The sequence below is a fragment of the Schistosoma mansoni genome, chromosome 1 (assembly GCF_000237925.1).
Source record: "Schistosoma mansoni strain Puerto Rico chromosome 1, complete genome".
NCBI lineage: Eukaryota > Metazoa > Platyhelminthes > Trematoda > Strigeidida > Schistosomatidae > Schistosoma > Schistosoma mansoni.
The window spans coordinates 26,510,594-26,582,682 of NC_031495.1; the positions used below are offsets into that span (position 1 = coordinate 26,510,594).

The 72,089-nt window shown below is 36.3% G+C and overlaps 4 protein-coding genes across 4 annotated transcripts in view; 1 reads left to right on the top strand and 3 right to left on the bottom strand.

Annotated features, from left to right (window-relative positions):
* Positions 1–1,518: 1,518 nt before the first annotated feature.
* Positions 1,519–3,614, bottom strand: Smp_200520 (uncharacterized protein; the record flags this gene model as incomplete). Its single annotated transcript, XM_018793856.1, has 2 exons — positions 1,519–1,957; positions 3,157–3,614. 2 exons carry the CDS (start codon positions 3,612–3,614, stop codon positions 1,519–1,521), a joined length of 897 nt encoding a protein of 298 aa, XP_018648326.1.
* A 19,741-nt stretch (positions 3,615–23,355) lies between these two features.
* Smp_089220 (hypothetical protein) lies at positions 23,356–24,487 on the bottom strand. The gene is made up of 8 exons (XM_018793857.1): positions 24,320–24,487; positions 24,172–24,284; positions 24,029–24,118; positions 23,942–23,997; positions 23,818–23,905; positions 23,753–23,783; positions 23,580–23,713; positions 23,356–23,539 (listed from the first exon to the last, which is right to left on the bottom strand). Exons 1-8 carry the CDS (start codon positions 24,459–24,461, stop codon positions 23,501–23,503), a joined length of 693 nt encoding a protein of 230 aa, XP_018648327.1. The 5' UTR covers positions 24,462–24,487; the 3' UTR covers positions 23,356–23,500.
* Positions 24,488–41,484: 16,997 nt separating this feature from the next.
* On the top strand, positions 41,485–45,477 carry Smp_089230 (putative polycomb complex protein bmi-1; the record flags this gene model as incomplete). The annotated part of the gene is made up of 2 exons (XM_018793858.1): positions 41,485–41,782; positions 44,238–45,477. The coding sequence occupies 2 exons, from the start codon at positions 41,485–41,487 to the stop codon at positions 44,999–45,001; spliced, it is 1,062 nt and encodes a 353-aa protein (XP_018648328.1). The 3' UTR covers positions 45,002–45,477.
* Positions 45,478–49,153: 3,676 nt separating this feature from the next.
* Positions 49,154–72,089, bottom strand: part of Smp_089240 (putative beta-1,2-n-acetylglucosaminyltransferase II) — a 32,938-nt gene continuing 10,002 nt past the window's right edge. Inside the window, exons 7-11 of the mRNA XM_018793859.1 lie at positions 68,303–68,433; positions 59,997–60,066; positions 57,075–57,164; positions 55,156–55,283; positions 49,154–49,944 (exon numbers count right to left, since the gene is read on the bottom strand). Of these exons, the coding sequence (XP_018648329.1) occupies positions 49,671–49,944; positions 55,156–55,283; positions 57,075–57,164; positions 59,997–60,066; positions 68,303–68,433 (693 nt within the window). The 3' untranslated portion in view covers positions 49,154–49,670. The remainder of the gene's footprint in view (positions 49,945–55,155; positions 55,284–57,074; positions 57,165–59,996; positions 60,067–68,302; positions 68,434–72,089) is intronic.

Sequence of the window (72,089 nt, forward strand, 5' to 3'; positions counted from 1 at the left end):
ATTCACTGAACGAACAATTTATATAGGTATTGGCAGTTGCATGTCACAAACACAGTTAATTTCTTAAATTTTGTTACGTCATGATTTGAGCGAGCTCTGTAATAAATATTCATGAAAATTCAGAAAACAGTTCATTTGTACACCGGAGTTTGAACTCTTCTTACCCACTGATTATGTGTCACTGAATAAAATGAAGATGATTCAGTAAATAAAATTTTCTTTCAGTGATGTCACAGAGTAAAGCTGTACGGTCATATGTTCAGTTAGTTTTGTAAGTAAGGATCTACAATAAAATAGGAAGCTATTGTATCATTAACAAAGACATCAACAGATAATCAAATGTTTCCGAGTGCTAAGCATATTTTGTGTAGTAAGTAAAGTAAATAACACATGGAGGAAAGATTTGGACAATAACTGACCACTTGACGAATATGAAGAACACAGAGATAAATAAAATCTAAAAACAAGTTACAAAATAAAGACAATAGTACTAGGAAGATGGTTATATAAAAAATTGAACATATCGCGTCTAAACACAGAGAAAAAGCTTGAAATAATAAATTTTCAAAGTATACTCTATGTAAAAGTTTTTCAGCTTTTCTAAGAACCAGATTGTTTGATTTTATAGATACTTTTAACTGAATATTTTGGTGGAGACGGATAACCGAAGTCGAACATGTGTTTAGTATTACAGCTATCAGTCAATTTTCATTTACTTACTGAAAATCCCACCTATTAGTATCCTTGTTTGTATTTGGGAAGAGCATAGTTTGTGTTGCTGTAATAAACTGCTCCATGGATAAAAAAAAACCTTGCAGATACCAATTGAGATAGCCCAAACAGCCAGTTTATCAACAATTCATTTCGTTTTCACTTATCCCCAACTACATAACTAAGTACAAATACATATTTAAAAAATACAAGTTTTACTCTTTGTGCCAAAACGTATTTAAACCCATAGTTTCATTTGCTTTAATTTCTTCATTTCTTTAGAAGTATTGTACAACTTGCATGGTACGGGAAAAAGTTTTTAATTACCACCTTTATTAATATATCGATAAAGTGCTCTGTCACGAGACTGGTAGGTCCTAGGTTCGAATCTCGCGAGGCGAGATCTTGGATGCGCACTGCTGAGGAGTACCACAATAGGACGAAACGGCCGTCCAGTGCTTCCAGATTTTCGATGGTGTTCTAGCTTCAATGGACTCATGCTTTCAACTATGAAAATATCAATTAAATAATGAATTCTAAAACTTATTTAACAAGATATTTTATACATTTTTAAACACATACACGACAATCATTTGAAAAAAAAACTAAAAACAAAGTGTTTATAAGAATATATTTACATTATTTGTGGACAGAAAATCGTCGAAGCTTGGTTTAATACATCAGTTGATAAGAAGTGTCTTCAATATTAAATCAGTTAATATAATTACATTACTTGAGATTACATAACTTGAGATTTTCCATATCAACTGTAACCATCCGATGAATCTTAAATATAATGCCTAATTATTACTTAACCAAATGTTTTGACTTGGTTGTCTTGAATTGATTATTCTTAAAAAACTTCACATCCTCCTGTTTATAGTCACTTAGTATAGACTTTTTAACACTGCAACTTTTGAAAGCTTTAGAACAAACAATTGTTTGAGATGTTAAAATTCTTTGAATTAGTTTTGTAAATCTTCTCAGTTTTATAAATAACAAGTTTAGACAACCGTTATTTGTCTGTGAATACGTCATATCGTGAACAATCATTGGTTGGAATTCACCGTTTATAGACTTACTTTGACGCATATAACAGTTATGACAAACATGTGTACTTTTTTGAAAGTTTACCCGTGAAGATAAATAAACAGGGAGTTGATCAATGGGATAGGGTACTGTTGGTCTATTGATATAACTGGTAGTTCCATTTGACCAATACATTACAGTATGGGGGGCTAATTTTCTATGTAGAGAAACAGAAAGAAAGAAGCGATTTAAAAACTACTGTTGGCTTGGATGCATTGTACATGAGGTCTGTCATTCTACTGTTACTCTTGACAAAAGCGTTTTAGGATCAATTAAAACTCTTGCTCATATTTCCCTATTTTTTACTATTAAATATTTATTAAAAGTCACTTAACAAAAACAGTAATCTTTCCGAGTTGTAAATGTTATCATAAATCGAATAATCCAGCCACTTCTGATCTGTATTTAAAAAAGTGAAATCGCAGTCAAGAATGTAATTAACAAGCATACAGACATCATGAATCTCCGTTTCTATCCTGAAAAATGTCATAAACATGCCTTAATATTACGAAATAAAGGAAATGTCATTTTTTGATAGGCTTTGACTTAAACTTGACATGGTGATAGCGAAAGACGATCCACTCTTTTATCTGCACAACTTGCACAGTTCTATGTTTGTCATAAAAGCCTGGAAAATTTGCTTCAACTTGGAGACTTGAAAATTCAGCAATAAAATAACCTAATGACCAGGATACAATAATTTTTTGCATGAGATTTTAACAGGTGAGTATTCGATTTCAAAGAGTATTGGCTGTCTATCCAGTTCAAATAGAAACTTCAAACAACAATTCTCTTTAATTTTGAAAGCAAATGGATTTCATTTGTTACAAGTTTCAGTCATCTACAAAATATTTCTACCGAAACTGCTGCACGAACTATCTAGGTTACTTGTTAATATGGCTGCATTAAGGATAACTGATAGAATAGTATTGAACATTTCGTGAACCGATAACAGAATGTAAAAGGAACCATCTTTATTCAGAACCCAAATTATGTTAGTTATTCTAAAAGAGCGAACGCTGAAGGTAACAGTAGGCTGATTTACATTGAGTAAATAAGAAAGATAAACTTAATCACACCAATTGTACACCAGGCTCACAACGACCAACAAAATGTTGATGGTTTAGTGTTGTTTCGTGTGCAGACTTTTTTAGCATGTTTTCATTCCCATTACTACATATCTAGAAACTCAAATTTCGAATGGTGATGACGTTCTTCTGGAAAATGAATGATGGTAAGTGTTCTAAATAACTGAAATCCGATATTTCAGTTGAGTTTGGGTTTTAAAACGTTTTTGAACTGACAAACGTCATGACAACATTTGAGTCAAAATTCATCTTAAAGGGTACTACTTACCTAATATTCATAGAATGATGATATATAGTACTTCTGTCAGATGTTTCCATAGGATTTTCTCCTAATCTTGGACGAAGTGAGTTTTTGTTAATTATTCTAAATAGATGTTCCTCGTTAGAGTTATCAGCAGAGTCCGAGTCATAATAAACGTAATGTAGTGGAATATATAAGGAACCTCCTGACAAGCCTTTATTTTTAAATATTGGATAATGTAAAAACTTCGGAGAACAAGATGTGTGACTTAATTTCCCGAATTCAGGAATAGTGTGAATTTCATCTGATTTTAAGTTATTTATAATTGTTACGTTTAGTAACTGATTGTATTGAGCAATTTTTCCAATTAACATTTCATTTTGATTGATTGGTAAGTTACTAGATGTTATATGCGCAATAGGTATTTTGCCCAATTTTGAGTAGTTTTGAGTTTCACGGCTATAGTTTCCTCTTATTTCCTTCATATGAAAGTTCAAGATCCCATGAAATAGTTTCTCAAATTTGATTGATTGATTTGTATCTGGATTTACGCTTGTAGCAAAAGACATTGAAAATCCATCGTCTAACAGAATATTGAGGAAAAAAATTATTGTATTACGTAAGTATCGTTCAATCAAGTTGACTTCTATGCTATTCAAAGGTGCAAGTACAACCACCGATGCATCACAGAATACAATAATAATCTTAAGTGAACTTAATACATGTGATCGTGAAACACCATAAAGCTTCGAAGTTTTCAGTGTGTAGAACGTTTTATGGAAAGCCAAAATGTTCGCAAAACAAGTTATGTAGTCAGGTAAACACCAAGATTAAGACATTTGTCTATATACACCTTGGAACATTTGGTAACTAAGCATAACGCGCCATTATTTCAGTAACCTTATCTAAATAACCAAAAGACGCTTACTTATTGAGACAAAATAATTAAAGCAGTAAACGAAGTTATACATTTTTCGGTAAGAACTACACAACAAACAATGTTGTAAATCTTTTATAATAGCTTTTCGTAAATTTACGCAGTCATATGAGCTTTGATGGTGATGTTGCATAACTTTTATTTGAAGCAGCCTAATAATGATATCTGACATGGACAACAATTCAGTTAATTACCAATTCATCATATTCCTAACTGATCGTCGCTATTAATATCTAATCTCAATGCTATATATAACCTTGTACAGTGGAATTTTATAACGTTAACTACTCTCATGTCCTTGCTACTTAACTTATACACACGTCAAATAGTGATTAAGTGTTACCAATTTCGTTTTTCAAGGCACTCGACCATTTAGACCGATTTTAAAAATAAACCGTCAACACCTAACAGTATTTTGAAAGAGGACTCTTTTATTAGATACTTCTATCTAGATGAATTGATCGCTGAAGTAAAGGACTCAACACAAACTAAGTCAATTGCACTAAACACACCTTTGACACCCATGGGGTAATTAACTAGTAGAATTATGATAAGTTACGAACCAACTACAGTCTTTACTCAGTAACACTAAGAAATTTAAGTTACTAGAGAAGATGTTTATATAAGAGCTAGAATAGAAGTTTCATACCGACTGAAAAATAACAGCTTCTCATTTTCACGAATTTAGCTACAACAAGACAAACAAGTTTATACGATTGACGTTTTGATGTTGGACCATTTAGTTTTCATAGCGAAGTGTGGAAAGCACTAATATATCTGGCCGTAAGTGCCTAAGTATACGGATCACGCTAGTTCAGTGAAAATCGTAGACGTTGAAGTAATAGTCACTAGATTACTAGTGAACTTTGTTTGAAATTATGAAGCTGTTGTAGCTGTATATAAATCTCCAAAATCAATGGCTCTTTAAGTGTTCGATATTGGATGCTGACCACATTAGTTTTAATGGATTCACCAAGCTGAAGACACTCGGTCATGCATCCGCATCAGATCACGTTTTGGAACGGCGTGCGCAAAGTCTCCCGCGATCACTAGTCAGATTAGACCAGTCACCCCACGACATATTGATAATCTATGAATACGTCTTCCTACCTCCAAGCTTCTGACTTTTGATTTCACTGGGTGGGCGAGATGCAATTATAGAAGCTGTTACTGGTAAATTGTTGTAAAACTACAATACCTGTGGTATATCCACTGTAAATACTGAAGGATTAAGCAATTAGTGAACTCGTGTTGGTCGCATCAGACGGTCGTGCTTAAACCTCTACTCTAGCGCTTTACACACACTAAACAAACTATGCTTGCAGTCTACAGGAAATTTTCAGTCAAATCAATCAGTTAAATCAAAAACTTCGATTTCTTCATTTTAAGCAATGAAAGAACCTGATTCACAAGCAGTTATTAAATATCTATACCCATGTGAGGTAGTCTCAAAAATTTTGGAATGTCCGAGACCTATATTTTATTCTGATTGACAGCTATTTCGAGAAATAGTGAAACATGTCGTTAAATGATAATATCAAGCTATAAGCAGTCCAATTCATTTGAATTTGAACCTGAAATTTCATGAAATAACTCTGCAACAACTAAGATTATTATTTTATGTGCGCCTTTAACTGTACAGTTCAACTGACCAGCTAGCGTTGATCGATTCGCTAAACACAAAACAGTAAGATTTGACGGCTGATTTTTTGAAAAGAACAAAATAACATACAACCCACAGAATCATATCCATATTTCAAACAAAGAAGTCATGTCAAGGTTTTATTACACTTGTTCATTCAATATCCAATACTTTTTCACGGGATTGTACAAATTCATTTATTTGTTTGCGCTCGCTTCTTGTTATTTTATTACGGCGCCAGAAATTTTCGATGTCTTTTGGACAGTAGCATAGCCACTCTACTGCACCAGTTCAAGTCAGTTTGTTAGTTATTCATGAATTTGTATATCATATCTGGGTGCATGCGTTTATCTCAGAGCGATAGGGTTACTGGATGCCAACAGCTGTCCCATTCTCAGGCAGGATAATGGTTCATTGCAATGTTGAACTAGTAAAGTGGTAGTTTGATAGCTAAGAGAAGACGATTATTTTGAGTATAAATAAACGAGTACATTAATTGTTAATGTGTATGAAGACGGAATTGAATGAATAAAACGTAAAACGCAGATGACGGTTAGTGAGGTAGAAGGAAGATATTGATATAGGCAATCACAACCGTAAGTAAGTTAGGAGACATGCTTCTGATACAGTAAGTTCAATTGAGGGATGACGAATCATGGATGTGTATGTGATTGCCTAGTCCCTTCCTGAGGCTATCGATTAGATGGTCAGTGTATACTTTACCTAGGAGAGTATTCTGAATGGGAGAAACTCTTATTCAGAAAAAGTGAGAGGGCACCTAGACTTCTTACCATTGATATGCACATTTAAAGGAGGCAGCCTTGAGGAGAGTGATGATGAAGTTTTGGTATTATGTACGCATTTGGTTGTCTTGGGGTACTTAATATGTCATATGTCACTATCAAATCACCTTGCATCCTCCTAAAGCTCAACGAAAATAATCACGTGTCGTAGTCTGCCTTCGTAACACTTTCTTTATGACCACCAGGTTTCCTATTTCTGGGCTTGTTTGGGAGGATGACGTCTGTTTTGAAGTAAGGAGGCCTAACGACATTGTGAACTTCAAGGAGGGGCCCTGCATACGCTTTAATCAGTCTTCTGAGCAACTCTGGAATAAATGTACCAGGTTGTCTACACATAAATTTCAGAGATGAGTTTGCCTCGCCTGCATATTCCATGTTGTTTGAGCTGATGTCTAAACTCCTTGAAAACCATCCGAAGTGCATTTTGATTGATGAGACAAGAGTTTTGTGCTGAATGGGGCAGAATTATCATAATACTTTATTTCGATAAGCTGAGTTTTACACTTTGTCTGCTGTCAACTCTATTGTTGTCAGAGCTTCTCGAAGCTCAAATGAATCATTTTCGCTTTTTATGGACCTCCAGAACTCTGTCGCATCCGAATAGATCAGTGCAGTCGAGTTACTTTCATCTAACATGTTGTTGTAGAGATCAGTAACAGGACTGGACCTAAGATTTCTTCTTGTGAAACTACTGATGTTAGAACTTCTGACTCTCTTGGATTCTACTCACCTTTATATGAAATATCCTGTTCTCCAGGTAGTTTCACAATCAGGATGAAAGTGGGCCGATGAAATCCATCTTTGCAAACTTCATTATGAGAAATATGAATTACTGTGCCAATGACTTCAGTGAAGTAGAAGAATACGACGTTAAACGGTATCATCTAGCTTTCTCATGCAATGAGTACATTGGACTGACAGAACCTGTCTTTCGTTAACCAGTTTTAGGCTTCATAGCGGTAATTCTTTTTTATCAGTAATTTCGTTGGTATATGAGCATAAAAGTTAGGTCACATAGTTGACTGTTCGGCTGAGCCTGTGCTTGACGATTTGAACAAAAACTGGTGTAGATTGCTACGGTTAGTCTCAACGGGGTGTCGTAATTCTGTCTTCTTATATCCGTTGGTTTTTGTTTCTGTATTGCGGGCGACTGTACCAGAACTTCGGAAAGAGGTGACTTGACATAATCCCATGGCAGTGCCCAGATAAAGAGGTTTCGCAGCAGCGACGAACCAAGACACTACAGAAATCGTATAAAAATGCTGATTCACTGGCTTTAAAGAGGAACAATTATGCGACTCAGTCGATGTTCAATAATCAGTAAAATAGATCTACACGTGGCAGGATATTTTAAGACAAACGACTTTCATTTATTCGTACCTTCGTGTTGGATAACAGTTCTAAATTATAAAAGTCAACGATGAGGTCATAATAGTTAATAACACCAAATAAATCCCTAAAGTAAATAGCTTCGTACGTGTCTCATAAAAAGAAGTTACAGACAAAAGCGTTGTTAAGCACTGTATATCCATGTTATATTTAGGTTCAAATGCTAGTTGACGGTAAGGTAAAAACCTAATCTACTCGAGCATCTGTTTCAAACAAGCAGACAAGTACCAGTAAATAAATTAAAAATACTTTCCTCAGTTTGAATGAATGCATTATGTTTTCACTCGAAAGAATCTTCACAAGTTAATGAAACCGCTTCAGCTGGTAATTAATTCTCACACATGAATACTTGTACGGAAAGTGTAAATAAATTCAGATTTCCCACATTCTTTCCATAGTTTCCAAGTATTGTCCATGCGTCTAGTGCTATAATTGAGCTTATTTAGTATTTCAAAGGATTCTCAGACGAGTGTTAGATTTTATAGATCACAAATATCTCCTCTAACGTCTTTATACTCTAATGAGTAAAGATTCAACAACTAAGTGTTCTCATTAAGTCCCAATTTCAGTCCTCCAACCGACTCAACTTTGAATAGACTGTAGAGTATTCTTTTCCTTCAGAAGGGATGCAACACTGTGTCTCTCTACTCTAAAAAGTCAAACAAAATCGTTCCGAATTAAATGTCATGCTTTCCAATAGCGTTCCTCGAAGTTACTTGTACACGGCTTTCCCTAACTATACATTGTTGCATGTAACATATAATTTTGGACTGTAGCTGACAAGACACCGGGGTCTTTTCCAATCTGATACACTTCTAGATAAGAATTAATCAACTTGTATATGTAGTTTGCAACGTGTCTGAGATAGACTAGTTCTCACTTTAAAATACTCAATGGATGTCCACAGTTGCCTACTCAACTTTGAAACCAAGTCAGATCCCTCTTTAAGTTCCTGTTTTATTACACTGGCTTTGGATTTTTCTCTGCAGCATAATTTAGCCACTCAATTGAGTTGGCTCCATGTTTTTTTCAAATTTTTAACAGGTAATGATGGAAAATTAAATTCCGTTGTATGATGACTTCAACGTTTATAAAACGTTCGACTGAATGGCTTCCTACCAAAGGAAATAAATTTATTAATTGTAACATCAACTATCGGATTCACTTCAGAAATCCTAGACCACACATATATATTTGTTCATTCACACTTCTCGCACCTATTAAGTCACGGCCAAGTTAACTGTAATTTTCTAGATATTTTACGTCCATACTTTAAATTTGTTATCATAAACCAACCGATTGATTTTTATTGCATGCTCCACTCAATTATGGCAGAATACGATATAAAACTAACGGCACTCGGACATACAGGACCCCAAAGTCGTATTTCAGAAGACAGAAGAAGCATGAGAAGTAATTATTGAGCAATAATAAAAAGTGTACAGAAAAACAAGAGTATTTATTGTTATTAGCATTGGCTATAACATCATTATAGTTCAGCGGATCCGCAAGAAGACAAGTTATGCTGTCATCCAGTCGTAACATACCACGTATATATTCTAGAAACCTGTATAAGGATCTGACTGGCTGGAATCTCTTCGCTTCTTTTAGAGCCACTGGAGGTTTCGTCATGATTTTCGAAACCGTCCCAGAAATTTTAAATAGATGGTCACTGCCACACCATAAACAATTAAAACATTAACCATTTATAATGTATCAGAAATGTGGGAGGTAATGAGTTCTTTTCCCACCCTCATGTATTAGATTCTGCTTGCAAGAACTTTATTTTATTTTCACGTCATATATTTTTAATGTATTACTTTAGTAAGACGACCAGGACATCAAATTTAAATCAACTACAGAATTGAAATTCATATTTTCTAGGGTTATTTAACTCAGAAATGAATTAAGATTTCTATAGTTTGATATGGGATATAAGTTACATTTTTTAATTACTATGATATTTTTCAAGTGATTTTAAGCTTGAATGCAGCAGTCTAATCCGTTACCTAAAGAACATAGAGATAAGTTACAGGAAAAACCAGTTTAATTGTGAGTGAAAACACGTCACATGATATTTTTCCAGGTTCATCAGTAAATTCAGAATAATCGATTTTATGTTTGTTGTTTACAGTGTTAATGATCACGTTCAAAATGTACCTATCAAACTAAATGTGGAGTACTAAATTCAGTACTTGGTCGAAAGCACAGGTTTCTCAGTTGATGGTCCAAAAACTAGTTTCCACATCAGAATAATATAAACCCAGGAAACCTCGAAACTCAAAAAGCACAGAGTAGCCATTTTTTTGAGATTTCTATAGCTTTATAACCTACAACATGATATTCGCTTGAACCCGGGTACAACAGACGGAACGCTGGCTACGATACTTTTATATCATTAAATCACGAGCAAAGTGTTAATATTTAAAACCGCAGTCAATTTGTGATATTATGAAACAGGTAAATGATGACATTTGTGGTATCTGTGTCATCTTCGATATAATTGAGATCTATAAGTCTCAGCAGGACTTGGGAAGTTACTGCTTCAGCTAATCAGCAATAGACACATGATTAATAATATCATTCGTTGCTCATTTGGAGGTGTAAAAAATCAAATTTTAATGGTCGACGGGAACTCTCTCTCATTTTGCTAGTCTAAAATCAGAATTGAAGAAATAACTACAACAAAAAATTAAAATACGCGCAGTTAAGAAGTTCCTTGATTCTATGCTATAAAATTTTAAATAATAATCTTCAATTTGAAACTTTAGATTTCATTTCCTCTTCAAATTTACTTTATAACAGTAACATTTGCAAATTCTGTAAATTATATGGTACACATTATTATAGAGGTAAACGCACAAACTTCTTAGCTTGACATTTAGTTTCTAGATTACATCTCACCTTCGTGTGTTGCCTTTACGGTATTTATGGCAAAGTTATTCAAAATAAGTCATGTAGTAGAGCAAGAAACTTCTATAGTAAATAAAACCACTTTAGATAAAAATTGATCAAAGTAAGTACGTTTGTGAATATATTTAATTGCAATGAAAGTAAATTAAACATCTTTAGATGGCATTCTATCCGTACACATACACCTACTAACCCCTATTCGAATTCGGTACATAATATTATTTAATTGTTTCCTATATCATCGAATCCTATCTAATCCGGACGTTTAGTTAATTGTTTTTTTTATTTTGTGGGGACAAATTTGAGGCAATTATCTTTGTTACTTTGACCACTAGCATATTTACACTTTGCTTACTAACGTTTACTAAGTATGAATAAGCGTTCTATTAATAAAATAATGCATTTCATACAAATTCGTGTAGCTTCAATCAAGCTCAATAATGTTGAGCGACCCTGAGGCATTTCACTGCATCGTTATCTCAGTTTAGTAATGTTTTCTTTTTAATCACAATTCATTAGTGTAAATATTAGTCTATCGACTGATAAAACTTCAATTAGAATGATAAATACACCATTTGTGTTATGGATTGGGTATTAAGAATTTATTGTTTACATTGTTACTTGCAATCCAAAGTGTGAATTACGTAATAATATGTAAGATTTGTACTCTCTATAATTATCCAAATGAAAAATGATACTTCATTAAAATGGGATCAATAATTTTTTTATTATTTACGCATTTTTCAATTCAAGACTTTTATAAGATGGTCTGCTTTATGATCAAAACATTTATTACAGTTAGTTATGTTCTTGTGAAAGTCGTGGTGATAGTCTATGGTACAATGAAGTCAAGAACTTGAAGATACATTGAATATGATGGAATCGGATAATACTAATCTCCAGGTATCTTATAACAATTGTTTAACGAGATTAGAAATAAGAAACCCGATGATAGTTAAAAAGACACGTATATTTGATTATGGGCAGATGCAGAGTAACTTAGGACTTTTAAACAGATGATCTACAGGAGGAAAAGCCTTTCATGCTATGTCATACGATGATCTAGTGAAGGATGCTTCCCATTCTCCTTCGCTAGTTGTACAGAGTAAAACTAACAAGATCAATATCATTATCAAATGTAAACGATATGATTTATCTTAGGCAGTTATTTATTATTACAATCTAAACAAACGAACTCATCAAATACCACTAAGTATAAGTAAGTCATGGGGATCCGGAACCAACTGAATCAGGTAAAACTTACATAATTCATAAATATATCTCGAAAACTTAAACACATGTCATAAGCTATACCATTTCGATATTAGAAGTGAAGCTTCATAAATAGTTGACTGATTGTATAACCAAAAGAGTCATCAGACTGCTCGTTTTAAATCATGAATTTTAAAGCTGCCATTCAAAAAAACAAACAGACATTCAATAGTTCATTACCAAATTCATATACCAGATTATTTGTCATCTATTTTGTTTTAAATATAATTCAAGTTGAGATGATTTAGTTATTAAATAGTCAATATGAGTTAGGAATAACACAATAATAAGTCAATCTAACAAAACAACAGAAATCAAAGTACAAATTCGAAATCAATAATATAGTATTATACTAAACAATAATGAAAAATTGAAACAAATAGTAATAATATGCTCACTAGTGACTGACTTCGAGAAGTAAATCCTGGAGTTCTAGTGAGAAGCAGTGGAGTTCAAACCACGTCTGTTGTGAGATAGGAACTCACTGAAGACAATTGGTGAACGGTCGCTCAACTTCGTGGATTGGTTGGAGTTAGACATAAACATCATCGGATGCCGGCTCAGTGGTCTATCGTTTAAGTGTTCTGGCTCGAGACTGGTAGGTCCTAGGTTCGAATCTTGTGAGGCGAGGTCGTGGATGCGCATTGCTAAGGAGTCCCATAATAGGACGAAACGGCCGTCCAGTGCTTCCAGATTTTCCATGGTGGTCTAGCTTCAATTGACTCACGCTTGCAACTATGAAAATAGTAATAAAATATTTAAATTGTATAATAATTGGAATAGTCATTCATCATAAATATGTAGTATAGTCTACACTTCCTTTAACAAACTTTTAAAAGGATAGGATATACGTTGAGGAAAGCACCCAACTACATCGCAAAGCAAGCCCTCACATGGAATCTTCAAGGCCAAAGGAGGAGAGAAAGATCAAAGAACACATAACGCCGAGAAACGGAAATAGATATGAGAAGAATGAACAACAATTGGATAGAACTAGAAAGGAAGGTCCAGAACAGAGTGGGCTAGAGAATGCTGCGGCCTATACTCCATTGGGGGTAACAGGCGTAAGTAAGTAAATAAGTAGGCAAGTGAGTGAGTAAGTAGGTAAGTAAGCAAGTAAGTAAGTCGGTAATAAAGTAAGCAAGCAAGTAAGTAAGTAAATAAGTAAGCAAGTGAGTAAGTTAGTAAGGTAAATGGGACCTATTTATTGCCATAGTGCATTACATACTATCACCTTCTTAAAAAATGATTTAACTATTTAGAATGTAAAATTATTCTAGCGTTATAATGGATGCGAACAACCTAATTAACTGGTGAAAATGATTAGGCGATAAAGGTCAAAAGGTTTTTATCAACAAGTATTTAATACAATATGAATATTGACAAAATAACTTTAAAATAGTTTAATAGCTTCATAAATATCTGTAGTTTACATCACAAAGTGACTTTATCTATATAAATATTGAAAGCAAAGAGGACTGGAGAACTGTTTACTCCTGGTACAGAGAAATGAAGAAGCACCCATGAGTCTGGTACACAATCTTCATGCCTCACAGTGAATTCGTTAACTTCAGACCGTGTTAGAATCGAATGATCTACATTTCCAACTTCAATCAATCTTTTGATTCATGCAATGATTATTTAACTTATCACTGATAGCTGTTTTTTACACCGGTGCTTTTGAACTCCATTAGTCACAGGTTCTTATTAGAACTCCGAGGAGTATTCAATTAGTTAATCACTGATAAACCTATCATTAAGATAGGCTTATGGAGATTATTGAAAAACTAGTACAAAATCAAGGAATGACCCTGACTAAATAGGTATGTTGATGTTGAAGATATGAATATTAGTATGTCAACTCGTCAGTGTACAAGTGACACTCAGCAAGATCTTTAAGTAAGTGGTTCAAACACTAACGAGGGTGTGAGTGCATGTTTCTAAGGTTTCCTGCAGTAGAATAAAACAGCTGTTCTGTTTTCCCTGATTTTCAATAGCTGCCTAGTTAAGGTTAGTTCGAAATGTGAATCATAAATTAAACAATCTTCTCAAAACCTCATATAATATCAAAAAGATAAACCAGACGACTTTTTCTATGTACCGTAAGTTGTAAAACTAAGTTATCATAGTTTCATGATTCATATTTGTTACATTCTGCTGGGTATAAACATAAACTTATATATTAAGCTACATTTATGGGTAATCAAAATATACTTGAAGTGAGTAAAAACTTTCATTGGATATTATTTATCTGCCTTCTGTTCTAGCTGTTTGTAATTACTCCTTAGCGTAGTATAGACTGTTATTGAGTTTACTCTTATTCTGATTGTCAAATGAATATTTCACATGTGCTAGAAATGATCAATTCGACAAAAAGTTAAATACGCTTTCCATAACTATGAAACTAGACGAATCAAGATGTTGTAGTATAAGCAAGAAGTATGAAGACTAACAAGTTTGTATTCGATTGTATCTTCTGAAGAAATTATATTCAATAATCTTTACAATAATGTACTCTTGTCAATCATCATGACTGCTTTATAGATCCTAGGGTTGACTCAATGATATTCTATGAAGTAATCTCCTTCGTAAAAGTGGAAAAAGATTAGCCAAATATGAGTGTTCTATCGGTTGATTGCTCTGGTGCGAGACTGGTAGGTCCTGGGTTCGAATCTCGCGAGTGCGGGATCGTGGATGCGCACTGCTGAGGAGTCCCACAATAGGACAGAACGGCCGTCCAGTGCTTCCAGGTTTTCGATGGTGTTCTAGCTTCAATCGACTCATGATCTCAACTCTATAAAATATGAGTATTGTTTCGAAAATATATATTTCAAACATTCATTTATTCAGACAATCGATAAGAGATATAGTATGGAGAGGTATTTATAGGTCTATCCACGATATTTATTTGTCAATGATTATATATGTGAAAATAGACTACTCATAAAATGTGTATGGAAAAGTAGACAAACGTATAATTTTAAGTATCTAATGTAATAACATAATTGATTAAATTATAATGGCACGTTTAATAGCCAGAGCAAAATAGGCTACATGGCGGTGGGGGGGTGTTACAAGAACTGGTACAATGTTTTTAAACTATCTTAATAATAAACATGAAAAATCAATGACAGTGATTAATTCATTCCACCATCTCAATATGAGATGTTACTTCTTTGAAACTGATAGTGACTAATTTATTGTCAATAAAGTTTTCTATCAATATGCATAATGAAGATAGTGACAGTGTTAGTGTTTTTATGTTAACCAAAAAGTGTATTATTTTGAAAAAAGAGAAGTTGAGTTGTTTACTTAAATCTTCAAATATTTTTTAGGTTAAATTCATTTAGTATTGTTTGTTTGAATCTTCTCATCAATGTGTTAGGACTGAAACTGGTCAGTCTCTAATTGGCATATGTGCATACTGTGCGTATTACCTCGATATAGCCTTAATTCACAAGCATTGTAAGCAAAGATGGATAGTGGCTAGCAGTGAAATCCAGGACACGCGTTTCGTCCTATTTGGGACTCGTCAGCTGGATGTACCTGCATCTCAGAGTTGATGTTCACTCTGGGACTCGAACCCAGTACCTTTCGCTTCAAACGCCATCGTGTTATTCACTCGGCCACGAAACGTGTGTCCTGGATTCCACTTGTAGCCACTATCCATCTTTGCTTACAATTTTTAGGTTACTTATTTTATTATGCAAATTAAAAGAAGGCTGATGCTACATGTTTATTTAAACTAGAAATTATAAACTTAAGAAAATTAATATTGTGGTGTATGCTACTTATGTTCGCCAATATAAGTAGTATATGACACCAATAAAAAGAGGAATGCATGGAAGCAAGAAGCTATGAAGACCAACTTCAAGAAAAAAGAAACGTAAATAGAAAGGAATCGTGACTTGAAAGAATCATGTATAATGTGAAGGACAAATGATGAAATTTTGCAAATGAAGTATCCAGTGTATAGTTCTCATATTTCACAACAATATGACTAAACAACCTGAATTCAAAGTGAAATGTTATTAAAATCGGATACTAATATATAAAAAGATTTTCGTAAACGAAGTATTCACGATTCGAATGATAAATAATAGTATTAAATCATGTAAAGTTTTTTTTATTCTAATGAAGACAGTTCAACTATCTAAGGTTGTCTTCTTCCCGATGTTATTACCGATATAAACATATTCAAATTATTGAATAGCTTATAAAAGATATTGAAAATAAACAACTCACAGTCATTTAAAATGTATCGACTTGGAGTGATTTTTCATGGTGAGGTATTGAAGTATTTAAACCGTAGACTGATTACTAAAATATATTTTGTATTACAATGGGACTTAAAAATTTTTGTAATTAAATACTCTGATGTTATTAAGTTTTTCTACTTGAAAGCACTGGTATATAAAATCTACTTGAAAATATATTCTATGATGTGTGACGTACTTTAGAACCTAATCATAATAATATCTTCATAATTATACTGATGGAATAAACACAGATTTTTTTTCACTGGCCCTCAAATGCCCTGGTACGGCCGAGTGGGAAGAGTCCGCTCTCCCTCTCGAAATGCTCCCACACGGCCACGCGTATATAGTCTCTGCCACGGAATTCCTACTCACTACCTTCTCGTGGCACTACTGTTGTTCACGAAATTGAGAGGACGAAAAGCGAATGTCCGGAGCTTTAACCGGGTTGGTGAACACGGAAAGTCCTCCTAGAGGAGTTGGAAATCCCTGATTCTAAACCAATGGTGCACATGGACTCCAGTATCCGGAGGGAACAAATGGCGTATGAACTAATCGCTGGTCACCGGCTACCATGAGACTGCATCTCCTTACGATGCTCCACTGCCTTGTGCACCAGACCTTTAGGTCAAAGGCTCCAGGTGTGGCGCCTTAAGAAAACCACCTGCTTTGGTCTGGACACCCGGGCAGTATCCCAGCATACAAACAAATCAAGTGACTTGTGTGGCGCATATGTGTTCGGTGCCCCTTTGTACCAATATTTATGTGTTTGAATGAATAAATAAAATAATTTTTCACTGACTATAGGAGATAATTGAGTGCAACAAAAAATTAATTTAAACATGAAAATCTTATGATGCTTGGTAATTTTGGTAGATGACAGAATCTCTGCATTTATTTAAAAGCCCATTTGATGTTTACTAAGTTATGTCAACAATCATGTAGGCGGTATATCTATGTATTTACTAAAAGTAGTCTTTATTACACATCAAATTGTTTTATTTTACATCACTGTAACAAAACAAGGCCTTTGAGATCAGTGAACAATCCATGGATTACCAAACAAAATGTACATAGTTCGTCATCTTAAACAAAATACCTTTTAAGTATTATTTTGTATGCGTCTAAAGGTACATGTAGTGAAGAAAATGAAAATAATCGTATTTCTGTATTAGCAATAATTTAACTAGTCATAAAGTCTACTCATAATACGTAAGAATATTAAATTTTAAACTTTGAAATGTTGGCTGATGTTCATTGAACTTCAAAACATTGACTACCATAAATATGCAGGTTGATTTTCGTATATTAGTGAACAAATAATTCACATATTCCATTACGTTTCTATACCTACCTATATATATATATATATGTCTACAAATTCATAACCTCGAAAGTTAACAGTCTAATTCAAAAACGAGAAGAACTGACATTATTGTAAATGACAAGTTCTTTTTTATTTTGAAGTTTTCTGTTTCCGAAAATTATTATTTAAGGTGTTCAGTTGATTCTAGGTATAAGTCAGTTAATCAGTCATTTACAACTTAGGACCAGGCACATATATGCATCGGAACAAGTTGCTACACTTCATTAGCACAACGAGATGAACACCGAATTCATAGAAGCAGTTACTTTAATGGTAGTAAAAGAAAGATTATATATAAGGACATGATACGGGGAGAAAGAATTGGTTCGTAGAAAGAAAGGTATGAAGTAACTTTAATCCCACGGTTCAAGGAAAGACAGAGAATGTATACGCCTACGCCATTGTGATAGATTCTGAACCACGTCCCTCAGTCTCCAACCAAGTAGTCTGCATCTACCAACATTATTATTATTATTATTATTATTAGCTTTATTTAATATTATATTTTTGGTACAATATAGAATTCTCAGCACAAAGTACTTCAACAAGTTTCCGTTTCTTACTCCTTCATCCTTCCTGACGATAAATATTGAGTAATCGCCAGTTAGAACTTAGCAACCCAGTCAATCGACATCTGGATAATGTACATTCTTCTCGCTGCATATTGCCAGCAACCACGATATCTCTGATTAAGCCTTCTGTAACCTTTACAGCGAAAGGTCTTACACTTTTCAGAAACGCACCTGAAATAGGTTGTGCGACTAATAGGCATAATGATGCATTAAAACAAACGAAATTAGATAACTTGTTGAAATATCTAGATGACAGGAACAGGTAGCCCAGATGTTTAAACAGGCCGCCATGTATGGCTCAGACAAGAAGTTATTGACTTTAAGGACTGATGCCACGTTTTGGTTTGGCCGCCCCTAACTTTCTTCCAACCGTCTCCAACATTAGTCAACAGTGCGCGTCGTGGTAATCGGTGTTCAGGCATAAGTAACACGTGGCTCAATCATCTCAGTCGATGAAGATTCACAACTTCATCAACTGATTTACCATCATTCCCTAATACCCTACGTCTAACTCTACTATTACTTACCCGGTGATCCCAGCAGATGTTGGCAATATTTCTAAGACATCTGCGATCAAATACTAGTAACCTACGAGTATTTTCTATTCTTAATGGCCATGTTTCACAGCCGTAAAGTAGAACAGAGAAAACTGCTGCACAGTACACTCGTCCCTTAATTGATAGACGGATATCTCGCCTTCGCCATAGGTGACGTAAGTTGGCAAAAGCCCAAGGGGCTTTTTGAATCCATGCAGAGATTTCGTCAGACACCAACCCATTAAGGCTGATCAGACTTTCAAGATAAGTGAAGTTGTCGATACGTTCGACTATTCCACTATTTGAGGCATAAAACTTGTAACCAACCACTACTGTTCGTGTTTTTATATCAAGTAAGCATATAATAAAACATGATATTTATCGCACAGAGGTAGCTTTAATTTAAAGGTTGAATATTATAGACCGTGAAGTAAACCAAGATATTATTTGGAATTGCTCAGAGACCGGAGAAAAGTATTTCATTAGGAAGCAAGGTGACCAGTTAAAAAAGCTGATCAAGACAATCATTATTTACAAAGAGTACTCTTATTTCCTCATGGAAAGGTTGGACAAGTTCACAAAAAGAAAAAAATCAAAGACTGTTTTGAACGACTGTAACGAATAGGAAATTAATACAACTTCGTTTATCAGTTGATACACTGGCCATATTTTTATTATCTGTTAATAACTGAAATCAGTGAAAAATATGAAACGGAAATTTTTTTAGTGACATTATCAAACTAAAACGTTGAGCTTCATCAACAAAAAATTTAAGTAATGAATGTCACATTTAAGTTAAATTAACAAAATATTCACATCGGTAATCTCAACATCTCTGTAATATTACAATAGTAGATCAATGGCTGAAATGCCTTTTGAAAGACATATCTGCAAAGTACTAGAGTCAGTTGAGAAATGGTACGAAAGGACACATTCACTTTCCGAAATATATAGATCTTATGTGTACAATGGAACAAGAGAGCGTTTGATTGTAATGACTCATTCGAGCAAAAACGTAGTAAGTGGAGTGTTCACAGGTTGATGAGATCATCACGGTTTGTGAAATAAACATTCTATGGTTTTTGTGTAGATCAGTAAAAATGAAAAAAGTTTAACGGCTGTGTTCAAACTGAAGTCCATTGACTATTTATAGCCATTAACTATTAAAATCAAACAACTTTCTCCAAATATCTATCTCTTTAGATCCCTCTTTTAATGCAAATAAATGACTACTAGAGAGTTGTAGATAGATTACAGATAACTTGAATAATTTAAGCAATGTCCCTTAGATATTATCACAATATTTAGCAAAGCGGTTGCGACATATGATTTACTTGGCAAAAACCGTACAGATTGATCTAGTACATTACTCTATGGTTTTAAATTTACTCAGCTAAATGCTTTTAGACATAAAGTGTTTTTACTCTGGAATAATAAAACAATTACTATCTGATCATTTAAATAATTATCATAGATTAAGCGTCAATTAAATAGAGAGTATGTCAAACAACACTTCATTCGATTATATTACTCAATCTTATTTATAATTAAAACATGCCTCGTACTAAGGACTCTTACTTAAAAGACTATTAAATGAGTATCACTCTATAGTACTCAATCTAGAGCTGCCCTAGAAATCCTACCAATTCCAAGCACGGATAAAAGGAGAGGTTTGGCATGGGGTTAGCAACCCCATTCCTTAAAATAACCTTACTAAAAAAACACTAAACAGAAAAGTCAACACCATGTAGTGAAACCGTTAAGTGTTTTCCTAGTCCATATAGCTTTGTCAGTATGTACGTTAAGTAAAATGGGTGATTTACATAACTTCATGTTTTGATATATTTATTATTACTATTGACTAAGAAACTCAACACTGAACAAATTACGTCATATGGATTTATATTCACTTATTAGAATAAAGTACAAGGAAAAAAACAAGCAATTCGTCAATAAAATTAGCTTGATCCATAAGACACGTAACGCGTATTTCCAAATATTTTAAAAATTTGATCGCGAAAAATGATTGTTTAGTTGAACTGATAAGGAAGTTTATTATCATAGATTTTTTGTGACTTCATTCGAGTAGGAAGAGAATATAACACTGTTGAATTTAGCAATAACTAATATTGAATGGAACAGTTACACTCTACTAAATCCTAATTTTGAAAAACAGCGAATATTCTAAAAATACTCAATTTCTATGGTATGGCTAAGAGTGGAGAGAGTCCGCTATCCCATAAGAAATGCTCTTATACGGCTACGAGTATACAGCCACTGCCAAGAAAGACCTACTCACAGCCTTGTTTACGAAATTGAGAGTATGAAAAGTGGATGCCAAGCGCTTTAATCGAGTTGATGGATACAGAGGATTTACCATGGGGGATTAGAGAACCCTGGCTCTAAACCAATGGTGCACATGGGCTCCGATATCTTGATAAAACAAATTGTGTATGAGCCTGTTGTTGGACACAGGCTAACATGGGACGGCATCTAGCGTTGCTCCACTGCCTTGCGGGTTACACTTCCAGGTCAAAGGCTAGAGAAGTGGCCCCCTAAGAAAACCACCTTTTTCATTTTGGTCACCCGGACAGTGTTCCAGCCCACACACAAACTAAATGATTACTACAATTGGAAAAACTATTCACGTTTCAACCCTCATTCTCACAAACCATCCTCAAAACTATTTATTGATACTCGTCTTTATTTTACTTTGCATCAATTGTCTGCTCATTTATTTCACTTTGCACATCCTCTTATTCTTCGACTGCTATAGCAGCTCACCTATAATGAAAAGCCTGTTCTATTCGATCTCGAGTCACTGACTGGTCAGAAGTTGAACGCTACCGCCGAATAAGAATTTTGAACTAGCCTTTCTTGAGATTACATATGCCATTCAAACTGACCTTCGTCAACGTTCACACGATAATGCAGATCGGACAACAGATAGGGTCGGCCATGTCTTTGGAGAGTCTTAATATCGATGTCTGTTGTCTGTCTGAGATCCATTTGAATGGCCATTCGAGATTTGCTGGTCCCATATCAGATAACGGTGACCGTCTACTGAAACTTTGCACAGACTGGAACCTGTTTCTGACAAGCACTAACTATCGACAGTCTTCGCCGGTGTGCTATCTAGCCTCCTACATCTGCATCTAAAACCTGAACTCAGATTGTTCATATCGCGATCAGCTACCTAGCCTCCTACATCTGCATCTAAAACCTGAACTCAGATTGTTCATATCGCGATCAGCTACCGCTGGTATGGTTATGTGCAAAACTGCCGCTCCTTTCGGAGTGCTTATCTAGACTCTGACTATGACCTTGTTTGCGCTAATCTTACCGTGTCTTTCAGTGGCTAAAACATTTATCGTTCTCACAGAATGATATCAGCAAATTGGTTATAGCTTCTGTCGAGACTAAATATGGAATTCAGCTAGGTCGAAGGCTAGCTACCAACCCGTCGAAAAGTATAGATGAGCATTGGGTGCACCTACATGACGCCAAAGGGATGAAGAATAAAGTCGCTAGAGTCTTTGCAAAACGTCCCGCTTATAAGCACTTGGTTTCTACAGGCTCCTTACAACTTTTTGGAACTGGATTCAGCTTGGAGAACAAAACTTCATTAAAATCTTCTACCTGAAATACAAGTCTTCTTCACCTGCGGACATTTCATCCATTACGCTTTGCTTAAATGAGGCACATGGATTTCACACTCTTTAATAAACTGAATGTTAACTATACAGAATTGGAGAACTTCGTATAAAGGACAATGAATATAACTTAATTTGTAAAAATATTAATATTATTAGTGCCTAGTCTTACAAAAACTCGTGTGTATCGAACAGAATGAAATAACGTAAAATAAAAATACAACAATAAGTAGCAATAGTTTACTCGATGTTCAGTTCACTTAAACTTATCACTTAATTTCTACTACTAAAACCCAAACGACGAAATTTCGGTACAAAACATTACAAAATCTATTTAGTTTCTGAAAAACGTTCATGAAAAGTATGTATTTATTACGGTGTTATTTATAGGTAAAAAGGCCTGGAGCCTTGTCATTCACATTGACTCAATAGCACTTGTATATGTTTCTAGCGGTTACTTCTGCTAAGTAGTGAATAAGTTTCTACTACACGAATCGGTCCAACACCCAAATTATACGCCAGAGGAGTCTTTACTTAGTTTTAGGTTCCATAAAACTGATTTTACATTTATATCTCCATAGAATGCGTCAAACATGGTTTAGTGGTATTAATTAATGAATTACATCAATTTTGCCTGGTTCTTACCCCAAAACCTAATTTAAACCTTAAGAAGTGCTTAGGAGCATGTGATGCATAAACTTACTTGAACACTTTGAATATCGAAGTTGCATTATGTACGTATGAATGCCACTATGCTACTATTTTGGACTCATCAGCCGGAGTTACCTACATTAGTTTGAGTCCTAAACATCACCGGGAAGGTTTATACAAACAATACAAACCAATTAGACTACCAAAACAGCTGACAAATTCCAGAAGAGGGTGAATAAAACAGTGTCACCATAATATTACCAGAAAGGCCAGTAGAAATTACAGATAATAACACTAAAAGTTGATTTAAAAACTCAATCACACGAAAAATATAAGTTATTACGAGATCTTGTCAATTAATTGGACAGATGAAAAAACACTTTACAGCTTCTTCAACAGCTCGGACGCCTCCTTCTTTGCCTAAGTGTCTCAGTTAGGTAAAAAAAAGGCAAGTGGTTACTTCTTCAGTATCCAAGTCATCTTCCGTAAATTCTAACACTTTATGACAATAATGCTTAGCCAGATCATAATTCTTTAACCTGTGGTACGTCTTTGCTATATAAAGAGAATTTTTTACAATAGTTCCAGGAGCCTCTATAACGAACGTATTGTATATAAAAAAACACAAATTACTTTTTTCTGAATCAAGGAGATAGTTAAGAGCCTACAGTGTCATTCGCATTAGCCACTAAACTTACCTCTTCGTAAGTAGATGTCGGTGGTTCACCGAAAAACGTAGCGGCGAACTTTCGCTTTATCCATGGGAGATCTGTCACTTCGAAACACCTATGAGAATGTTATGAAAAACTAAATATGACTCACCATCTCCCAAGAGCGTGCAACGTCACAAAGTCGTCAGGATCTGTTTTTATGGCTTTCTAAGAGATAAACTTGGCAAAACAGTATTACCACCCAATGATTCTTCATCTTAAAAGAATTTTCTATTCGCTTATTTATTCCTTCAATTTCTGATGATAAGTTCAAAAATATTCCGTACCACTACAGCAGTACCAATATATATTGGTATAAAATTAATCGAATATGGAACGTACAGAGTTGCATTTAGAACTTTCTGGATCTATTCGAAGCCCTTCATCACAAGCTGACAGACCTTCTTCGATGTATTTTTTATACACTTGTTTATCGTTTTTACCCAATGAGTTAGCTGATATTTGGCTTAAGTGATTTGGCAAAGATTACCTAAATTTCTGCAGCTATTTGCCTTCCTCCAGTACAATTCAGGATGCTTATTATTGCTTATTGCATGAGACACTACATCGTATGCTTCTTTGTATTTTTTAGAACTATCAAGCTTTTGCCATTCTGTAATTACACCGTCCATAGCGCTAATTTGCTTATCGAGGCCAAGAACGTCTTACCTTGAAATTGATGCGTTTAAAGTCTTTATTATGCAGAGACAAAGAATAGTATGGCGAATCCCTTACCCTATGTCTAAGTCTTAGGACGTTCTGCTGAAAGTTTGAACTAGAAAGAAGATCGATTGTCTGATAGTTTATGAAACAGCATAAATTAGAGTTGCCTAAGATACCCTCACCCACTTAAACATAGCGTCCCATTTGTGTAATATATGTCTTTTCAACACTTGATCGATCTGTAATAAAAAGATAGATAAAGTCCTGCCTTCATGCCTTTATCAACGACCACTTATAATGATATCTGAAGCATGGACTACCAGCAATATTTCGAATTTATGTATGCTTCTTGACAACTATTTCCTGTCTCGAAGTGGTAGGTTGAAAGGACGAGGAAGAAGCCATCTTACATATGCTCACTCTAGCTTAAACTTACTCTTTCGTGATGTGCTAGAATTAAGCAAACTGCAGGATTCGGTGTAGAATGTTCTGAAGTCCTCAAATTCAATTTCCTAGCTGTTAGGTTGTGTTTACCATCAACATAACACATCAGCAAGTGAAATAGTAATATTGTCAGAGATATTCACAGTAGTCTCAGCCCTACCATTCACAGGCAAGCTTGTTTGTAGGGACTTCCACATGCCTGAAATTTCTTGGTCTCCAGTCAAAACGCCGAAATATTTTGAATCATTTATTGAGTGTTTAGAGCTTGGACAGTGAACCCAATATGTCGATAGCTCTACCAGACATAAAAATATCTTGAAGTTGGCTCCTATCAATAACCTTACCCCCAGTGCTGTGTATTTTAAAGAAAGTTTCCAGATAGAAACCATGATAGTGTCATCCGCACCCTTGATATAAAAACCACAACCAGTAAACTGTCAACTATCATGCTGGAAAAACTTCAGAAATTGTATAAGAAACACTGAATGGGTGACTTTCTTTACTGTGGACAGTACCGATAAATTGACCAATACATTACATCATAACAATAGTAATATCTTCGACAACATCGCATCATGAGAATATTGGAGACATAGATTTTCTAAAGATCTGCATACGCCGGTTCATACAAAAATATGTCTTCGAAAGCATTGGACATAATTCCTTAATCCTAATGACTTCTTTACTGAAGTTACGGTGACAGAAATATTTGTGAAGGCAAAGGTGATACGTACATGAAAACAGTTACACAGGAAAAATGTCTCATCGAACTTAATAATAACTCCTCCGCATCTATCAAACCCCTCCAAAATAAAGGTGAATGTTCGAAATCAAAAGAACGAAAAATACCCATCAAGGATAGTAAAGTATACGAAGACACTAAACTTATTACAGAACTATTTAGTGAACACCTATGTTCCTCATTAACGAACAAAAACCTGCTAAGTGAGTCGGAGATCACCCCAGTGGCCCACAGTAAAATTACTAATATAGATTTCAATGTACAGAATATTTCTAAGACAGCTAGTACACTGAAACACTCCTACACTGATGGATGGTATTCCAGCCAGTATTCTGAAAAGCAGAAATGACGATATGTGCGTTTTACTTCTTAAACTATTTGTGATATGACTCTCTACAGCGTGTCACCCTACTGCATGGAAAACCACACATATCATCCCCAAAATTAAGACATAACTTGTAGAAAATATTGAAAATCACCCACCCATAAACAGAACTTCAGTAGCACTTTAAGTGATGGAAAAGCAGTAAATACAACGGTAGTTTAAAATTCACTTACTGACAATCTCATCCCAACCTCTCAGAACAGTTTTCCGAGGTCCAGATCAAACGATACATGCCCACCAGACTACCGAAATATGACTGGCTGTGAATAACCAAAGAACCAGCAATTATTGACTTTTTTACAGCACTGTATAGCTTATTGTGGAACACACTTTCAATGCCTACCCATAGGTGTGACACTATCACCAAGTTCAAAAACCTGATAACCCTGTTTTATTGTGGATCGCCTAATATCTGGACCGACCACGAATATAATAGTCCCTCATCGTCATTCTTACATGTACAAACAAATGATGAAATACGTGGTTTCTCTTTTCCCATTATTCATTATTAGTCATGCTCTTATGCTCCTTCACTTGACCCTCAGGTTTCGAGCCTATCTAAGGTTTGAAGTCGCATTAGTTTCTTCCATAAAGTCACATGTCACATCTCAAATATGGTTGATCATATGAAGCTCAGAATATCTTAGATTACCATGAGTTCCTTCTAGTTCATGTTCTGCAAGTTAAATTTCTTTGTCAGTGCTCGAATGTTTTGCTCTCATGCCTTACTCACAAATTTTGCAACCCTTAACTCTTCTTTCAAATTCTTTGATCAGCTATCTGTCCTTATTATCCCTAAACAATATATCATCTGGCCAGTCTCTTATAACTTATACCACTAATTAACTTTGTGGCAGTGTGATATACTAAATGGATGTCTAATCCATAATACAAGAGCTTTGCCCATTTCATTTTCTTGTAACATGGAACTAGTAGAGATAGTGTGTCCCAATATCGTGTGCAACACCGAGCTTAAATTAAGGCAATATTCATACATACCACAAACGTTAAATTACGGCTCTTTATGACAAAGTGGGTTGTCACAGAACAATGGCACTGACACTACTAATTACAACAGCTCTTGAGCGACTAACTACAAGGCATTAGGTGTTTGAAACCTTGGTAATATTAATCGACAATCCACCAAAGGATAAGTACTCATAGCAACCTAGGGACATCATTTTATTCCAAAGCGGTAACAAAATGACAAAAGTGGTTAGTTGGCTGTAAAACAATATTCACGTAAGAAATACGAAAGATATGTAACTCCTAGCGTCAGCAACAATGATTTTCCCAGAATGATGGGACGTGTATTTTTATTATTCAAGGCTAGGTTCAACTAGTAAAAGCGGAATCAACCGATATATTCAGCAACTCAAAATAGCAGTCACTAGAAATAAATGCTGAAGAGAACGGAAATATAGACGTTTTAGAAGACCCAAACGACACTAAATGGCTGAAAATATAAGCGAAACGAATCATCTCAATCTCAAGGGCACCAAATGAGAAACGAAACGTGAAAATAAAGGCATCAAAACTTGACATTTCAGGGTAAGACAACGTGTTATCGTTACACGGGATTATACAATAGTACAGACAACAATACAAGCAAAGTTATATGTAAAGAGGAGCAAATAAATAGTCAACATCAATAACAGTCTGGTGTACTCCCTAATATATATACATAGTCAAAAGTGTCATTAGAAAGGTGGCGTTTTTCAAAACTTCATGAATAATCTTGATTTTTTCATTTGGGCTGGCGTCAAGACACAAAGTACAGCTTGTGATTATAAAAGAGGTGTGTCCATCAATCTATTAAGTGAACACTTTTCAACCACTCATCCGTATATACAGATATGTATTCACTCGCCAATAATGTATTTCGAATGTAAGTTGAGGTGATGTTTTAATCAGCCCCATAAACGTTCTGCACGGTGCATTGCAACACGAGTGTGTTTTTGAGTATGTTTAGCAGATTAATGTTTTGGCTCCAACGTCCAGCTAGGTAATCAATGGCTGGGTTTTAGACTGGAGAAGAACTGACTGTTAACGATGTAATTGCGGCCAGAAGCCCACCCCTTAGGATCCTGCTAAGTACGATGATCAGTATTTACCTGCAATGATAGGTCTATGAGGTCCCTGAAGACAGTCGAATGTTTAGAAATGCATTTTTAGGGGGAGAGGTTACTGTTGTCTGAATCTCTCAAAGGTCAGGCTAATTTCATCCCGGATATCATATGGCTTGTAGGGGTAAACACTTCTTGATTGCTCTAGGCATGAATTATCCGAACAAAACTCCTGCCAATCAGAATCTTGTAATAATTTATAACGCTTCATATTATGTTGATAAGGCTGATTGTATTTGACAAGATTTCATGAACTCAGGTGAATGGGGGTAGTTAAAACATAACCACAGTGCATGCAGAAAACCATTGAGGTAAGTTGCCTCAACAGATAAACCATCAGAAAGCCGGACTTCTAGATCAGCAGCTAGATTTATTATTTTAATAAACCTCTATGGCAAAAAATTTTACATGTAAACTTCTCACAACAGTTCATGGACGGTGAAAAGGAAAGGGATATGACATGTTTGTTTGAATCCGTGGGCGCCCCGTTGTAGTGGATGTGTTTCTTAGTGACAACTAAGCCTTGAGCAGGTCGGCTTTCATGAAGCATTTACATTACAGTAGTTTGGTTCTGATGATTCCATTCTTACTTCTGTCAAATGGTCACACACACGATCGATTTTCATGTGTAAGCGTAAAAAACAGTCTCCTAAATGTAATACTGTTTTATAACCAGCTGTTGTTGGCTGAAAAATTTACTTTTCACTGTCCTTAGATTTTCAGGTTAATCTTCATTGTCCATAATACGCTTGCGGGTATTGATTACTGTGATCACTTTGAAAAGTTACAGTCTTTTCTGAGTTAACTGGATTCCTCACGACGGAGCTACCTGCTGTAGTCTTCATAGTCGTTTGGTGGAGTCAACGACTCATTTTGAAATATCTTCTATCAAAACTTTCAGTTTTTGTAACTGAAAGGTACAAACAAGACATTTTATTTCCACACATACTGTAAAATAGTTACAGACCTTTGGAAATATAAAGTGCGTGAAATCCAGTCACTTGATCACAATGATTTTCGAGGGTTCGATAGGTGATTGGGGATTGTTATATTAGCATTCTGGCAAGTCTAACTCACAAAAATGAGTCTTTTGGAAACAGTCCCCTTTATCCGGTTAACGGCTTTCGATTGCACATACATCATTATAGCTGTAGTGATTCATACGAGCTTATTCCGATTTTTGGGCAGAGTTTTAGAATGCAGAGGGCATGTGTCTGTTAGGCTATTTTTTGCATTTTTGGTAACCCTGAATTTTTTATGAGTTACTATGACCTTCGAAACGTGTACTTTCTCATCTATACCCTTGTCGATTCTATACTTTTATACTTTATTTGTGCTTGTATGTGTCTGTACACTTATCATCACATACAATTCTTATTACCTATTACACACTTTCCACTGTTTGTTTTGGGTTCTAATGGTGCTTGTAATGATTAATGTTTTCATTAGTCAGATTTTATTACACTCGAACAGCATCTCTAATTTTTCCTCTGCTTCGTAAAACAGGCCAGAAATGTTTCTATTCACAGCAGTCACATTCAACTTTTGTTATTTCTTTATTCACTAATACGATCAAGTTGATGTATATACACAAGCGGACCGAAAAATTGTGTTTACTCACTTCCTATCAGTACTAGTAGTGTTCAACAACAGATACTAAATAGTGTTTGAAAAGACATTGTAGATACTATGCAAATTATCTTGGGGCCCAGGAAGAGGGAGCAGTCGACTGGATGAGAAGAAAGCTTGATATCTAGGCTTTATAAAACTAAGGCGAATCAAAATTACTGGTTTATTGATGGAACCGCAGCCTAACGTTTCTTGAATTAATGAAGAACTTGCCTAGGGACGTAGTTCTGAGCATCTAAACGTTGGCCAAGAGTAAAATTTGCTAATTTTTCAGGTGCCTTTTGATGCTTTTGAGTTATTGAGAAAGACTTAAGGTGGGTTTTGTAGTGCATTTAGTTGGAAATACAAGAATATGAATTTCATGATGACCGTAGTTAACAGAACTGATGTGGGAAATTCTGAACCTTATGGTCAGCCTGTGACCGTTTCATCAGATATGCGTTCCAGACAAGCTCTCCTTGAGTGACAGGTACAACCTTTAGTCTCTAGAGATCGTTACGCATAGAGCTCATTAGCTTGACTCCACATATTTCTTTGGTATGTCCAGATAATTTTACAGCGTATGAAGCAACCATTTCAGAATAACGACAGAACGTGTAAGTAGTTTTACATCATCTCAAAACTGTTATCTTAGACGTTTTTTTGAAAAAACAAAATCAGTTTTTTTGTCAAATTCTTGATGAACGACGCATACAGCCAAATATAGAACGAACTGGGTATGCCAATAGCTGTGTTCTTCTACAACTTGTTAATGAACATCACTCCGCTTCTCAGGTCAAGCAACTTATAGAAATTTTCTAGATAATTTTGGGCATTTGTATCACCCTTGTATAACTGAATAGTCAAGGATCTTGTTCCTAATTGAAACAGAAAGTGTTAGCAATCTTTAAATGATTTGAAAGAGCATTTAGGTTCAACCAGTATATAAGAATGTACATGTTGCCCTCTTATTGTGGGCTGGCCTTCTCTCTACATCAATATGTGTGAGCAGGTCGTCGGTATTATATTACTTCAGGTCTATACCAATGGATTATAAAAGTCGAATGAGTACGGAAGTCACATGTCACATAAGTAAATGAAGAACTATTTTACTACGCGAATGTGGACGCTGGAAGTCGTTTACTATGAGAGTCATATGAAACATAGAATCTTGGGACGCAACTTTTTCGGTCAAACCGGTTGTGAAGCGTTGAAGTAACTATAACACTTTGGTGATCATGAAGGACCAATCGTTCGGCTGAAAAAGTTTTTGTGAGGTTATGACTGAGAACGGTAATAATATATTTCTTAGTAAGGATAGGTCAGCTTGCAGACAAGATTTACCGTGACAACATGCTCAATCAGTCCGGTAAGATACCCTGCACATTATGTATAGGGAAAATGAAACAGGTGTTGATGCACAAGAATATGATTAACGGCAGTAAACCTTTTACATACACCCTACGGTTGGCAAGAATAATGGTAGCTGCGTTAGAATGATTGATAAGTGATCAGTTCAGACCAGGTCCGTACTTTGGTAAATGCACAATTGTTCAGTTAAGAACAACAATTTCAACACGTTACTTGGTGCTTATCGTTAGTATTCTCCACATAACAGAAATAGTAGGCGTTTAGAAGAATAACCTTTAGATCTTTCCAATATATCAAGGGTCTCAAGTAGGGAACAGTATGAAATCACATGTTTCTGTTTCTGGCATAGTTTTACGGTGAAGTTGTGAAGGAGAGGGAAGAGAAGCTGAAGAACGGACATTGGTTATGTATGCTCCATTTTGTGTGCAAAATCCTTCCATGTATACACTTGCAACTTGTTCTTATTGGTTTCTTCAGTTGTACATTTTGTTAGTCTTTTTGGTGCGATTCGAGATGGTAATATTTTATTTTATTATGGTTTTCTCATTTTTCTTTCGCCTTCACTGAGTTTTTATGTTTCTTCTAGAGGTGCATTTATGTTGTTTTAGTTTATACTTGGTCTTCATAGCAGCCATATTGATTGTTCCCTTTTTGATTGTGTTGCTTGAGTTGACTGGAATTTTGCATTTTGATTGTGAATTGAAGCACTTTTCCAGAAATGGAAACACTTTGTGCTATAAAGCAACAAAATATTATCTTTTGAAAGGAATTTTACGTGATCTATTCAGAAAGGGTAAAATAACACTTCATTTTTTGTGCGCTCGGTAATTTGCTTACATTCCTTATCAATTTGTCTATTTATTGTAATTTAGATCGATAATTCAGGGAACACCTATTGGTTTACTAACTGAGCGGTGATATTTGTTTAAGTGAAAATTTACATTTGTATTTATAATGAAATATAGAACCGTTATTTTCCCGACCACCTTGTTTTGATTTCAACTGGGCAATAGCGCGTGTCTAAACTGCCGAGACAGTTATTCTTCAGTTCAAACCTTGGTTTAGATCTTACAGGTTATGACTAATGAAATTGATTGGTTTTTTGTGGAAAAACTAAAAAAAGACAGCCTAACTTTCTTTCTCCTACCAGGTCGATTGCAATGAATGTGCGTTCAGAATAATTCGAGAAAAAAAGCGGATATCATGGGAACTAATAGGTAAAGGAATATAAAAATGGAGAAAATTAAAAGCAAAGGAAGTGAATCGGGACCGTAGTAAGGGAAATACAGTGTTTGTACATAAAAGCTAAGCTCTCGTTTTCCAGTAATGTTTGTCGTCAGTTGTTTGTTTAGAGCCACCATTGTACCCTTGCAATTTTTCATAAGCCTAGTTTAACGTGTTAAAACGCCATTTGGCCAAACGTGAAGAGGGTTTGAAGTTACAGAATGAATTGATGGGGTTGTTTTTATGGGAACGCAACATCAGTAATATGTACCAGTTATTTCACATTGGACCACAGTGAGTCGTAGGAAGCAAGCACACGGTCCTACAGAAACGGGGGGAATTATCCGCTTGCCATCAGTGTTGATAATCATAAACAACGTTTTTATCTGATGATGCTAAGCTCCCTTGTGGTTTTAGTATGTTTTGGTTCAGCTTTGACAGAAGCTCTATGTTGCACATCCTTCATTTTGATAAAAAAACATTCAAATGCAGATAACCTGAAATGAGAACAATTCAGCCTCATGGAAACTGTCCTCTGAGTGCTATGTTATCAAGGAATACGATGAACTTGAATCTTCCGGGGGATAATGAATAAGATCAGTTCTTTTTATCTGATATGGAGATATCAATGCTCCATAATGCTCTAAAAAATCGGTTTTTGTGACCGTCTGTACAATAGGCAAAAGGTATAAGCCGCAAAATTAGTGACTAGTACTAATAGATGGGAGGTCACATTTTATTTTGAGTCATATTACTATTGTGATTAGTATCTGGATGGTCCATGGTGTGTTTTGAAATTGACATTGTTCATGAGAACTTGGGATATAAAAAACAAAATGAATAGATTGAAGTTGTCAAACACATGCAATGCTGAATTTGGCAGGAGAAAGTGTATGAAATTGTGTTCGATCTCATACTGGATGGCCAAAAGCTAAGAAAGTTAAAAACATACACTGTTAGTACGTAAGGAGGCTGGATACCCCGATAAAATAACAGTTACTGAGAGTATTGGGTCGCAAAGTGAAATTAGTCGTGGAGACAAGGGTGTTGTTTTAATAGTTGCTCAACGGCACTGGTTCCCAACCACACGAACCTTACATTCATCGGAAAGAATGCTTACAGCTTACTTACAACACTAGCATCTCCAGATAAACCTATTTCACTTCCCCAATACAACTCGCAAATAACCACTACTAAATCATATAAAGTGTACAAAATTGAAGTGCCGTGAGAGAGCGAATTTTCATAAAATGATTCGCCGGAACAACTTATCCTCAAGTTGTAGAAAGAGGTCATCAAATGTAATTTGGCGGTTAACTTCATGTCCAACTGCGTGATCGTTTAACTGAGGGAATTAACATTCCAAATGTGGGAAGGGAGCGTATAAAAATGCAAAAGTGTTTCCTCTAAGACACTAAAACTGTTGGCAATTATTATGAGGCTGTGCACGAAATTGACTTCCACGATATCAAGAACTCTACTACACTATTTCAGTGTGTTAATCCGATGAGTGTTGAAAATCATACAGGTAGACGTTAATTAACGATAATCCTCGTTCTCGTGAAAACACATATAACAACTAGTTGAGGCGCTACAAAGCAGGTTATAGGGATGAGCACAAGTTTGGTGAATGTTTACCCAGGTGGTGAAATAGACTTACGTAATCAATGTGTCTTTCTTCATGCTAAATGCCTTACGTGTGGTAAAATAGGACACATCCAGCCAGTTTCTAAAACTACTGTTCATTTCGCCACAAGTAACACCAAACTTTGTCATTCGAGCCCTATTAATATGGTTGATTCCAATAATCATGTACTATTCTTATTTACAACTTCTAGTGTTCAGTGGTGCTTTTCATGGGTTCAATTTTGACACTGATAGTATCGAATCCATGAATTCAATTGGAAAGTTCAAGTTATGTAATTTCAATGCCAAAATTAAACCCACTAAAGTTTGTAATTAAAGTATCAATGGTCATAAGTTTCCAACTCTTGGGTGTTGTGATTTGTTGATTCGAGACGATAAATCGTCAGTCCGAAATTGTGAATTCCTCATCACTGAATGTGAACCATCGATCCTGGGTCTAGAAAATTTAGGAGTGCTTCAGGAACAGCTTTCCTTATCGGTCACTGGTGGTAGTTCTAATGAAGTGCTTGGTAACTTGATAACTACGGAACTAAAGTGAGAGGAATTGCGAACGGCCCCAAAGTTCTCATTCTAATGCGCAAGCAAGAAACGTCAAAACCCTTAAAACAAAAATCAATTCTATAGCTCCTGAAAAATCGACAGACCTGGAGGGGAGAAGAGAGTAGATGGGGCCTTTCAGGGTAAAATTGCTAGACCGTCTGCAAAAGAAACAATGATAAAATCGCCTCGACAAAAATTCGTCCGGTGGTTGGTTTTCCAGTCTCCGAGGGTTCCTCCTAAAATGGTTGATAAATCTGTGGTTCGTATGTAGGCCAGCTACAACAGGCGAACACGTTGTAAGGACTTAGGTGAGTCTGTTCCGATTTCCATTGTCAATTCCTGTACTAATGAATATATTGTAGATCGCACAGAGACTATGTCTAAATACATAGCCGGACATATATATGATGGACCTAAGGAGTAGACATACAACAGATTATAGGGTTCCAAATATAATATGTTCGTTTGTGCTCAGCTGGTTCTACCTGCCTTAAGTTGTACTGTGTTGGGAACACTTAATTAGAAAGTCGATTCAAATACTCTTAACTATAATGCTAACACTATCAACTTTGTGTTTCGATCATCAGGTTGTCTTGATCTTACGTTCGTGTTATTTCTGATTGTCGCTAATTGCTTTCGTTTCTACACATAAATGCATTCTATTTTTAACGGGTAAACGACCCACTTTTTCTCCTGTTTTTTCCCTTCCGGATGATCTCACTAACTGCCCCTTGCGCCAAGCCGGCACACAATGTACCTTCTGGTTAAACGTTAAATTTCCAAAGGTTGAATGTTACATAGCATAGCTTGACCGTACAGGTGTTGTTACTTCAGATGACTTTTTACTATTCCCATTACATATATTGTATCCCCAGCCAAATGTCCTTCTGAAGAACTAAACGCCGAATAGATTTGTTAATGAGGAAGTAGCCTGATCATGGAACCAGGCTATAGACAATTATTTGCCTGTCTTTTGCCATATAACCCATCCAAGGATTCGACGCGCACCTCAAATGATTCAGACACAAATGATATGAGACTTCCTGCGTAACTGCTAGCATTAAAATCCACCGAGGTCTCTTATTGCTAAGTCTCCATGAACTTCGATGGAATATGATGGACTCCAAGAACTATTAATTAACCTCCTGCGATTCAATATGCTGAAGCTTCACATTACGAAACTCGTAACTCCTTGCCTTTAGCGAAACAAACATATTCCAGATCTTCCCTCTATATGAATTATTTTACCTGTAAGTTTTCTAGACTCTGGAATAATCTCCCACAAACCATCCGTACGTTAAACTCTCTCCCATTATTTGTTCGCTCCATTAGTGAATATCGCTCCTCTGAAAATGCATTAAATGCTCTAGCGCCTGTAAGTGTATCTTACTCCAAAAGTGAGATTATAGGAACTTTAAATGTTTAACCTCGTACTTGCTGTCACTTTACATTAACACTGTCACTAGCAACTCTAACACGTTTGAATAATATCTAACATGAACAGTGGTAACCTGAACGGCATATTTTGGCAATCATTCTTTTGTTGTTCCGTGCTCTTTGCTTTAATCTTACTTTCTCTAGTTGTAGATATTTATCAATAACTTGCTCTGGCACTGGAAATAATCTTAAAGAAATGCGTTCATAAATCATCAGGCTATCCACTTAAGAAAAAAATTAAAAGTTCCCTGGTGTTGCACTGGCTTGTCGTGATATATGCCACATATAAACTACTTATCAATTACTAAACCAGCAAAGATAAAACAATCTTATATTTCATGTTTGTTCCATATATCAAATGTTGCTTTTTATATCAATCTGATCATGCCTGTAAACTGGTGTGGATTCTGTAAATATTATTTTCAGAATACATATATATATATTATATTATACTTATGAGACACAGTTAAATACCCTGTTGACAGAACAATAAAAAACACGATTATTTGGTAACCAACCGATATCAACGAAAGCAACCAGGCCTGTACGGTAAACAGGTATTTGAAAATGTGGAGAGATGAGGTAGGTTTCCCCTTTACGTGGTGAATCAACTGAGAGATAATAATTATGGAAAAGTTCAACCGCCACACAAAGAGTGTTTGTTAGCTCGCTCTATAGATAAGCTATCAATCCTGTCAATAGCAATACACGTTTCTGACAAGCGACGAATGCAGCACCTACCCCTTGAAGATAGTCAATATAGTTACAATCAAGATCACAGTCAATGAATCAGGTTGCCAGGAAATTGCGGCAATTGAGGAAAATAAAATTAAGAAAATCACTGAAAATCTATATAACAGAAAGGAAAAAACCAAGGAATTTCACAGACAAAATAAACTATCTTAATTTTGTGAGGGTGTTAATTCTTAAGAAGACCTACGGTAACAAGAGATCATTTTTCCTAATTTCACCTCCTGCTAGGAGGACTAACGGAAGCAGTTGAACACAACGCTTAAATAGAGATCAGCGCAATATTAGTAGTAGTGATACATACACAACATTTCATCCGCAACTGAATTATTGACGGGCTGGATCAGTACATATAATCGAAATATTTCAGCTAGCTGAACATGTATTGTGCTGAAAACTTACTCATATCCCGTCAAGGGACTTTCCTCATAAGGTGCTTCTGGCCATCTGGTAGAGCTGAACTGGATACTAATGCCACGAAGAGAGCTTTTAAAAGCCATCCAGTCAATCAGGACCTGTCGCGAAGACAGTATGCCTGTTAAATAGTTGAATGACTAGCATAACAGAATCGGAGTTTTCTGATGGTCTGAAACACTTGCATATGGATAGGAGTCAGATGGATCGGAATGGCCTCATGAAAATTAAACAAAAATCGAAGTTTACTGAGCTGGAGGATATATTTTTGGTTATAGGATGAGGTATAGAAGTATGTAAATGTTAAATGTCTAGTTATCTGAGCAGATACGTTCCGAGGCCAGTCAAGTCACCATTTGATGTGGATACTTGGCTGAGCACCCTCATCCAGTGACACTTTCAGCAAAACTGAAATGGTTAACAGCAGTGTTAAATATTTTTAAGCTATTGATCTTGGTGGATTGCATAACACTTAACCCAGTAGCAAGTTGTGTACTAAATAGTTTCAATTTCGTACTTGTTAAGACATTTATACTATCGTCTGATGACAATAACCGCTAATTATTCTATAACATGAAGATACAATCTCGTGACTATGAAATTGGACGTTCTATGGATCTTTAGCGGTTAACTCGCAGTTGGACGTTTCAATTTAGTAAAGGTATGTTCAAACAGCTCGATTTTCATTGCCAATGTCATAGAGCTTAGTGTAACCCTGTTATAGAAACCAGACTTTGAATCCTTCGGTTATTTTAAATTTCTCGAACTGCTTTTCTACCAGAAAAGCTACGTAATAGGAAAACACATTGTGGATAGTTTTTTATTGCAATGTGATCTAAATCATGGTTTTGATATACTGCTAACTGTTAAAAGTTTCCTTGATGAATTAAAAAGTCCATTCTGTGATTGGGGTTGTCATTTATTTTTTATGGCTTGCCATTCATTCCAAACTTACGTAGCAACACATTGACAGTTCAGACGTTAGCTTACTATGGTAGACCTAGGTTAGCTATTACTACTCTTTGATTTCCGTCGGTCTCATCTGTGAAGGATTTTTGTGATACTTTATATTATAGCCATTCGCAATTAATATGCGACGTGACATAATTGCTCATCGGTATAAACAGCTACTCAGGGTTATCACTATTCTTAGCGGAGGAGCTTTTCTATGACTAGTTGGGATAATTGAAGTAGCAGTGAGTTGGGAAAACTAGAGCAAACTTAAGAGTTCAAGAGCTCAACAGTCATTTAGTGATGCCGAGTCATTTTCAACCAATGGTTTATCATTATTTGTTTATTTGAACATAAATAGTGATACAAAGGGGCACCAAACACATATGCGCCATATAAGTCCCTTGATTTGTGTATGTGCTGTGATACTTCCCGAGTACCCAGACTAAAGCAGGTGGTCTTCTTGGAGGGCCACACCCGGAGCCTTCGACCTAAAGGCATGATCCACAAGACAGTGGAGATGCAGTCTCATGGTAGCAGGTGACCAACGATTGATTCATACGCCATTTGTTCCCTCAGGATACTGGAGCCCATGTGCACCATTGGTTAGGAATCAGGGTTTTCCAACTCCCCGAGATGAACTTTCCGTGCCCACCAACCCGGTTAAAGTTCCGGGCATCTAGCGAGTAGGACTTTCGTGGCAAAGGCTATATACACGTGGCCATGTGAGAGCATTTCGAGGGGGAGAGCGAACTCTCCCCACTCTCGATCGTACTAGGGCATTTGGGGGCCTTTGTGAAGGTAGTGGTACGTTAACCAATAGCATTCAACGATGCCATGAACAATAACTGGAGCATTTTAGTCTCTCTTTTGTTCCAGAGGCATCAGGTCGAATGCCTTGTCCTTTTCGGTTCGTGATCAAAGGTTCTCAAGAAAACCCAACTTGTGGAGTACGCCAATCCACCTAGCCCAAATGACCTATCCGTGATCTGAAGAGGTAATGGAGAACTAGGTAAGGAACCAACTGAGTTGTTAGAGAAAGTGAATATGTTCCAATTTCTTGGGATAAGGCAATCATCACCCTCATCTTTAAAATGAGCTTACGCCATCAATACAATAACTATCTAGAGATAAGTATACCTTTGGTTAAATGTAAACTATTGGCTTTCGTCATAACTCACAGATTGTCTAAAACCCACAAGACTGTCTCTCTAGGTTCCTTCTGATTTCCGATCAGTCCTCAGATTTATTTGTCATATCTTCACCCTCTGCTAAACATTAAAACACCACTATACTTATTACAGACCAACAATTGTGTTTCTTGATATCAGGGCCTCTTTTGACTCATGAGACAGGATTGTTTGTTAAAGAAGAGTGTGTGAGTTTATTAACATATTGAAGGCTCTGTTCGGAAGCACGCCAAGCAGAACGGGGGCATAAAACCACGTCTTTCTATTATCTTACCATAGGAATGAGTTTAAACAGGGCTTCTCAACATTACCATTCCTCGTCACATTTGCCATCGTTGACATTCTGGGAAGAGCTCTGATATAAGTATGTAGTGGGGGATGTAAACTCGTTACCCGGAGAAAGACCTTCATCTTGAGTATGCAGATGTATTTATTTTATTTATCTATTTGGACATGTAAACATTAGTACAAAGGGGCACCGAATACATATGCGCCACAATAAAAATGAGGTTGTGAAGAGATAGAGAATGGAGGGTGAGTATAAAGACGAGAAGCACTGAACATAATTTAGTGTATGAAAGCGAGATAACAATAAAAGAAGCAGTTTAGTTAGGAAAAGTGCAACCAGAAAGAATTATTTCAGCTAGAGAAGTTACGTTCACTGTTATGAAAAAAGTAAAGTTATATCGGGATCGCCAGTTGCAACACCATGTTAGTAATACTGACGTTCGTCAGTTTGTGTTTGGTCAAAATTGCAATTCGGTTAGTACCTCTACTTCGTATTCAACGGCTTAAACATGTTCTAAAAATGTTATCACAAGGGTTTCCACTTTATTTTCCGACTCTGGAACTGGTTAGAAAAAGCATAGGTGGTCAGTTTATGACACGGAGTCGAGGCACTGAAGAAAGCGATATAGCATTGGCTCCTAGCGACCCATCACAGCTTTCTGGTTGCGATCCTAGGAATGGTGTAAAGTGGTGCCCTGAAACATCATGAGACATCTGAGAATAGATACAGATGGCGATGCAGGTGTAGCTACTTTTTACGTTCTTCGCATAACTGAGTGGAATCCCTTTAACTGAAAAAATCCTATCTCGGTCGTACTGTTAACTGAAATTTACCTCCCATTGTATACTGTTAATGTTCACTTTATTTATTTTGTATTCTTCCTCTTTAAATATACTCCCTTCCCCTCTTGTCTTCCTCACAGCGTCATCTCTGTATTTCACATGAAGAATTCTGTTTGTATTACCTAGTTGTATCAGATTTTGTGTGCATTAGTTAAGTAAATTTAGTCATTGCTGTATTGGGTACAATTCGTCCTAACGATTAACACCCATAAGTCACTGTACTCTACAAAGTTGGTCTTCACACTCATATTAGTGTTACTGAAAGTGCTTACAGTAGTTTCTGATTACGAATGACTGGGATATTCTTTTAATACGAAAAGGGGTCTACGAGAATTGAATAGACCCGTAAACCATTGCTTAATGCTTCAATGATTATTCCGCGCATGATGTTTTACAAAGAAATCTTTTACGAATAGTTTATAGACAGAGACCCCAGAAGAATTTAATTACATTCACTTATGTACATTTAATTTATTAATTACAAAATTTGTCAATCTATGCAATTGTCACTTGAACACAAATTCACTGTGCATTAATTAATACGATAGTGCCTTGAAAATGAAGCAAGCTAATTTCATATTAAGCAAATCGGTAGGACTGATAACATATTTTAAGTCAGTTAACAGAGTACATTTCAAATCAATTTGTGAATTGGAGAATTGATTTGTTCTTAAATGTAATATTTAAAACTCAACATCCCTGACAACTAGTTTTAGTCTATATACCTGATATTGTCAAATATGGCGTCCCTCAAAACCATTCGGAGTAAAAGTGTAATAGCAAAATTTGTTCCTATTAGGCTGACTTTTTCTAAATAAGTTGTAGACTGTAGACCTTTGTGAGAGATTTAACGTTTTACTGTACATTACTTCTCCCTCTTTATATTTTTCTAGACATTTGTTCCACCTGTTTGTCTACCAAAATAAAGCCGTTGACGTTTATTTATCAACAACCAATGTTCGCTGAATATTTATTTAGCTGCTTGAACGCTTAATGACTCCAGACTAAAGGTTCACAGTCGTTTGGTAAACTATGCATCGAGTTTCGGATGTTCCAGTTATTCTGTTTAATCCATACTTGACGTGCAATCTGTGCCGAGGCTATTTAATCGATGCCACAACAATTGTTGAATGTTTGCACTCTTTCTGCCGCAGTTGTATCTTGACTTATCTCAAACTGAACACAACATGTCCAGTCTGCGCGACACTTTTGCATAAAACCAAACCACATTGTGCAATTCGGCCTGATCGTGCACTACAGTCTATCGTTTATAAGCTTATACCGAATTTATTTGAAAAGGAAATGCTATGTAGAAGAAAATTTTATGAAGGTGAATATTTGTTTGCTAAGTTTTTATTGAATTTTAAGCAGATTTCGATGTTTCGGCCTTGTTGGTTAGACTTTTGACTTTAATGTGTGTTATTCTATACATCGTTGGGTATACTTTGGCGCATCATAACTTCTTGGATTGGTTGTGGGTTTTTCTACTTATATACAGGTGGGGTAGAATCTCAAGAGAAGACCAAAATCTTCAATTTTCTATGTGTGAAATACAGGAAACTATTTAGTTGTTGTATTTACCAATTAAACATTAAATTATCGATTATCCCTTCTTAGGTTCCCGAGTTGTCGTGTTTTTAACAAGTTTGGAACTGTTGGTTAATAAATGAACGTTCAGTTCCTGTTAGTTTCATTTGATAGTTGTTGCCTTAATGCGTTGGTTAGAACTAGCAATTGGGATGATCAAATCAAACCACCTACTGGAAAGCTCAGCTATCGTAATTATAGCACGAATGCAGCTAGTTTCATATTACACAGAACTGTACTGTAATCAAATTCTTTGGTTGAAGTTCTACTACTGACTTTATTAAGCTGTCACGATAGTATGGTATTCGCTTTAGGTGACTGAAATTCCTAGTGTTACTGAGCTTCCATCGTAAAATGATGGAAATAGGAAAAACCTTTTTAAAAGACCCACGTCATGTATTATTCAATATTTTTATATTTATTACTGGCAAAGTTCGGGAGTAAGTGAATAGAATTCCATAATTATAAACCTACTATGTTATCTGTTTTAAGAAAATATTTGTTAGACAGTGTCATAGTGCAACACTGATCCGGTTCCTAATTCATTAACTTCAACACATTTTTCATGGCCTGGAACAATAGTTCAGTCAGTAAGGCACAATCAACCTAAAGCCTATGACAAATGTGCTTCAATCAAAGTTATGATATCACATCAACGCGGCGAGATTAAATTAGCAGGGCAAACTGGGAGTCTCAGTTAACGGAAGGACTAAAAAATCCAAGCTCAATAGTCAAGTCAGATTCAGTTAACTATTAGGTTTTGTGGGAGTTTTTGGTTGCCTTAGAAGCACCGAACAAGTGTCTCATGTTACTAAGGCCTCTCAATCCTAACACAAGTGGTATGAATTATCGTTAAGGTCTTAATGTATACCGACGAAAACCCGGGGTTTCAGTTTGGATCATTATTCATTTACACACGGAAGTGATTTTTACGTTATTCGACTGGTTAAAGGTCGTGCACTTGGGGATCCCACTGGTTTATACTAAACAAAAGATAGGTATAAATCTTGACAAAATAGTCCTCCAAACATTAAACAAAAATCCAGAAGTATCCGCCATGTATTTAAACCGGTCAGATGATGCCATAAAACTAGTCGATTGGGTGGTTGGATGTGCTGACCAGTTGATTTATCCATTAAGTTTAATTGACCGATACGAAAGGTCTGATAAAAATTATGTCGCTAGTGTGTTACCAAAATTTATCTGAATGTACTGTTTGAATGTTTCTTCTGTTTAGCTCTATTGTCATAGACATGAAACTACTAAGTGAGACTGAATGGATTCATTCAAAGTTACCTTCGAAACTTTGGTTAAGTGTTAGAACTACAAAGGGAGCTATGTTGAAGTTATAAGTCGTTGAAGTGGGACCTAAGGTAGTATATCTATCAAACTGCTATGTCTAATATTTGTGGTACTCTGTTAATTATACTGACTCAGCATATTTTGATGTTCAATTTTAGTTTAAAAATCTTTGTAGAATATTCAAAAAATGAAGAATATTTGAGTGAACAATTGTTTTCAATAGCTTCATCATCAGGCGCTACAACCATAAGTCCATAATTATTGTAATATTTTACAAAGGTCAAAATAAGGAATATATTAATACATTTGACAATGTTCAATTTTATGTAGAAAAGTTTCTAATAGTAAGCATACCAGGATCACGGTGGTCAGTCAATATTAATCTAAGTTCTAAACTTACAATTAAGACCGAATGTATGTAACTGCCTAACAGGCACCTTACATACTATATATATATATATATATATATATATATATATATATATATATATATATATATGGCTATGCGTTCATGTTTAATGTCTAAGATTATCACGGTTCGTACTCTGTAAACAATTCTTGTAGTAATACTCACTTCGCAGCTGCTGGATGAAATTTCATGCATTTTTTGTCGTGTATTCAGTACAGCTACCTAACTTTCAATCATTTAATGATCGATAAGGATAACCTCAACTAAAACCTTATAAATTCGGGTGTTTAGTATCAAAATGAGTTTCAAACGTCTTTCCCTTTTCATTTCTTCTGTGGGAATCCGATATTATATCAATCATAAGGTCTTTTGTATTTTCTGACACATCAACGGTTCATGTTCTGAATTATAAGACGCTGGTCAACAGCGTTGATAGAGGTAATGTCATGTATAACTTAATGTATCTGTCTTAACTTTAACTTTGCAGCTCATCCTTCATGTTACACCCGATCTTTAAGTCCTGAAAAACGTGGTGATTTAACCCTAAATACTTATGTACTTCAAGAAGAAGATCGTCTAAGCGTTGAACTTCGGTACTGGAATCAAAACGAACATAAGAATAATGGTTGCTCAAGTAAAACTTCTAGTCAAACAGATTCAATCAGCCCGATACTGCCTGTTATCCCCCCTACATTTTTACTTTGTCCACCTGAACTTACAGTGGGACATATTGAAAAGCTGATTCGAATGAAGTTCAATCTAAAACCTAGTGAGCATGAGGTTTCTGTTTTCTTTTCAGTCGACGATCTTTTTAATTCTAACTATACACTATCAGATCTTGCCTGCTTGTATGCGTGGCGTCGCCAACAGCCTTTTAAATTATATTTTACAATAAAAGAAACATCGAGGCATGGATTTTCTGTGGTCATGGAATCCCAACCTCCATCCACATCGAGTAACCTAACTCGTAGTATTTTAGAAAAATCTAAAATATGTCCCCAGAGTAATCATTCATCTTGGTCTGTAAAATCCAAATCCAGAAATTTCCCTACAAGTTCCCTTCGTAAACGAAATGTGAATAACTCTGATGATGAGATGGAGGCTACTCCATTTGAAGTCTCTGCGCCAAACTCAAAAATCTCATCACAATCATCCTGTAAAATATCACTTCCAACGCAGTTCATAAAATCTATAAGCTTATCATCTCCTATGCTCAATACTTCAAGTTCTGTTTGTTCTTCGCTTGCCTAAAATCTAACTTACGTCCTAATATTCCATAACTAGTCATTCGGATTTATGCCTCTGATGGTGCTTTATACTTTTGAGTCTGATTTTTCGGGTATATTATTGAAATTTTATTTATTCACATGGTTTTTTGTTCCTTGCTTTGTAAAGTCTCGTCAAAATCTGGAAGAATATTCCAATTTTTCTCCTAGTTTTGTACTAGGGATATTGTAAATTGTACATTTATTTTTCTTTTTATCATTGTTAACTACAGGCCATTTTTCTACTTCCTACCATAAAAAGACAATTAGTTTTCCGGTTTTTAAAACTTGATTCTGTTCTAAAATAATTCCTTTGACGTTTCAGATTCTTTTTCTGGTCTTTTTTTCACTGTTGTTTTATACTATATGCATTGTTGGTCCCTTTTCAGTGTGATACAAATTGTGCGGTTCATGGTTTGCTGAATTTATAAAGCTTTATTGAAATAAATGTGGTGACCGTCTATTTAATATCTAGTTTAAGACAAAAACGGCAATGTAGGGTTCGTAGTCAATTCCTGAGAGATATGAAACATATATTTAAAAAAAATAGGTTTCAGTAATAAAATATATCATCCTTACCCTCACAGTGAATAGTAACTGTCTTATGATTCCCTAAATTGTTAATTTTCTTTTAGTTTATCGTCACTGATATAAGCAGCGCTGCATGCTTGACCTTCTTTGACGCTTATAGTTTGTAAGCATTCAAAAAGCCCCCAAATGTCCTAGTACGACCCAGAGTCGGGACAGTCCGCTCTCCCTCTCGAAATACTCTCACTCGGCCACGCGTATATACCCTCTACCAGGGAAGCCCTACTCACTGCCTTCTGGTGGCGGGGGTGTTGTTTACGAAAGTGAGAGGACGAAAAGTGAATATCCGGTGCTTTAACCGGGTTGGTGGACACGGTCGGAAAACCCTGATTCCAAACCAATGGTGCCATGGGCTCCAGGATTTTGAAGGAACAAATGGCATATGAACCAATCGTTGGTCACCGGCTACCATGAGACTGCATCTCCTTACGATGCTCCACTGCCTTGTGGATTATGCCTTAGGTCGAAGGCTCCGCGTATGGGGCCCCCTAGGAAGACCACCTGCTTCGGTCTGGGCACCCGGGTAGCATCATAGCGCTCATACAACTAAATGAAATGACAGTTTTTTGTGTGGTGGATATATATCTGGTGCCTCCTTGTACCAATATTTGTGTTAATATAAATAAAGCATTCAGAAAAGATTGCTTCCCCGTGATTGAAATTCTGATTAATTTAATCCAGCAACAGCAATTATCTACGCCGAACATGCTGTACTGAAAAGGTGGTTATTTGACATTCTATTTTCAAACGCTGGGCTAAAGATTTCAAACTCTAATCCACGTCGCTTATATTTTGAAAACTCGGGTGATAGTATCACCAGCTGTCGTACGAAATATTTTACTCAGAGCCTATATGAATGTAGATAGTTGATTGTCTTATCCTGATAACTTACGGCTCGGCTTGACGCTAAATAACTTTCTATACGCGCGAAATATATATATATACCCCCCCTTCATATTTTTGAGTAAATTAGCTAGTTTTCAGCTGGTTTACAAGGTGCAGTGAAAACAGGGTGCACTATAAGGAGACCACGAAGTTGAGGGTAGTCTCCTTATAACTTACGATACCTGGTAGTGTTTCATCCTTCATAATTCTGGGACTGTATTGGTACACCTATGGAATAGGTGCTGCAGAAAGCTTGAAGAATTATTACATCCATAATTTATGATATTCGCTAGTACATCCGTGTATGGTTTGTTGATAATATCTCCGTTTATCAATCCGACCACAAAGAAAAAGATTACAAGATGTAACTGTCAAAAGATTTTCTTAAAAGTTCGAAATATCAAAGAAATATTATAGACTTCAATAGCTGGTTGGATAATTTGTTATGAATGTCATATGCGCGAATCAAACAATATGTTTAACGATTCATTGGAAGTTATACCGTAGATGGAACCAACTAAAGACAATTATTGGTTTTTTGTAACTACAAGGAAATATACTTGACCTGAAATGATCTTTGTTTCTAATGAAGCTACAGATTCGTGCCTTTATTACAAAGGATTTTTGCAGTCTCTCTCAAATAATAACAATTGCTGTAAAAAAGTACTCAGTCAGTAGAGACTTAAACCCTATAACTATTTTGGGGATATACAAAATTTCGACCCGTAAGAATCTATTCTTCACATGCCCATTGCAGATTACATTCTCTACACTACCGATATTACCTTAGGATAGCAGACAAACTACCTCGTTATTTTTTGCCTGAATTCCCCAGTAATCATTTATACTAAAAGGATAAAAAAGCTTGTTCAACTAAAATCGTTCCCTACAGAAACTTGCGAGTTTAAACATTTAATTTCGGGCTGTTTAAAATTTTAAGATCAAGAGCTGAATAATGCTTTCGTTGTAGTTTGAGTAGATTCCTAAAAACCTACTATCAAAGGTTAGTATTGGTTTCATAGAAATAAGTGAAATAGTACACACAAAAACTAATCCTTGTACAATTCGTTTTCCTTTAATATACAATATAAAATGCGGTCACTTATGTCGACTAACAGCATCTAACTTCAGCTGGACTGAATCTAATTCGTTAAACAGTTTATTACTGTCAAAACACAAGTCACGTAAGCGTACGAGTAAGTCATTCAAGTCGAGAATGAAATTACCCAAAATGTAGTCCTAATGAACTCAATTTTTAAGTATATATCTCAATAATTATAACACTATCCTAGCTACATTCTCTTCCATGCATGCACTTTAATTCTCTCAACTGTTGAACGGGTTTTTGATACTTAATTGGTATGCGAACCAGGTTTCTGATTCAATCAATAGCAGGTCCAATGTACACCCAACCAGAACGAAGTTTATGGTGCTAGAAATATGTACGATCATGTAAAGAGAAAATGCAAATTGTGTTCCTCCTTTTAGCTTCTTACTGGAATTTGTTAGTGACTGATTTCCACAACGGTCTATAAGGGATATCGTGTTACTTTTAGAATGAAAAGTTATACATCCTAGTAATTATGCAATTACTTCCGTTGACATTATCTTCGAATTGAGCTCATATATGTTTTTTACTTGTAAATTTGTATAATCATTAGTGAATGTTCATACATGTTTGAATAAGAGCATGTTTCAGAAAGACAGTTCTTAAGTGATCCTCTTCGTAGATGGTTAATAATTACATAGTCTGTATACACCAGTGAGTTAGTGGTCATGGATGTCTTTTTGTAAGTGCGCGCTAGTCCGCACTAGGAACAAATCGTCAAAGTAAAATTGTAACAAATAGTTATTATCATCTTTACGATAAGATGATGCTTTAAAAACACGTGAATGTCTACTAGTTTGGTCGTCTAAATATGAAAGTTGCATTTAACGTTGTCATTGGAACTGCACTTAGAACATCGGAAGAGATTAAAAAACACAACAGCTAGTACCTCGACTCTTTTTTATTACAGTGCCAATTATTTAGATAAAGTAATGCCTAACTAGAATACAGACTGGAAGTACACTTTTTGTTTTAAAATTCGACTACATACCCGTGAGATTACAGGCAGATGGTATAGTGCCCAGATACCCAAAGGTAAGGTTGTGTGAATTCAGCGCATTAGATAGATAAAGTCAACTGAATAACCATACTTTGGTTTAAACTTTTCGTGTATGACGAGAGAGATTCGGGCTTATTTGATTTGAAAATTCATACCTCTGACAAGACTAACAGTATATTCTTAGGAATACATTTTTATAAACAACGACGTGCATACTGAGTTCCAAAATTACTTAATATCTTTCACTCAGCAAATCAATTATTCTCGAATTATATCGTCTGACCCCCGATTGCTTTTACTACTACTAGTACTATTTCTACCACTTTGGTATTCATCGTGATAATCTTTCTCACCATGCTGATTGATGTGGTGTGGAGATCTATACGAATGCAAGTATGTGCTAGGTTCTACGATATTACTTATAACTGAATGCTGAATTTAGGGGCGAAAAAAAAGAGTTCATACTGAACGAAACAAAATGAGCATAATCAAGCAATTGATACCGTTCAAGTTTATTCTCCTACTGTCTTTCAAAAGACACAATAAAACGAAGAACTCCATTAGAGCATAATTTATTAGAGAGCTAAGTACCAATTAGAAAGATAATCAAAGTTATTGGAAAAATAAATTACGAAAATATTGTAACTAGGAAATTCAAACACGTGTTGTGAAACAATAATATATAAAACAATAAGAAACAATCAAACAAATGGCATCTAAATATATGAGTATTACTAACTCGGTCCCTTTTTTATTTAGACATTTTTAGCCGAGCCAAACATGAATAACAGCAAACTTCAGAATATTTTAAGAGATAACAAAAAAAGTATAACTTTCTATCTCGACAAATAGAAAATCCCTGGCAGAGGTCGGCTGAACATTGAAATGAAATAGGATATATATTTGAAAACAAAACATATCAGCAGTTAATTATATGAGAAAAATAAGATGAAGCTCTAGAATTGTTTTTATTTTCCAAAAAAAACAACAATGGAAAAGTAACAAAAATAGTGAAAGATCAAAATGACAAAAAGATAAACAAACAAACAAAATTGAGAAGTACAATAAATCTTCCTAGTAAATAGGTGAATATTCTATCAATTTAGGAGCCCAATGAGTTAATATTTTATTCCATTTATTAGAAAATAAACTTTGGCAAAGGCTTCGATCACGTTCATCAGACCAACCACCATTAACTCGTTGTTTAATATTTTCAGTATGTATTTTTTCTGATAAATGTAAAGATGTTGGATATAATCTAGTCAATAATGGTCCACTAAACATTTGTAAAATATTTGTTACTAATAACTCTGTTGAGCAACTGGTTTTCTGATGGTGAAGACCTCGGCTAATAAAGTAATTAAAAATAATAATGGCACATTTAAATAGTGTTAAAAGTTTAATTTATTTCTATGGATCTGGTATGCTGTAGAACGATTTATTTCATAATATAATTTGACTACGAACTATATTGTCTCAAGATGAATATTCCGAGAAAGCATAAGTTACAACAAAAAAGAGAATTAACAAAAATGGATAGTGGCTAGCAGTGGAATCCAGTTTGACGCGCGTTTCGTCCTATTTGGGACTCGTCAGCTGGATGTACATGCATCTCAGAGTTGAGGTTCACTCTAAGACTCGAACCCAGTACCTTTCGCTTCAAACGCCATCGCGTTATCTACTCGGCCACTGAGTCCTGATAGCCACTGATGGTTTTATATTATACACTCCATGAATTATGAAACTGTACTTATATACTGTACAAATGAAATCAAAAGTAACAAAAATAGTGTGGAGTAGGGTCAAGAAAATGCTACACTTAATTTATAAATATACTGAAGCGTTTATAAATTGAAGTACTGGAATTAACAATTGTTACATATGCCCTCCTATGATAATAATTGTTTGTATGTGAGTTATGAAGCAAGCCAACCAACTGGTAATCAGTTTTTAACAGATACGCTGTAGTCAATACATGTTGACAACTTGTTACTATGTAATAATCATAGACCTTTCTATGATACAAACATCGGGTAACATCAACTATACCATACATAAAGGGGTGATTTAAGTTGAATGCCGGATTTTGTTAAGACAGATCATAGCATATGGCCAGAAGTTGGGGGTTGAGGTTTATTATGATATGAGTGGTTGTTTACATGCGTAAATTTCTTTTACGTATAGTTCTGAATCCATTAGCTGAAATTTGATCATTAGATAGTCAACTGGTTAGTATATATTTTCAGCTTATTATTAATATGGTGAAGATTTTCGATCGCATCCTTTCTTATGGTAGGGAAAATTTTGTAGTACTGGATCTCTTTTGTCGACTGGATAATTAACATAACTGAAAATAAATATACGCAGCTACTAATACGAAAACTAATGCTAAATCACTATTAAAGCTAAATTTCTTTGTATCCAAATACGATACGCAGAGTTGATTATCATTTCAAATCAATAGTACATAACAACTTATTTTTATAAAATACAAAAGAGACAACTATGCCAATTATTATGATAACGTAAAGTGGCGTGATCCTGATACATTTTTTACTTTATATTTTTAGACTTTCAGAAATAACTATAGACTTTAGTTATGAACTTTTATTTGGCCGTAAAAAAAATTCCATAGTTAGCACACTCTACTGCACTTATAAATAATCAGGTTGACAGAAAATTCAAGTTATTCATTTAGTTGATTATAATTAATGTACGGTCTGAAATAAATAGGCATTAGCCAAAATTAAAAAATCACATTAAAACAGTTTATTTATTTATTTAAACATAAATATTGGTACAAAGGGGCACCGAACACATATGCGCCACACCAGCCACTTGATTTGTGTGAGGGCTGTGATACTGCCCAGGTGCCCAAACTGAAGCAGGTAGTTTTCTTAGAGGGCCACAACCGGAGCCTTCGAACTAAAAATCTGATCCACAAGGCAGTGGAGCATCGTAAGGAGATGCAGTCTCATGGTAGACGGTGACCAACGATTGATTCATACGCCATTTGTTCCCTCCGGATACTGGAGTCCATGTGCACCATTGGTTTTGAATCAGGGTTTTCCAAATCCCCTGGGTGGACTTACCGTGTCCACCGACCCGGTTAAAGCGCCGGACATTCGCTTTTCGTCCTCTCAATTTCGTAAACAACAGTTCCGCCACGAGAAAGCATTGAGAAGTGCTTCCCTGTCAGAGGCTATATACACGTGGCCATGTGAGAGCATTTCGAGAGGGAGAGCGGACTGTCCCGACTGTCGGTCGTACCAGGGCATTTGGAGGCACATTGAGACAGTATGATAAAATTTAAAAAAATGGATGCCAAAAGAGTCGAAATAATATGGTAGCACTGTGAATTACTAAACGCTTAGATAATAGTTCAATAAGGTATGTAAGAAGGAATATTGAAACTCAAAATCTAGAGTAAGATAAATAGTGGATGTATTTACTCTACAGTATAGGATTCTTGTTATATCCTAGCGAAGACATAAGTACGGGTAACTTCTGGGACCTATTAGTGGACGATTTTTCTATATATATTCTTATTGTTTGACTATTGAGTAATTAGATTGTGTATATCTATATTCATCTTATTATAAGCTTCATTTTGACCTAGGAATTATTACTATACGATTTACTGTCCCTAAATTATATTCAGTTTATTGATTATTGTATCCCACGTTCACAGTCACAGTTAGCTTAATCTTGTACAAATATTATTTTCTATTTTATGGTGTGATGTGGTTTGTCTGTCTGTCTGGTATATAAACTGAGCATGCTTGAAATAAACGATTCGAATAGCAGAAGCTGTAATTGGTGTTCTGGACTCAATTGGAAGGGCTAGGCGGACAAGGGACCGATAAGGGCGCTAGACTGCTCATACCGGTCGACAAGATTGGTTAGCACAGTGCTAAGGTTGGAAAAGTCGTATTCCAATTGGTGGATAATTCAAGTAATAAAAAGCCGGACATAAGACCACAACAAATTGGCATACGGCCTTGCTCTTTTTTTAAAATTCATAACAATTCTGAATCATGCTTCCCAAAATCTCCAACGATTGATAACGGTGATCGAGCGGACACCAGTCAAGTAGTTTACACCTACCAAAAAATAAGGTCCGAATAACAACCAATTACCTGGTGGATTGTTATCAGGTATCAGCTTGATCATTTGCAGCTATTTTCCAACTTACTTCTATTTCAATCAACACTACATACGTCAAGGTTATCAGTGACTAAGTATATAAATTAGTCGCTACTCAGATTTACTGTTGAATATTATTCATTATTATTAAATAAAATCAGTTTCTATATGAATATTTACAGTTCTGCTTATATAATTTTAATTTGTATTGTGGTGTGGGTTACTGATGTCCACATAAATAGTATATGGTGATGGTCAGACATAGAATGTATTTCAGTAGAAGATCGATAAGGAGAGAACGGGAACGGCTTGCAATTGATACGAAAATGCATGAACAATTATAATCGGAGACTATGGACGGATGTTTGCAGAAGGAACAGTCAAGATTGAGACAAATGATTGTTATTTTGCAAATTAACTGTTTACTATATGGTTCTCATATTTTAATGAGATATTCTGTAATGTTATGCTTAGATACCACCGATTGTCCCTACTCGTGTTCTTGTTCACTACAGTATATTTACCATTTCAAATAACTTTATTTCTAATTATCAATATTGTCTCACTTAAATATATAGAGTTGAGATCATGAGTCAATTGAAGCTAGACCACCATAGAAAACCTGGAAGCACTGGACGACCGTTTCGTCCTATTATGGGACTCCTCAGCAGTGCGCATCCACGATCCCGCACTCGCGAGATTCGAACCCAGGACCTAACAGTCTCGCGCCAGAGCATGGTGGTCTAGCTTCAATTGACTCATGATCTCAACTCCATAAAATTAATAAAATCTCCACAAAACCCCTTCTGATAATCACTTAAATATACACAGTGTAATATGACTTATATTTGAAATTCAAACAAAACGATTAGTAAAACGTGCTTTATAGAATATTTATCTAGTTTACTAATCCATAAATTAAAAATTTCTAATACTTTATGCAGTAATTTATGTACGTATTGGTTATTATATTGTTGAATGATGTTGACAGTGGAACAGTTACTTACCAATAAAATAATATTATGATTCTATTATAATGTCAGGAAATAAAGAAAAGTAAATTGCCGAAGTTTCAGGATTTGGTGTAAATCAATTTGTCAGATAATAAATAACTACTTCTGTAAGTTAGCACAATTTTAGTAGTAGTAGTAGTAGTAGTAGTACGAATAATTCACATGAAATATTTAATACATACACACAACTTAAACCATGTGTTTATCATTCTATTGTGGTAGTAATAAAGGATTGACGTGGTGTTGAAAGCATTGAACGCAATAATCATTTAACGCTTAACCGGGGGCTCGTGAAGAGAAAACCAGGCTGGTTTCAGACCAGAACGCTTTTCTTCATGCTATAAAACACAGGTATACATACCAATATCCACGCGACTATTGTAACCAATGGTTGGAGACTCTAGGTGACATGGTTCAGAGTTGATCGCAATGGCGCAGGTGTATACACTCTTTATCTTCCCTTAAACCATGAGACTAAAATTGTTTCATATCTGTTTTCCCTCTTATACTCTATCCTTATATACAACCTTTCTTTTATATATTAACACCACTAAATTAACTGCGTCTATGAATTCGGTGTTCATCTTGTTGTGCTCGCGAGGTATGGCAACTTGGACCGATGTGTATATGTGCCTGGTCCTACGTTGTAGCTGATTCATTCTCCTCGAATCGTAGTCCCTTTGCTTAGTACTTTCTACTATCATTGATATTACTACTACTATGACATTCATCTCGATAAATTTGTCTCTATATTCTGATGTGGTATAGCAACTTATACTGATACACATGTGTCAGATTCTATTTTGCTTATGAGTGATTGACTCTTATTTAGATCAAAGGTGAAAAGTTTTTGCGTATGTATATGGATTAGTGTGAAAAACCGTAAGATATATAATAATGTGATTAAATCTCAAAAAACAGGACAATTAAAATTTTCTACTTAAACAAGCAATACACTTAAAGATATTTGATGAACGTATGAGGTTAATGTTCAATATGTTTAAGATATCAAACATTTTGCTGTTTATTTAACAGATGAGTGCTGTATATAAGAGCGTAATTTTCACTCAGAATTTCATTTTAGTAATTTAAAATTATCTACATGTGTCTTCTATGAACAGGCCGTTCTAGCGCACTCCAATTTACCGAATTAAAAAAGCATATAAAGTGAAGATTAAATCTTGAAATAAAATTCTCGATAAAAAAAATGTGCTCTCATATGCAACACTCACTCACTAAGTGAATGGAACAGCCCTCGAAAATGCTTGATACTCCACACATATTAAACACTAAAAAAACGGATGCACTGCAAATTCATGGATACCTACACATATCCTATCTCATGCATTATATATATATACTAATAACGAGAAGAAATGTTGCAAAACATTACTACTAACCATTCACCCGAATGAAAGACACGAGTAGAAAGAGGTAGAGTCAAGGCCTTCAGTTTGCCTGGGAAACAATTTTGACCAATATACTGTAGACTCCAGTCCCAATTATAATCATCATAAAAACAGAATAACTGAAAAAGAAAAGAAAACACAAATGAGTTATTAAGCTCAACACAGGTAGTTTGACACATCTAGAAAAACAATACGACTTGTAAATCTAATAAATCACATATCATTATTATAACCAATGAATAGCTAATAACATGTTCTTTTTTTTTAAAGGATAACACACACATGCTTAAGCGTTACTATTTAAAGAGAAATGTATATGCGAATAAAGTTTAACAAATTCATTCTTGTTAGAATGATCGAACATTTTTCTAAAAAAAAATGTAACCCATATTACTGTGACGATCAATTTCCATCCCTCTGTCTTTACTATGTAGATCGATAAGACAATCGATTCTAATTTTCATTGTAATAGCTATGACCAACTAATATGATGCTCGAATAGAATTATTGTTGTTATTTTTCATTACAAAATAATTGAACTGTCTCAGAGAATCTTGTTTTGTATTAAAATGAAATTTAACAACCGATTGGAACTATTTATACCACAGGGATTTTAACTAGTCAGATTACTATCAGTAGGGGGATTTTGTGGAGATTATAGTAATTTAATAGTTGAGTTCATGAGTCAATTGAAACTAGACCACCACGGAAAACCTAGCTGCACTGGACAGCCGTTTCGTCCTAGTATTGGACCTCTCAGCAGTGCGCACTCACAATCCTGCTCGTGGGACTCAAACCCACGACCTTCAGTTTCGTGCGCGAGCACATAACCTTAATGTCTAACCTCAACCAATTCAACAAATTGCGCCATCGCCAGCTATTGTCTTCAGTGAGTTACTATCTCACAACAGACCCGGTTGAACTCAACTATTATTCAGATTACAACAATCCACTCACTATTCAACATCTAGTTAAACAAACAATATGCTCCTCCTAATTACACGAGTACAAATTCTGGAGCAAAGACAGGTTAACCGATTCACTTATTTGTAAATATTTATAATTATTAGCAAAGACAGATAGTGGCTAGCAGTGGAATTCAGGACGCGCGTTTCGTCTTATTTGTGACTTGTCAGCAGCTAGATATACCTGCATCTCAGAGTTGATGTTCACTCTGGGACTCGAGCCCAGTACTATTCGCTTCAAAGGCCATTGCGTTATCAGTTAAAGTCCTAAACATCAATGGGAAGATTCAATCAAAAAATACCAAGTGAATTTATAATCATTTCCTTAAATTTTTATCAGTAGAGGTTAAGAATTTCAATCACCGGCGGATAGATTTCAGTCTTGATTATCGAGTGAATGTGGGAGAATTGTATACTAGACCAATAGCCGTTGAGTATTATTTTTGGGAGTTAACTCACTATCAACGTGTCATTAGTTATAAGAACGTAATCGGTATCGTATGAATTGTCTAAACGAATTAATCAATACTCGCACTAGAGCATACAACTGCTCGCCTGTAATTACAATCCGATTACACAGGGCCTCAATGTAACTCAAGAATTTGTTTTTGTTTACTGTCATATCATAAATAAAAAGTTTCAGAATTTTGAAATTTGTGAAATTATCAAGGCGTCAAGTAAATTAATTGAGAAGCCAAGACTGGTAGATTGCAAAATAAAAACAGAACTCGACCCCACAATTAGTCGTTTAGATAATTTGAAATTACAAATACAGGAATGTTTAGCTTAAAAGTAGCAAGAGAAATCTTTGAATAAATTCGATTGTGACCGTGTATATCTATTAAAAGCATATATATATATTTCTAAAAATATGTTATGTAAATACATTGATGTCACGTACAACGATAAAATGTCCTATGATCTTCAATATTTTACATAACTCACGTTCAAGCATTGTTCAATATTTTTCCAGACAACACGAGATACAGCCATACCCATATTGTGTTTCGGTGCAAGCCAGTAAGTTAGCTCAACCTAGAAAAACAGAAACAAATACCAATGTAATTTATATGTTCACATGATTAGTGTAATTTAGAGTTGGTAATACTTGAAAGTATTGAACAGGGTTTAGTACTGTAGATATTGTGACATCTATACAATTAATATTTAAAAAATTTGGAAAAGAAGTTTCAATAGCAGGATTTTGATCAATGTCAGACCACCATTGAAAACTTGGAAGAACTGGACGGCTGTTTTGTCCTAGCATGGGACTCTTCAGCAGTGCGCACCCACGATCACTCACGCGAGATTCAAACCCAAGAACTTCGGTCTCGTGAACGAACGCCTAACCACTAAACTAGTGAGCCGCCACCCAACGGTTTGATGACAGTAATCTTCTTAAATCTTTAGAAAAGGGTTTTAATATTATGTATGCAAGTTTGAGCGATTCATGATGAAGTTAAGGAGTTTGGAAAAAAATTGCTAAAATTCATAGATAGCCTATACGGCGATAAATTATAGAACTAATGCTGAAGTTACGTAACTGTTTAATTAGCCAAACAATATACACAAACTAAAAAAATTATTGCCTTAACTGCATTGAATGAATTAAAGATCATGTTACTGCGTCTGAAAAGGGCTGTGTTTTTTATATGACTATATGACACAATGAAGAAACTGGCAAGGAGAGAGAGACCAGTCAAGGACAGGAAAGGAAAACCAATCACTGAGATTATAGGACAGAGGAACAGATGGGTAGAACACTTTGAAGAACTCTTGACTAGACCAGCTTAATTGAATCCACCAGACATCGAAGTAGCACCTACAGACATTCCTATAGCTATCAGTCCACCAACGATCGAAAAAATCAGGATGGTCAATAGAAAAATCAAGAGTGGGAAATCAAAATGAACTGACAATATACTAGCTGAAGCACTGAAGTCAGACATAGAAGTAACTGCAAAGATGCTCCAGGTTCTATACAGAAAGATTCGGGAAGAAGAATAAGTACGGACTTATTAGAAAGAGGGATACCTCATCAAAATACCAAAGAAAGGAGATCTTATTAAATGTAAGAACTACATAGGCATCATAATACTATTACAATCAGGTAGTTTTCAACAGTGTCGCCGAACAGAATGAAAGATACAGTAGACACCCAACTTCGAGACCAACAGACTGGCTTTCATAAGGACCGACCATGTTCAGGCCAAATCGCTACAATTTAGTTTATTGTTGATCAGTCAAATGAATAGAACTCATCACCAAAAATCAACTTCCTTGACTATGGGAAAGCATTTGACAACGTGGATCAAAAAAAAATTATGGGCCTTCTTCGACACTATGGAGTACTCGAGAAGACTGTCAATACCATACGGAATTCTTATGATGGACTACACTTCAAAGTCGTGAATGTGGTACAGCAAAACAAATGCATTCCAAGTGTCAGATAAGCCTGATTACTCTCACCTTTTCTTTTTCTTTTGTTGGCTGACTGGATTACGAAGACTTCTACATCTCAGGGGTAGCACGGAATATAATGGACAGTTTGGATGCAGTTAGAGGATATGGACTTCACAGAAGACCTAACCTATGTATCACATACACAACAATAAATGCACGAGATGAGGATAGCCAGTTTAGCAGCAGCCTCTGCAACAGTAAACCTACACATTCACGACGGAAAAAGTAAGATCACAGAGTAAGTAAAAATACCGAGCATCAACCAGATGACTGTTGATGGGGAAGTTCTGAAAGAAGTGAAAAGTTTTACGTTCCTGGGCGACATACTTGATAAAATAGGGAGATCAGATGCAGATGTGAAAGCACGGATTGGCAAAATAGAAGAACCATTCTTACGACTGAAGAACATCTGGAAATCGAAACACCTGTCAGACAACATCAAAGTCCGAACTTTCAATACAAATGTTATGACAGTACGATTGTACGGTGCTAAGACGTGGAACACTACTATAAACATCATCAAAATAGTATAGGTATTCATAAACAGTTGTCCACGAAAAATACTCCAGATCAGTTAGCCAGACATCACCAGAAATTAACTACTCTGACAGAGAATAAACAAGCTTCTAGCTGAGTAAGAAACTAAGAAAAGATGCTGGAGGTGGATAAGTCACACTTTACGGAAATAATCAAAGTGCATCACAATACAATGCTTAACTTGGAATTATCAGGACTAAAGGAAAAGATAGACAAAAGAATACATTGCGCAGGGAATCAGAGGCGGACATCAAAAAGATGAATACCCCTGGGAACAACTAAGAAACAGAGCCCAGAACAAAGTAGGCAGAAGACCCCTGATCAGTGGCCTATGCTCCATGAGAGGTAACTAGAATAATTAAGTACGTAACTACTACTCAACCACCGCATACTTTTGCGTGCACCGCTGGCTAATGTAGAAGTAAATCGGAAGAAAGCTAGGGGAGGCCAAACAATTAGTTTATGAATTCTTTGAATGTTCATCTGAGCCATGTTAGTAAGTACAAGCTGCTCGGTTAGTACCAACGCCATTGTCGTGACCAGTGGTTAGAGACATTAGGTGACATGGCTTAAAATCATGTGTAATGGTGTAGATGCATTCATCCCGTTTTTCTTTAGTTTTAAAATTATGCTATACCTTGTAATCTGTTAATTTGTCCATTATTCTCGAATCAGGTAGCTTATGTCTAGTCTTCCCTATACCGCTGATCCCTTCATCTCATACAAAGATAGACAATATTAGGGATCTATTCTGAAAATAACAGTAGAAAACTGATCAATATTATTACCAGAAAAAATCAGCTTATTAAATTAGATGATGATTATTTTAAAAGAAAAAGCAAGCATTGAAATAGATACCATACTTACCACATTGGATAAGTAGTTGTTATCTTTATCGTATGACCCAAGTGCAATAATTCCATCCGTTTTTAAAGGACTTTTTAAAAGAAATAAACGCAATTAAATATAATCGATCATTTTACAAACAATTCTGTCTATTGAATATAATAACTTAAATAACGTACATAAACTTGATAAAAATATTTAATAATGACGAATATATCGGACAGAAAAACACATGAGAATATGGAACGATGGCATCATGGTTAAGGCGTTCAGCTTTCAGCGAATAAGTTCCAAGTTCGAACCCTACTCTATCAACCGTAGTCTAAGTTACCAGGTAGTAATATTTGCCCTCACAATTACAGTGTGGTTCATATATAAGTAGCTGGTGAATGAGTACAAACAAATAAGTGAGAATAAAACAAACCATATGATAATAAGTGTGGTATGTGCTACTTATGTCTGTCGACATAAGTAGCACATAACACCAATCAGATGCAGAAAACCTGACAACAATGGGCCAAGAAGATCAAATTGACGAAAACATAAAGGAATTTTGAATTGGAAGAATCATAAAGAATGTGAAGGTCAATTGATGAAAGATTTGCAAATGAAGTATTTAAAGTATGGTTCTCATATTTTATCAAGATATTCTGTAATTTTGTATAAAACAATGAATAGGTTGTCCACACCCAAGTCTCGTTCATTACACAAGGACAGAGTGCACATTCATGTACTTAATAACTACAAAGTTGATCAATACATCATAAATGAATGATAACAGTTAATGAATTAATATTATTTTATTTTCAACCCCTGCAAACAATGAGTATTGTATCCGTCAATAACATTAAGATATTCATATCTCTACATTTATAAAGTAGTTGATATATATATATATATATATATATATATATATAGAGAGAGAGAGAGAGAGAGAGAGAGACTAAAAATGATATTATGAATAAAAAGGTATATTGAAAGGACAATATAACACATCATGAATCAAAAAGCCTGATGATGAAAAAGAGATACTTCTAAATTATTTGAAGAGCTTTTGTGTAGACTGATTTAAATTTGTACGTATTATTTATCTCAGATTGATAACATTTAGTGTATCATTGAGAAGTATGGAGAATTTAATAGTTGTTTGGTATTATTAAGGAACTATTTAGCCATGTGTAGGTGCAACTCTAGGACCTTCAGGTTCCACACTGAACGTTGAAATCACTAAAACTACTGGATTAGAGTCCGACGGTACAATCCCAAATGCAACCAATTTGTGCAACGACCATCCAAAGTCATTAATGACAAATGTTTCGTTACCGACTTGTCTGAACTCCACTCGTCACAATTTCTCACTAGAAGAATCCCAAAAACACATTGAAGTCACTAGTGAGTTTACCATAGTTTTGGCAGTACAGGGTTGTGGAGATTGTTGGATTTCATTGAAATCACGGGTCAAAATAAGTTAGACAATTGCTGAAAAATCGAAAGCACAGAACGATCGTTTCATCCTACTACGAGACTCATTAACAGTATACATCCACGACCGCGCCACCAGGGATCGAATTCAGGACTTTCGGCCTCAGACGAAAATCCTTGAACAGTGGAGCTAAAGTGTGGTGGGTTTGAAGGCACTTACCGAACACAATAGAAGATGGTCACGCAATATCGTGAATTGATTTATTTAAGGCTTTTACTCTGCTAAGTTTGAAGCGATTACGAGTTCACCTAGTCTGCGAACGGAACAAAGACTTGTGACCAAAGACCAATAGACTCGCTATTCTGATGTGTCCCAGCCCCGCTAACCAGAGAGAGAAGTCGAAGTCCGAACGGGGAATAAATATATATTCCGCAAGCAGCCAGAAGCACAAGCAATCCAACAGGCACAAATTAGACATATATACACAACATAAAACTGTCTTTGGGAAGCGTTACAAAATAGCATACTAAAAGATACAACGGACCAATAGCGTTTAGGATTTTCCCGAGTGGTAAATAAAACACGAAGGTGAGAAGAGCGCCTTTGGCCCGAAAACAAGAAATTTCGAAATTTCAAAATAAAATTACAAAAATAAGGGATTGACTAAGTGAGTTTTGGGGATCTAACATCCCCAACATAGACTATTGGATCCTAGCTCAGTGGTCTAGAGGTCAAGCGTTCGGCCCTCAAATGCTCTGAAACGGCCGGGAGTAGGGAGGGCCCCCTCTCTCCCCCTCGAAATGCTCCCACACGGTCAAGCGTATACAGCCTCTGCCATGGAAGTCCTACTCACCGCCTTCTCGTGGCGCGACTGTTGTTTACGGAATTGAGAGGATGAAAAGCGAATGTCCAGCGCTTTAACCGGGTTGGTGGACACGGAAAGTTCATCTGGAGAAGTTGGAAAACCCTGATTCAAAACCAACGGTGCATATGGCCTCCAGTATCCTGTGGGAACAAATGGCATATGAACCAATCGATGGTCACCGGCTACCATAAGACTGCATCTCCTGACGTTGCTTCACTGCCTTGTAGATCATGCCTTTAGTTCGAAGGCTCGGGGTATGGTCCTTTAAGAAGACCACGTGCTTCGGTCTGGGCACCCGGGCAATATCATAGCCCTCACATAATTAAATGAAATGACAATTCTGTGTGCGGCGCATATATATCTGGTGCCCCTTTGTACCAATATTGATGTGTTCAAATAAATAAATAAACAAAATAAGCGTTCGAGTGCGAGATCGAAGGCCCTGAGTTCGATTCCCATCTTTATGGTCATGGATATGCATTGCTGAGGGTTAACACAGCAGGAGAAAGCGGTGATACATTGTTTCCAGGTCTTCAATAACTGTTTAACATAGATCGGTTCATGACTTCAATGGATATTATGGTTTTAGTTGAAAGGTTTTTCTAATGGTTTGTTTAATTCACAGTCAGTATTTTGAACCATATTTAAAAAAATAGAAATCTTATTTTATTTTCATAACTATAATTAATTCCTTTCTCATTTTATTAACTCTTCTAAACAACAGGCATTTATTAGTATGAAATTAAAACGAGGCAGTTAAGTTCTCAATACGAACAAAAAGTATGAAAACTATGCCAAGTTAATATTTTTATCGTTTGACTTCAATGATCAAATATTAGATCAGATAAGACTTCATTCCGAAAGACTGTAAACATTAAATACAAGGTATGCTACAAGATAACCGCTGAAAAAATAACATTAAAAAACTATAATTTAATCTTCTTTTTACAATAAACTAACCAAAATATGAACTCGTCAAGTAGTATAATCATCAACAAAGAAATAATAAGGGTTGAGCTTGTCGTAATTTGCATAAATTTGTTGACGCGTATGTTTGAATCCGTGCAAAAATATGTACTGCCTTCATTTCACCTACATACACAGTAGAGTGTTACGTAATTAGTAAACGATAGTCATTCATCGTCATCATTATATGCAACGTAGAACCTGATACATGTGCTTCAGTTCAAGTTGTCATATCACATTAAGACGAAATGAAATTACTTCAAAACAAATTCCATAGAAGTAGAAGTAGCAACAGTATCAGTAGTAAAAGATCAGATATAGAAAAAGGTAAAAGGGAGATTTTGAGACTCAGGTTTTAGAGGAGGACAAGCAGTGAATGCACTAGCACCCTTGCAAACGATTTTGAGGCTTGTTGCCCAAAGTCTCTAAACATTGGTTACGATAATCACATGGAACCCAGCCAGGTAGCATAAACACAGAATAAACACGATGTCTTAGGCGAGTGGGGGAAATTAGCACATAGGTTGCTCATACTACAACTAACTAAGACTTCACTGTTAGGCCTAATCTTTGAGCATCGTACCAGTTATCTCTAAAAGGGTGTTTATGACAAAGTTTAAAAAAGTGAAGAAAGTGGACAACCCTGAAGAACATCACATGAAGTTATCGATTCCGAAAGTGGCTCTGACTAGACAAATAGTGTTCCAGTGGAGATCCTGTACAAGGTTGATGTGCTTCTTTGGTAAGTCTCTTAATTACAGACACTGACATAGAACCCCATGATCAACAGAGTCTAATTTTATCTTAAGATCAAGGAATACAATTATTGTCGAACGTCGAAAAATATGTCTGAGTTCAGAACCTATCAAAGACTAAATATCCAGACTACATATCCACGTTTAAGTCTGAAAACAGACTGAGTTTTTCGATTTTACTCTTTATGAGCTATCGTTGAGCAATGGCGTGTCATTGAAGTTAATATTTTAGACGCCCCCAAATGCCCTGGTACGGCCGAGAGTGGGGAGAGTCTACTTTCCCTCTCGAAATGCTCTCACATGGCCAGCGAATATATAGCCTCTGCCAGGGAAGTCCTACTCACTGCCTTCTCGTGGCGGGGGTGTTGTTTACGAAAGTGAGAGGACGAAAAGCGAATGTCCGGCGCTATAACCGGATTGGTGGACACGGAGGGTCCACCTAGGGGAGTTGGAAAACCCTCATTCCAAACCAATGGTGCACATGGGCTCCAGTATCCTGATGGAACGAATGGCGGAAGAACCTGTCATTGGTCAACGGCAACCATGGGACTGCATCTCCTCACGATGCTCCACTGCCTTGTGGATCAGACCTTTAGGTCAAAGGCTCGGGGTGTGGTCCCCTAAGAAAACCACCTGCTTCGGTTTGGGCACCCGGGCAGTATCACAGCCCACACACAAATGAATGAAATGATGAACTCTATTGACGATAATATCCCTGCTCATACTAAAAGCAAGACAATTTACATTATTATTATTATTACCTTTATTATTATTATTATTACTATTATTATTATTATTATTATTATTATTTACCATATCGCTAACTCACCCCCTTTTATCCCCAATTTGTGTAACCTTACTTTTCAACTCATGCAGCAGCTCGCTCTTGGTGGAAAATCTGTCCTATCTAAACGATCTCCAGTCACTGTCTGGTTGAAAGTGAATGCTTCCACCGATAATGAATACTGAAACAGTCTTTCTGAAACCACGTACGCCGTTCAAGCTGGCTTCCTTCAACGTTCGCACACTAATGCATATCAGACAACAGATAGGGCTGGCTATGTCTTTGGAAGGTCTTAATGTTGATGATTGTTGTCTATCCGAGACCCGTATTCAAGACTCTAGTGAAGTACTACAAATCCGCTCTCCATCTGTCGCCTCGAAAAGCTAGTTCCACGTGCGCTTATCCGGGGACCCTGTGGCATCTTCGTCTGGTCTTGCTGGCGTTGGTGTCGCACTAAGCGCTAGGGCTGAGGCAGCACTAATCGATTGGATCCCCATTAACAGTCGGTTATGTGCTGTTAGATTAGAAAGTTCCATCAAAGTGAGAAGAAATCGGCGTGAGAAACGGTGTCTTTTCGTCATCTCCGCCTATGCCACGACAGATTGCAGCCCGGATGCAATCAAGGATGAGTTTTACCACCAGTTAACAGTTCTTCTCCAGAAAGCGCGTTCGACAGATATTGTAGTACTAGCCGGAGACTTGAATGCACAGGTCGGGCGTCTAGGCACAGAAGAGAGTCGTCTAGGTGGCCGATGGGGACTTGTTGGTCGCAGGACAGATAACGGGGACCGTTTGCTGCAACTGTGCACAGACCACAACCTGTTTCTGGCCAGCACTAACTTCCGGCACAGTCATCGCCGGTGTGCCACCTGGCGTCCTCCCTCTGCATCCCAAGCCTGGACTCAGATTGATCACATCGCGATCAGCTACCGCTGGCGTGGTTGTGTACAAGACTGCCGCTCCTTTTGGAGTACCTATCTGGAGTCTGATCATGCCCTGGTCTGCGCCAATCTCGCCTTACTTTTCAGTGGCCGAAGGATTGACCACCACCAACGGATTGATGTTAGTAAACTGGCTGCAACTTCTGTTGCAAGTAAGTATCGAGCGGAGCTAGCCTCTAGGCTAGCTACCACCCCACCGAAAAGTATAGATGAGCATTGGTTGCATCTTCACGACGCCATGAAAATGGCGAGTAAAGCCGCTTGCGGCTTCGCGAAACGTCCCGCTTACAAGCACTGGGTTTCTTCTGGCTCCTTACAACTGATGGAAGCCCGTCGGTCTACTCCAGGTGACCGTGAGTTTGACCACAAACGAAGGCTGTTACGTAATGAAATCGGGCAAAGCTTGCGTAAGGACCGGGAAGCCTGGTGGTCGGAGCGTGCTAATGAGATGGAAGCAGCAGCTGCATCTGGTAACTGCCGGAAGCTCTTCCAACTCATCCGAGCCACTGACAGCAAGAAGTCTGGTGTGAGTGAAACAATCTACGAGGATGACGGGATGCCAATCACTAACATCTGTCGACGTCTTGGACGATGGGCGGAGTTTTTCGAAGGGCAGTTCAACTGGCCTGCTGCTCCGGCAACATCAACCAGCTTGTCCTGCCCCCCATGGCCGGTGACGACTGATCCACCAAACGAGGCGGAAGTCCGCAAGGAACTCCAACTCTTGAAACGTTACAAATCACCGGGCCCAGATGACTTACCTCCGGCTCTTTTTGAAGATGGTGGTGACTTTCTGACTAAGGAATTGACTATGTTGTTTGGAAAGGTTTGGGAGCAAGAAAGTGTTCCAACATCTTGGAATGAGTCAATAGTCGTCCCTATCTTTAAAAAGGGTTCACGTTGTTCCTGCAATAACTATCGGGGGATAAGTCTACTTTCGATTGCGTCCAAACTATTGGCTTCTATCATTCTTCGTAGGTTGTTTAAAACCCGCGAACGATTGACTCGCGAGGAGCTGGCTAGTTTTCGTTCTGGTCGAGGATGCATTGATCACATCTTCACCCTCCGCCAAATGTTAGAATACCGTCATACTTATCGCAGGCCAACAATCGTAGTGTTTCTTGATATCAGGGCGGCCTTCGATTCGTTGGACAGGACTGTTCTCTGGGATTGTCTATTGAAGAAGGGTGTGTCTGAGAAGTTCATTAACATCTTAAAGGCCCTGTATACGAACACCTCAGGCAGAGTGAGGGCATACAACCACCTTTCTCCCTTGTTCCATTCGAGCAGTGGGATTAGGCAGGGTTGCCCAATCTCACCATTCCTCTTCAACTTTGCCATCGACGACATCCTGGAAACAGCTCTGGTGGATGTAAGTAATGGCGGTGTGGATATGTTGCCTGGAGAACGACTTCTCGACCTTGAGTATGCGGATGATATTGTCTTACTGTGCGATAATGCCCAAGGCATGCAATCAGCACTTAATCAGTTGACAATCAGTGTCCGCAGGTACGGCATGTGCTTTGCACCCTCCAAGTGCAAGGTACTCCTACAAGACTGGCAGGATTCTAATCCTGTACTCACCCTGGATGGTGAGCAGATTGAAGTAGTTGAGAAGTTCGTGTATCTAGGTAGCTACATAAGTGCTGGTGGGGGCGTGAGTGATGAGATTGATGCACGTATAATGAAAGCCAGAGCGGCTTATGCCAATCTGGGCCATCTTTGGCGCCTTCGTGATGTTAGTCTGGCTGTAAAAGGTCGGATCTACAACGCGTCAGTGAGAGCAGTTTCGCTCCATGCTTGTGAAACCTGGCCTCTCCGAGTTGAGGATGTTAGACGTCTCTCTGTGTTCGATCATCGTTGTCTCCGAAGGATTGCTGACATACAGTGGCAACACCATGTTAGTAATGCAGAGGTTCGGCATCGTGTGTCCGGGCGCAGAGACGATAATTCAATTGGTGTCACCATCTTGAAACACCGACTTCGGTGGCTTGGACATGTTTTACGAATGTCGTCCCAGAGACTTCCACGTCGTGCATTATTTGCCGACCCTGGGACTGGTTGGAAAAAGCGGAGAGGAGGTCAGTGTATGACATGGTGTCGTGGCATGAAAGAGAGCTGCAAAGGGCTAGCTTCTGTTGGTCCTTCACGACTCCCTGGTTGAGGTCCGAGAGATGGTGCAACACAGTGGCTAGAGACGTTATCAGATATGGCTCAGAATAGAAGCCAGTGGCGATCCTGCTGCAACCTTCTTTTACTTTCTACATAAAGAATGGTTCTAACTTTCCTAACTGAAAGAGTTTTCTGGTTGTACATTTCAGTCCGCCTTATCTTTTCATCCCTTCTCTTCCTACTTTCATTATTTTGTGTGGCGCATATGTACCTGGTGCCCTTTTGTACCAATATATGTGTGTTTAAATAAATAAATAAAATAAATAAATAATATTTTAGACACTATATTAGTCAAATTGATTTGTCTGTGATTGATACAATAGGATGTTTTCTCTTCTTATGAAGTGGGATGATCAGCGATCTAGATCAGTCATACATATATATACATATATTCATTTGTAATAACTTTGAAAAAACTTACCTCCAAACATTTTTACTGATCAATTCCGATACATGTAAAATATCTTCCACAACAAAATGATCCTCTTCTAATAAGATGAAGTAACCCTCATAATATTTTGTTGGATAAAAATGATTCATTACGAATTCAATCTGATGTAGTTTTTTTTTAAAAAAAAAAGAAAAGACATATGCATTAAACATAAGTTTATAAGCATTAAGTTTTTCGAAATAATAAATAGCTATGAATTACATTTAGTCATATAATCAATTATGAGTTCATTAATAGATACCATAAAGGTTAATCTTAGGAATGATTAAATATATACACATCTAAAAATTTATTTATCTGAACACATAAATATTGGTACAAGGAGGCAGCCAGATATATATGCGCCACACAAATCTCATTTGATTTGTATGAGGGCTGTGATACTGCCCGGGTGTCCATACCGAAGCAGGTGATCTTCTTAGGGGGCCACACCCGGAGCCTTCGACCTATAGGTCTGATCCACAAGGCAGTGGAGTATCGTGAGGAGGTGCAGTCCCATGGTAACCGGTGACCAACGATTGATTCATAAGCCATTTGTTCCCACAGGATACTGGTGCCAATGTACACCATTGGTTTGGAATGAGGGTTTTCCAACTCCCCTAGGTGGACTTTCCGTGTTCAGCAACCCGGTTAAAGGGTCAGACATTCATTTTGCATCCTCTCAATTTCGTGAACACCCACGCCACGAGAAGGCATTGAGTAGGGCTTCCCTGGCAGAGGCTATATACGCGTAGCCATACGAGAGCATTTCGAGAGGGATAGCGGACTCTCCCCACTCTCGGACGTACCGGGGCATTTGGTGGCTTTAAATAATGTTGAAGACAGCAAAATACTACTATTTTGTCATTAAGTTAACAAGAAAAAGAACTCTTAATATATTATTCATCAAACAATAATCACTGTAACTCGTCGATCAAACACAAATTCATGTACTCAAGGTTCTTAGTTACATTTTTATGTATATAAAGATTAGTGATATGATTCAGTTGATCAAATTGAAGTAGGTGAAACAAGACACAAACACCTACTAACTTAACTGGCTGGACGCCTTAACCATTAAACAAATGGTTCTACCACCAACAATAGTAACTATTATTTAGGTGATTATGTTGTAATGATTAGCCCAATGTGAATATAGTTTTCATTGCAGATTGATGGTAACTGAAGAATCATTGTCAGTCATGGAATATTAGATTTGAACTTGAAAGTGTAAAAGACCGTAGATGTTCGATTCTTTAAAAAAAAGGGTGAACATTACCCTGGGTTTGAACTATTGATAACTCATACTGAAAACCTTGATGCGTTTGAAAAAAAACTAATTTAATCAAGTTGCTATTTCCATAAATACCTTTTTGTGTCTCATGAAATTCTTGAGTTTTTGTGCTGAGAATTCTATATTACACCAAAAATATAATAATTAATAAAGCCATTGATAATAATAATTCACTAGTTGCACCAAAAATCTTAATGTCTTAGATGGATAGTAGCTAGCAGTGGAATCCAGGACGCGCGTTTCGTCCTATTTGGGACTCGTTAGCTGGATGTACCTGCATCTCAAAGTTGATGTTCACTCTGGGACTCCAACCTAGTGCTGTTCGCTTCCAACACCATCTCGTCATCCACTTGGCTACTGAGTCCTCATAGCCACCTGATTGTGCAATGGAGTGAAGTTATATTCCCTCAGTGTTGTTGACTTGTATCTTCCCATTGTTATTCAAGACCGCAATTGATCAGTCTTTTGCTGGCAGGTACGTCCAGCTGACAAATCTCAAATAGAACGGAACGCGCGTTCTGGATTCCACTGCTAGTCACTATCTATCTTTGCTTATAATGCTTGCCATTTAAGGCAATATCGAGGCAGTCCGTACAGGATGCACATATGCCAGCAAGAGACTGATCAATTGCAGTCCTAAGTAACAATGGGAAGATACAAGTCAACAGCACCAAGTGAATCTTATTGTCTTAGCTTGAAAATATATACACTTTTTTTAACATATACCATCGTTATTATTCGTAAAATATGAACTGAATATTAGAAAAACAAAGCAAAAACAATATCCACTGTTTTGTCACCATAGTAACCAGTATCCTCATCACAAATTAGTTCAGGTTATAATGTACTTTGACAAAATAATAGATAGACGAAATTTCTTACACGCAAGAGTCACTTTTTATCTTCTGAACATTTTGTATACAGTTTCTGATTAATAAACGACCATGAACAACCCATTAAACAGATCAGCCTTAATTAGTAGTTAACTTAAGTTTATTTGACTGAAATTTTCCATGAAGCATTTTGTTTAGAATCATTTCATCAAAAACCAATTGGGTTAACCAACTCTTTATTAATTCAGTATCCAACATATAATGGTTATAACAATACAGTTTTCAGTATTGTGAACAACAACCAATCAAATTTCACTTTTGGTGGAATAAGTGGTTAATGAATTGTGAAGAAATTTCTATTACCTCACTCCTTAAATTAAGTACTGAAGATGTTTAAAAAACAATGAAAACTTCAGACAGTCATTCAGTCTCAGTAACGCTGAGCCTGGCATAAATGTGTTTTCCCATACCACTATAGAACGACAGGGTGAGAATCACAAAACGAATAGTACAAGCGATCAAAATAATATTGCATCAATGATGACGAAGAAGAATAAAGTCACAATATGTTTGGAAAAGATGGAGAAATACTGGAAAACAAGATAGAAAAGGTAAGAAGCGACTGCATCTACGTCATTGTGAACGATTCTGATCCATGTCACCGAAAGTCTCGAGATAATGACTGAGGTAATCCCACAGACTCGATTCCAAAAGTCAGCATCTGCCAACAGTTCTCAAACTCACAGTCAATAATTACATAGATCAGTATCGTGTTTTGGTTTATCCGTCCCTAGATTTCTTTCAACGAAATTCTATACCTCTAAAATCTTTATCCTCAGCCACACATATATTCCATCATCTGAGTCCAAATTTACTGTAAGATAAAAAGCGCACTAGCTTAGGAAAAAGTATACTTTTTTCAGGTAAACCTGACTGATAACACTCCCAGATGTTAAAATAATGGAAATAAACACCCTGAAATGAATGAAACATTTGTCGCATATTTACTGTAAAATTTTCTGATTGATTTACGTCAGTTTTTTAGAAAAACTGGAGAAGTTAAATGTTACGAGATTCAATTGTCTTTATTTTGTATCTTATTGTTATAACTTGTGGCCGAGTGGATGCCTTGTTAACGTATGACGTGATAAGACCGCCAATCAGAGAGCAGCAAATTATCGATTGGAACAGTAACGCACGAAAATCGTACGAGCAGTCTAGAGTGTATATTGGCCCTGCTTTCTGCCTAGCCCATCCAGTTAAGTCCAGAACACCAATAACAGCCTCTGCAATATGAATCATTATTCTCAAACATACTGGGTTTATATACCAACCAAACAGACCACATCGTACCATAAAATAGAAAATAACATTTGTACAAGATTTAGCCAAAAGTGGCTGTGAATAGGGGGAACAGTAATCAACAGACTGGGGATAACTCAAGAATGGTAAATTGTATAATAATAGTCTGTAGATCAAAATAAAGTTTATGATAAGAGGAACACGAATATGAATAGTTTAGTTACTTAACAATTGTACAATAGGAAATATACATATTACATTGGTCCATAAATGGATCCCAAAGTTACCATTCACTATTGTTATCGGGACATAACATACCTCCCCTTTTTTAAAAAGATCCAGAGTTGAT

What these genes read in the sequence shown, in the direction of transcription:
- Smp_089220 (XM_018793857.1), bottom strand. Translation starts at nt 24,461, where the DNA reads ATGGACGGTGTAATTACAGAATGGCAAAAGCTTGATAGTTCTAAAAAA. An exon ending in AAATAGCTGCAGAAATTTAG is followed by an intron (nt 24,285 to 24,319) that starts GTAATCTTTGCC and finishes GCCAAATATCAG; the next exon opens with CTAACTCATTGGGTAAAAAC. An exon ending in TTGCACGCTCTTGGGAGATG is followed by an intron (nt 23,906 to 23,941) that starts GTGAGTCATATT and finishes ACATTCTCATAG; the next exon opens with GTGTTTCGAAGTGACAGATC.